General features: G+C 36.4%; 2 pseudogenes; one reads left to right on the forward strand and one right to left on the reverse strand.

Moving 5' to 3' along the window:
• The first annotated feature begins 16,587 nt into the window (after positions 1-16,587).
• Positions 16,588-43,167, forward strand: LOC114050064 (annotated as a pseudogene).
• Positions 43,168-59,242: 16,075 nt separating this feature from the next.
• On the reverse strand, positions 59,243-59,825 carry LOC114050068 (annotated as a pseudogene).
• Between the last annotated feature and the right edge of the window lie 12,264 nt (positions 59,826-72,089).

Genomic DNA, 72,089 nt, shown 5'->3' on the forward strand with positions numbered 1-72,089 from the left:
AGGGTAACACCTTCCTCACATTGCTGGACAGCTGGTCACCATCAAAGACCTTCTCTTAGGTGGTATTTTCATCTTATTTTGGTGTATGCTATTTCAAAGAGCCAGATGGTTTTTTCTCCTGTCCCTTGTTCCTATCTCTTCACAGCAGGAAGCATCTTTCAAAGGTAATGAGAGCCCCACCCAGGGAAGACAGGGTTACAAAGTAAGTCCTTGGTTGGTAATGTGATGAAGGTGATCAGGTATATTAGCAAATACAGTTGTAGGATGTAACAATAAGATTATAAAACAAAAAGTGACGGGAATTCCAAATGAAGCTAGGAAAGCAGGGAGGTCTTAATAATGGCTGTCTATGCAGGGATATTGCAATCCCAAGTGACTAGAGAAGAAGTCACTTAGAAAGTAACTGTCACCTGAGATGTTATTAAATGTGCATCATTAGAAATCCCATTCCATTGCAGGAAGGGATCTTATTTTATTCCGATATGCAAGATATTCTCCTTCTCACATCTACTCCCTTAACTAGGCATAATATAGAATGGGAGAATATTGTTGTTGTTGTTCTTCTTCTTCTTATTATTATTATTAAATTTTACTTTTGTATTTATTTAATAGATATTATGCCCCTGGTTCTTTCATATAAATACAACATTTCTTTAACAATCTTCATCTCTTCCTTATCCCAACTGTCTCATCCATTCACAAATTTAAGCTAAATTAAATTGATTTTTTTAACTTTTTTAGGCTTTAGTTGTGTTTTGTTCCTCTGTGGCAGAATTCCTGGATTGAGAAAACCCAAACAAGAACAAAAAAAACTCTTTACCATTTCTGTGCTAACATGAAAAAGAAAAACAAACAAACAAACAAAAAATCCCCGTGAGATACAAACTAAAATCAGGGAAAAGTAGCACAGTAGCTGGGGGCAGCTAGGTAGATAGAGAGCCAGGTCTGGAGTCAGAAAGACTCATCTTCCTGAGTTCAAATCTGGCCTCAGACACTTACTAGCTGTGTAACCTTGGGCAAATCATTTAACCCTGTTAGCCTGAGTTCTTCATCTGTAAAAATGAGCTGGAGAAGGAAATGGCAAACTATTCGAGTAGCTTTGCCAAGAAAACCCTAAATGGGGTCACAAAGAGTTGGACACAACTGAACAAGAAAACACAGTAGTAGTTGGAAAAAAAGATAGTTTTCACTTCATTTATTTTTTTAATATATTCTGATTAGGAAGTTTAAAAGTATAGTAAAGGAAATCAATACAAACTGTCACATCACTGGGAAGGTTCATAAGACCTTGGGTTTACCTGCTTTAGGGGAAAATGCGTAGAATAGAGAAACCAAATCCTCTGACTTTAAACTAAATCATATCAACACAATAGCAAATATGAGAAGAAACCAAAGCAACGATAGCTTACCTGGCTAAGACAGTGAGATATGCTGCAGATTTTATCCTCATCACTCTTGAACTTCTTTGTTAAAATTTGGCTATTTTGTGCCCTAAGTCCTGTTGATGCTGTGAGCTTGAGACATTTATTTTAACCTGACATCTGCTCAAAATTGGTTACATGTCTCACCGTGGCTATGTATATGGATTCCAATACACTGTCACAGAGAACAAATTGGTCTTTAGGAAACAGTCAGATTCTTCACTGTTTATTCTTCTAATGTAGAATCAGCCTTATAAGCCTACAGGAGAGATTTACATAATGTTAAGCTATATATCAGCCTCATGTACTACCAGACCATTAGCAAAAGGGACTAGTAATAGCTATTCTCATGGTACTCGTACCATTGCTAGATTTAAATGATATAATATTTGTCAAGCACTTTGCAAGCCTTAAAGTACTGTATACATGCAAATGATGATGATGATGATGATGATGATGATGATGATGATTTCTTCTCTGGAGCACAATTTGGTAGTTACAATTAGTTATTTTTTTCTTTTTTAAATTCTTGTGGTTTCTATTTACATTGTTGTAGTCATTGTATATGTTGCTCTCTGGAAGGCCTTTCTCAGTCCCACTCACTGTTATTGCCTCTCCTCTGAGATTAAATTTCATTTACTCTATATATTTTCAATATTTATAGTATTTGCATATTGTCTACCTCCTTAGAATGTGAGGTCCTTGAGGACAATGACAGTGTTTCTGCCTTTATTTGTATCACCATTGCTTAGCACAGTTCCCGGAACTTTTTTTGTTGTTGAGTCATCTCAATTGCATCCAACTCTGTGACCCCATTTGGGCTTTTCTTGGCAAAGATACTAGAGTGCTTTGTCATTTCCTTCTCCAGCACATTTTACAGATGACTAACTGAGGCAAACAAGTTTAAGTGACTTGCCCAGGATCACACAGCTAGTAAGTGCCTGAGGCCAGATTTGAACTCAAGTACCCCTGAGCTCTATCCACTACATCACCTATTTGTAAGTGCTTAATAAATATTTGTTAATTTCATTGAAATATTGACTGGTTAGTTCAACTTAATTGACTTTGCATCAATTCCTAGGATAATAGGAATTTTTTTAAAGCTTAATTTGCCCTCAGTCCTTACTCTAAATCTCCAAAAATGTGGAAGTGTCTAGTTCCCTTGTGAGACTTTTTCAACTCTAAAGCCAGCATGCCAGTTGAGGGGGCTATGTGAAAGGTTATGGAGGAACCTAACTACCCCCACATAGACTATGGCTAATATCCACATAGGATTCCAGATAGATGAAGAACACCAACAAGAAACAGAAGGCAGCTCCTCCATTCAGTCTGAAACTGCACAAAAAGAGAGTCATCAGATGATAACAGAAAGATTACATCAGGGAAAGCATTGAACTCAGGTAAAGGGGTTGGAAAACAAAGGTCTGAAAAGGGGCCCCCGCTAGGAAAGCCAGTACAAACTTCCCAAAACAGTCTTTTAGTCATTCTGAACAAGGGGATTGCAAACCAATACAAGCTATGATAACTGGGGCCCTGAAGCTAGATCCTCGTTCAGCCTATTAAAACAAGCAGATCCAGTTCACAAAGATCACTGCACAGTGAGATAGGGCCCAGTAGCACATTTCTTGGGACATAGAGAGCAAGAGAATAAGGTAGAGCCAATTCAGCACCATAACAGTAGTCCTGGAAAAGGCAGTGAGGAAACGGGCTGTTCAGAAGGTCTGAGACCAACATAATTGTCAATATCCACACGAGGGGCTGGGATCAATTCTCATTTGGGGATGGTGTAATAAAAAGGAAACCAAGACTGGTGTTGGCCAGAATCCCCAGTATAGCACTAGGAAACTATGAAAGAAGCCAGTAATTAAGGTGCAGGGTAGGCCTAGTGTTACATATCCAGACCAGCAATGGCATACAAATGACAGAGGAAGAGAGTCAGACAAAGGCTGCAGAATTCTAAGGATACAAAAGAGAACTGGCTACAGCAAAGTCCTGATATAAAAACTGAGGGTGGAAATACTAAGTTTACAGAAAAAATACGACATATTCACAACATACAATGAAGTAAATAGCTAATAAGCAGAGCCCATGAGTTTTTGTGTTTCGTTTTGTTTTTTTAAAGGCAAGGCCCAAAGATGATAAGAATCTTGGCTGGGATGAAACGTAGCAAGAGGTAAAAATGAAATTAAAGCTCAGGAGGAAAAAACTGAAAGTATCATAAAAAGCTCAGACCCAGTTAGTGGACATCAAATAAAAAGAGTGTAACAATTAGGCCTCAATGATGTAACAAAAATATGATGTAACAAAATATGATTACTTACAGATCAATAGCTTAAAAGGACCTGTTATATGACAGTATCTACCAGAGTTCCCAGCTCCCTTTCATAATGAAGATATTTTTTCTCTAAAAGGAGACAAAATTGTCCCTGGGACCTGAATGACCCCTACTCCCCTTAAGGCAGTATCCCCCACTTAAGAACATGAAGATGTCCACCCACATGAAATTGAGACCATTCTTACGTGATGGGTCTCTGAAGACAGGTCACCCACACCCTGCCATGCTGACCAGATAACATTTCTTGCCAATATAAAGTGGATAGAGTTTATAGCACCCATATAGAATATCCTTGCTCTGTTAGGGCTTAGCAAATTTCCTTTTTTGAAACAGCTAAATGACTTCTAAATGCTTCCTTTTTTCCCAAAAATGAACCTGAACTAATAGGACATGAATGTCAAGCCCGCTGCTAACAGAAGCAAAGAGGTCATCATATCTAACCCCCTACTCCATTTCACTGATGAAGAAACTAAAGCAAAGAGAGGTTAAGTGATTGCCCAGGGTCATAACACTAGTAATTTTGTCTAATGTGGTTTTGAACCCATATCCTACTGACTCTAAGTCCAATGTCCTTTCCACTACAATACAACGCATTTTTCTAGAAGAGGCAATGAGCAAACTGCCCAGATCTACTAGAACAGAAGGTAAAATGAAAATAGAAAGAACCTATCAGGCACCTCCTTAAAGAAATCCTGAACTAAAATTACCTATGAATGCTATAGCCAAAATTCTGAGCTTTCAAGTCAAAGGAAAAAAAAAAATGTGGAAAACAAGAAAGAGTTTAAGTGCCAAAGAACCAATGTCAGGATTGTATATGAATATGCTGTAATTCCTATAAAGGAAAGAAAATCTTGGAAAAAATATTACAAAGGGCAAAAGAAAAAGGTTTATGACCAAGACTAACTTACTCTGCAAAAATAAATGTGATCCTATTTGTGGAAATAGGGACCTTTAATATAATATAAGACTTCCAAGCATTTGATGAAAGAATCAGAGCTTAGTGGACACTTTGAAATGTGAATACATGAGTGAAGTGAAAACTAGAAAGTTAAATATATCTTTGCAGGGTTATAGAATCTAAACAATAATAAAACACTAGCATTCATATGGAGTTGAAAAATACATAGGCTTTCATACATGTGCTCCCTTCAAGGGTAACAGAGTGAGTTAAGTGAGAAAGACAGAAGCTGGAAGTTATATTTTTCCTGGTTTTATTTTCTTAACACAGAAAAGAAAATGGAAAAGAAGAGGAAATATATAGTAGGGAAGAATTGAGGAAGAAAGGAGAGGACTTTGCTATTTCACATAAATATAATGTTAAATACAAGCATATAAACATGGAGGAAACGGTGAGATTTCAGGTATCTCATGGACCTTATTTTTTGTCTGAACCAGACAAATATGTTTTGAACATACACACACACACATACACAGCATTATATATAAATATATTAAATAAATAGGAAAAAAAGGAAAAGAGAGTAAAAAGAAGAGTAGAATCACAATACAAAAAACCTTTGATATCAAAGGATTGATCATAAAGAAGGAATTAATAGAAGAGAAAGTTTAAGAAGTAGAGAGCAGTGTAAGGAGAGGTAAAGAGAAACAAGGAAGAGTAATAGGGCAGGACATTTAATTCTAAAGATTCCTTTTATTTCTGAAATTCACTCTTCTTTGTAAAGAGGATCAGGGAGAAAATAGAGAGGAAATAGATTATTATGGAGGACAAAATAAAAAGCCAGAATGGGGGAAGCAATACAGTAAATCTGCAAATACCATTATTCCTACAGTGATCTTAGCAGATTGTCATCCTGCATAGTAATTGGAATTTTTTTTATTTTCATTTTCAGTTCTAAATTATTTTCCTTTCCCATCCCCTCCCACATCCACTAAGAAGGCAAGAAATACACCTATTTTATGTATGGAGAGATGTCATATTTCCACACTAACCATGTTGCAAAAAAAAAAAAAGCATAAAAAATGAAGTGAAAAAATACTTTATTCTGTACTCAGAGTTCATGAGTTCTCTCTCTGGAAGTGGATAGCATTTTTTTTAAAACTGTGAATCCTTCAGAACTGTCTTGGGTCATTGTATTGATCAGAATAGCTAAATTTTTCTCAGTTGATTATGATTACAATATTGCTATTATTATGAAAGTGTTATCCTAGTCCTTCTCACTTCATTTTGCATCAGCTTATATAAGTCTTCTCAGGCTTTACTGAAATCATCTTCTTTGCCATTTCTTATAGCACAATAATATTTCATCAAATCACATATCACAACTTATTCAGCCCCAATTCAGTCACAACTTATTCAATTCCCCAATTGATGGACATCCCCTCAATTTCTGATTATTTGTCACCACAAAAAAAGAGCTGCTATATTTTTGTACATATAGATCCTTTCCCTTTGTCTTTGATTTGTGATATTTCTAGGTCAAAGGGTATGCACAGTTTTATAGCTCTTTGGGCATAGTTCCAAATTGTCCTCCAGAATGGTGGGATCAATTCATAGCTCCACCAACATCTCTTTAGTGTACCTAAGTTTCTCCATACCCTCTAGCATTTTTTATTCTCCTTTTCTATCATATCAGTCCAATCTGATGGATGTGAGGTGGTTCCTCAGAATTGTTTTAATTTAAATTTATCTAATTTTTAGTTATTTAGAGATTTTTTTCATGTGATTATTGATAGTTTTGGCTGCTTCTTCTAAAAATTGCTTGTTCATATGTTTTCATAATTTATCAGCTGGGGGAATGGTTTTTTTTTTATAAATAATTTTTTTATAAATATTTTTATAAATATGACTCAGTTCCCTGAGTTCTCCCCATGAGAAAGAACTTAACCAGAGAAACTTGGTGTAAATCCTCCTGCTTTCCTCTTAATTTTGACTTTGACCTGCATTCAGACTCTACAGTTCTTTCTCTGGATGAGGATAGCATTTTCCATCATGAGTCTTTTGGAATTGTCTTGGATCATTGTATTGCTGAGAAGAGCTAAGTCTATCCAAGTTGGTCATCACACAATGTAGCTGTTACTGTGTACAATGTTCTTCTGGTTCTGCTCACTTCACTCAGCATCAGTTCATGTAATTCTTTCCAGTTTTCTCTGAAATCTGCCTGCTCATCATTTCTTATAGCACAAAAGTGTTCCATTACATTTATATACCACAACTTGTTCAGCCATTCCCCAATTGATGGGCATCCCCTCTATTTCTAATTCTTTGCCACCAGAAAAAGAGCTGCTATAAATATTTTTGTATATGTAGGTCCTTTCCCTTTTTTATGGTCTCTTTGAGATACAGACCTAGTAGTGGTATTGCCGGATCAAAGGGTATACCCAGTTTTATAGCCTTTTGGGCGTAGTTCCAAATTGCTTTCCAGAATGGTTGGATCTGTTCATAACTCCACCAACAATGCATTAGTGTTCCAATTTTCCCACATCTTCTCCAACATTTATCATTTTCCTTTTTTTTTTCCAAATTAGCCAATCTGATAGGTGAGAGAGAGTGAGGAATCCACCAATTTGATAGGTACCTCAGAGTTGTTTTAATTTGCATTTTTCTAATCAATAATGATTTAGGGTATTTTTTCATATGACTATAGTTAGCTTTAATTTCTTCATCTGAAAACTGCCTGTTCATATCCTTTGACCATTTATCAATTGGGGGATATCTTGTATTGTTATGGATTTAACTCAGTTCTCTATATATTTTAGAAATGAGGCCTTTATCAGAGATACTAACTATAAAAATTATTTCCCAGCTTTCTGATTTCCTTCTAATCTTGGTTGCATTGGCTTTGTTTGTGCAAAAAACCCTTTTTTTAATTTAATGTAATCAAAATTACCCATTTTGCATTTCATAATGTTCTCTGTCTCTTGTTTGGTCATAAATTCTTCCCTTCTTCACAGATCTGACAGGTAAACTATTTCTTGCTCTCCTAATTTGCTTATGGTATCACCCTTTGTGTCTAAATTATGTACTCATTTTGACCTTAGCCTGGTATATGATATAAGATGCTGGGCTGTGCCAAGGCCTCTAGACTTCAAATTTTTAACATTTCTTGAATACACTCCCTTCTCTTCTCTGACACTGCCACCACTCTAGCACAGACCCTCATCACTTCATGCCTTGATTTCTGCAACAGCCTGCTGGTGCATCTGCCTGCCTCAAGTCTTTCACCACTCCCATCCATTCTCCATTCAATCACTAAAATGATATTCCTAAACCACAGAACCGATCTTGTCACTCCACCTACTCAATAAATTCCAGTAGCTTCCTATTGCCTCTAGGATCAAATGCAAAATGCTCTGACATTCAAAGCTCTTCATAATTGAGTGTCCCCCGGTCTCCACCCCTGCCACCTCTCCAATCTTGTTACACCTTATTCCCCAACACATATTCTTTGGTCCAGTGTTTCTAGCCTCCTGGCTATTCCACAAACAAAACACTCCATCTCTTGGCTCCAGACATTATCTCTGGCTATCCCCCATAAATAGAATGCTCCCCCTCTTCCACTTCAACTACTTACCTCTCTGGCTTCCTCTAAGTACCAACTAAAACCCCACCTTCTATAGAAGACTTCTCCAAACCCTCTTAATATCAATAGAGTTGGGCAAGCAACAAGATGACATTAATATGAACGAACCTAATATAATATGTGTAGTGAGTGAGGGGCATGTGGAAAAGATTACTAGTTTCACTGTCCAAAAATAACATGAAAGAACCACTACTCTAAGGGAATTGATTACAACTGGTTTATTTGATAATGACTGTTTGCAAAATATAAAAAATAAATCTTGTATTTTGAAGTGCTACTTGATTACAGTTGAAAAACAGCATAGATTGTGAGAGTGCTAATTAGAGCAAGTCATCATTTGACTGACCTATCATGGCTTTAAAAGTTTTCAGTTTTTCTCCCTTGAGAAAATGCAGACTGTGCCTGTCTATACATAATGTTGTGTGTGAAAAGGCCTCTCAGATGCTGATATCTCAGTATGCAAATGAATGGTCAATTATATAAAGCCTGGTAAGCAGGAGAATTAATTCTACATTCAGCTCCTTTACTTGCTAATAGAGCACTCTGTGCCTCCATTTCTTTTATTTCAAATAGAATGCATTCCTAAGAAATAACATGTCAAATAACAATGAATACTTCAAGTCAATAATGAAAGTCCAAACAGTTACAGTGTTTCTAGGTTAAAATGTGTATTCCTCATAATCCCTCTTTCACGCAGCTAACAAAATTTTATTACTAAAAATCTGATTTGATCATGTCATCATAACTACTCAAAAATATTCATTGGTTCTCTTTTGCCTCTGGAATAAAATCCGGTCTTCAGACAATCATTAAAAACCATCCATAATCTGGTTTCTATCTATTATTCCTGTCTTATTACTACTGCATAATCATACACTTTCTGTTGACATTTAATTGGGCCTACTAGCTGTTCCTTGTACATAACATTCCATCATCTACGTTTGTACCTTTATATTTCTTCCATGTCTAGAATGCATGCTGTCCTCATCTCTGCCTCATAGAATTCCATAGATAGGGTGCCACCTCCTAATAAAGCCTTTCTTGATCACTGTAGTAGTAATTGGCATTCTGCTAGGACTCTGGCCTGAGTCAGGCCCAGCTCAAAACAAATGGTTTAATGAAAACATTTGATCCATTACAGCATGTTAACTAGTTTCAAATATGCCAACCATGTTTGCTATTCAGATTTCAAACTTTTTCAGATATTTTCAAAATTCTCATTACTTCAAAATACCCAAGAAGGTAGAATAAGATGTGACATTTTCATTTTGAAAAATCATTCTTTGCTATTTGAACATGTAAGCCACAAGTGGCCAAGAAAAGAAAAACATTGACCAACCTTTTTTTTTTTATTTTAATTTTTTTTTTTTAGGCAATTGGGGTTAAGTGACTTGCCCAGGATCACACAGCTGGTAAATGTCAAGTGTTTGGTCTGAGGTCAGATTTGAACTCAGGTCCTCCTAACTTCAGGGCCAGTACTTTATCTACCATGCCACCTACCTGCCCCAGCCAACCTCTTTAAAGACCATATTCTATCCAGGTAATTGTCTGCTCTTAACATTATATATAACTAGCATCTGCAAGCTGTGCAAAGTAATTCTTCTTCCCAGTGATTATATGATTTTCTTCTATTCCTTCCTACTGTTTAGTGGGTACATTTTTGTACATCTATGAAGCTGTGGATCAATGAGACCTTTTTAATGCTGCTACTACTTGCTGCTGCCCCTGAATGTTATTTGCATCACCTTTGATCCTAAGTTACAGCATTTTTATTTATCTCTGCATGGCACTTTCAACATCCCAGCTCTCTGTGAGTCTTATTGGCTCTATTCTTTAAAGTTTTCTTTTTCTTTTTTTTAAAGCAATTCATCTGGTTCTCTCCTTTTTTTAGAGGCCACCCACCCACAACATATCTTTGTAATTCAACCACTTGAACCTTAAACTATTCTCTTTAACTGTGAAGTAAATGTGTTTGCCATAGATACCACACATAAACAGGTTTTTTGGCTATAAAACCTTTGAAATAAATACGGTTGCCCTTCACATGCGAAAATACTTTGAAGTTGCAGTTGAAAAGATCTATAAATAACCAGCAACACTCTCCACAACAGGTACATAACACTATGTTTTCTTTCGAGCCTATGACCACAATTGTCTCTTACTTTTTCACAAGATCATAGAAATTGGAATTTTAAGGGATGGTAGAGGTCATCTAACCAACAATCCCATCAAGTGTGGATCATAGGATCAAAAGTGTAGGACTATAGGACCATAGACTTATGGTTGAAAAACTCAAGAGGTCATTTAGTACAACCTCAGCATTTACTACATGAGGAAATTTAGATCCCGAGATGTAAAGTGTGTCCCAAAATCTTACAAGTCATAAGGGGCAGAATTCAAATGTGTGACCTCCGACTATAAATCCAGCATTCTTGTTGCACCATCCTACCAGTGACAGGAAGCCCTTCCACATAGTCCCTAAAAAGTGGTTTTTTGAACTCTTCTTTTGAAACTTTCAAACTCAGATCTTTTAAAATCAGATCAGGTAGCAGGGGAAAACTATGGCAATCTTACAGTATTTAGTGATTGAATGTTATCTGTTAATGCCTACCCTCCATATCCCCCCCTTTTTTTTAGGCAATTAGGGTTAACTGACTTGCTCAGGGTCACACAGCTAGTAAGTGTCAAGTGTTTGGTCTGAGGCCGGATTTGAACTCAGGTCCTCCTGACTTCAGGCCGGTGCTCTGTCCACTGTGCCACCTAGCTGCCCCCTCCATATCCCCTTTTTGAACCCCATCCTATGCTCTGCTATAGTTTTTGAGAACATCTTCTAATGAGCCATTTATAACTCATACGTTTGCAAGATAGCGATACTCATCACCCCTTTCTGACCCCATAAGTTGTATAAACATTCAACCTACTACATCTTCATGTAAAACCCTCATTAGCTGTGTGTACTCTCTCATTGGAAATGGTTCCCAACTAAAGAAGTTAGAATTGGAAACTGGGCATGCATTAAGCCTGGACTAATTCCCCTATTTGTGATTATTGAAGGGAAGAGGTTTTTACATTTTTTAAAAATCTATGACCACAGTGGAAGAAGGAATTGCTCTAAAATGGAAATGGTAATGATCCAGGAATTTCTATCTACAAATTTAAAGTGACAAAACTGTCATACCCCCAGTGCGAAATCTGAGGGAAACCTATTTCAGAATCAATGTTGAATATCTTTGTTCCTCCAATTTTGACCTGTGGATCATTTCAGTTTTAGCATGGCAACTCCCTGGAAGACTGAGAATTAGTTGTATCATCCCACTCTGATAACTGAGATTCTGTGGCACGCTTTACTGTGATTTCCCTCTTCCTTTGTTCCTCTTCTGCTATGTACTTGGATACCTCACGTAAAGCCTATTCCCTTCCTTGACATGAATTAATACAATATACGATAAAATACTTACTCCTTTATGCATTTCTGGAGTACCTGATTCCTTGCAAAATGTTCTTATATCCAAAGATAACTGAAACAAACTAGAATGTTAGCACAATGAAAATGTGAAGCTAAAGAAATAGTTAATGCCATTGAAGGAAGACTCAAAACTCAAAGAAATCTCAAGTGGGTAGAAACAAACTAATATGAAATTTACCAGGTATTAATGTAATGACCTGCATGGATATTCAAAAATCCAGTTATAAACATACAAGATAATGAGAAATGGGGCTCAGTAACATTTCATGTGACAAACATCTGGAGTTTTTGGTTGACCACAAAGTGATCATGAGCCAAGTATGACATGGCTAAAAAAAAAAAGCTAACAATCATATGATCAAGGATTTAGAACTGGAATGAATCTTGGAGATCATCTAATCAGCATTCTTCATTTTCAAGAATGGGAAACTGAGGTGCAAGAGACATCAAATAATTTAGTAATGACATCCTGAAAAATAGAAGCAAGTTTTAACTATGCTGAAGAGAATGATAAGGATAAACTCTAGTAGTTCTATATTACCTTTGTTAACAGAACTTACTATACACAAAAATATTCAACCAAACTGAAATGTTTTAAATGGAAGATTACCTCCAAAAATATAAAATTCCTAAATTTATAGATTATGGAATAGAGGTCTTAATCAACCCAATCTTAGAGAAAAATGGAATTACACATGAAACAGTTTCAGAGGAAAAAGTTTCCTGGTCTAGTGGATACATAGAAGAATTCCGTAAAGAACAATTTAAAGAACATTTAATACATATTCAATAAAATCATTAAAAATGGGGGGGAATGCTGTATCAAACGCCTTTATGAGATAAATATAGTCCTAAAAATTTTGCTTCTGATGACTACTTCCCTTAATCTGCCCTCCATTTTATCACACACATCCCCTTCCACTTCCACTTCTCCATTGGATAAGATAGATTACTATACTCAGTGTGTGTGTGTGTGTGTGTGTGTGTGTGTGTGTGTGTGTGTGTGTGTGGTAAAGTGAAGATGCACCCATTTTCTGTGCCATGGTGCTTCTGTTATTTGACACAATTCTGGCAATGCTAACAATACAAACAATATAAAAGAAAAAGAAAGAAAAGTCATAAATCTAAACAAGGAGAAAAAAAATTCTCCTGATTCTGCTGCTGAACTGATTTTTTTTCTTTTCTTTTTACTTATCTAATGGAAATAATTATTTCACTCAAGCATTGTAATACAAATAAAATGCACAAATTCAACAGTATTTTGGTACAACATAAACTCCAGAAGTAAATAATATAAAATAAAATCCCATTTATAATAATGATGAATATATATAACACATATATTATATGTAATGAAAATATTCATTATATATTATTTAAGATATATTATAATGAAAAAATTCTTGAAGTCATTCTACCAAGGCACATGGAAAACAATTATTACTATGAAACACTCTTTAAAGAAATAAGGAATCTGGAAAGACTTACATGAACTGATGTTGAGTGAAATGAGCAGAACCAGGAGAATACTGTACACAGTAATAGCTATATTGTGTGATGATTAACTTTAATAGAATTGGCTCTTCTCAGCAATGCAAGAATCTAAGACAACTCCAAAAGACTCATGATAGAAAATGTTATCCACAATCAGAGAAAAAGTTATGGAATCTAAATGCAGATTGGAGTATACTATTTGTTCTTCTGTTGTTGTTTGGTTTTGTTTCTTCTTTCTTGTGGTTCTTCTCATTTGTTCTAATTCTTCTTTACAACATAACTAATGTGAAAATATATTTAATATGAATGTATATGCAAAACCTATATCAGATTGTGTGCCATCTTGAGGAAGAGGAGGGGAATGAGGGAGGAGGAGAAAATTTAAAACTCAAAAGCTTATGGAAGTGAATATTGAAAACTAAAAAGAAATAAATAAACTTTTAAAAAAGAAATAATGAATCACAAATTGTTAAAGCAATATTCATTGCTTAAGTCTGGGCTATGCCAATATAACAAAGATTATGATACAACTTCAACTCTGAGTTGAGTGCTATGCCAAACAAATTTTAATGCATTAAATGAAAGAAGGAAGGAAGGAAGGAAGGAAGGAAGGAAGGAAGGAAGGAAGGAAGGAAGGAAGGAAGGAAGGAAGGAGGGAAGGAAGGAAGGGCAAAAGCATTTATTAAGAGCTTAGCTTTGTACCAGGCACTGTGCCAAGGGCTAAGGACAGACCTACAAGCAAGACAATCTCATACTCAATAAGCTTATATTTTAATAAGGGAAGAAAATGTGTGCAGTGGAGGATGAGTTGGAAAGTGGGCCAGAGGTTATATGATTAGCTGCCCAAAGGTGGTGCAATGGATAGATCGCAGGTCCTAGGAAAACCTGAGTGCAAATGCAGATTCTTTCTGATGAACCTAGGCAAGTTTGCTTAATCTCCATCTGCCTCAAGCTCCCTGATGGTAAAATGTAAATAATAATGGTATCTACCTCCCAAGGTTCTTATGAAAATCAAATAATATTATATTTGGAAAGAGCTTATCATAGGGTCTGGTACATAAGAGTCACTTAAATTCTTATTTTCTTCTTTTGTTCCTTCTTTCCTATTGGCAAGTCTTGGAGTTGTCCAGAAAGTGCCATGGTAGATTCAGGACTTGGTAAAATATGGCTCACCAATCAAAGTGCAGAGTCCCAGAAGCAGAAATATGAGTTCCAATGAAAAGGAGGTAGAGAAATATTCCAGATATAATAACAAAATTTATTGATAGTAACAAAATGTATGGAATTTTAAGGGGAATAATTTTAAAAGTAGAAATAAAGATGAATAATACTTTCAGACATCAAATTATATTAAAAAGTAGTAATCATAAATAGACTAGATAAAAAAAGTCAGAAACAATTCAATTCCATAACCAAGTGTTCAATAAACCTAAGAAACAAATAAATGATAGAGAACTCCCTATTTGACAGCAAACTGTTGGGAAAACTAGAAAGCAGTTTGGCAGGAATTAGGTTTATATCATTATCTTACACTACATACTCAAAAACTCTAACTGTACATATAATTTAAGTAAATATAAAAGCTACACAAAAAATGAAAACAAGCAATTTATACAACTATAACTGGGTATAAGGCATAGGAGAGTCTTAACTAAAATGATCACGAAGATAAAACATAATTTTGATTATATGAAATTAAATAGGTTTTGTATGAGCAAAATCAATGCAACTAAGAAAAGGAATAGAGGAACTGTGTCATCCAATCACTGGGTTTAACCTCCATGAAAAATGTAGAATTAACACAAATATATGACTGTGTCATTCCCCATTTTATAAGTGTTCAAAGTTTTTAAACAGATATTTCTCAATAAAAAATGCAAACTATTAACTGCCATGTGAAAGAAAATAACTTTTAACTATATAAGATAGTTCTTAATCACTAATGTCACTAATAATTATAAGAGAAATAAAAGAAAAGCAAATCTGAGTTCTCCCTTCACACTCAAGAAATGAGCAAAGATAATAAAAGTTAGAAATAGTCTCCCTGAAGTCAGGAGGGTCTGAGTTCAAATCCAGCCTCAGACCAAACACTTGACACTTACTAGCTATGTGACCCTGGGCAAGTCACAATGCCAATTGCCTGAAAAAAAACAAAAACAAAAACAAAAAACAGTCAATGACAGAGGAGCCATGGAAAGTCAAGAGCACCCACTAGAGGAAAAACAAGGCTCAGAGAGGATGATAATGGGGACATGTTAATGTTTTGCAACAATTTAATTTTAATAGTTGCTGCCATACTTTTGGCTATTCTTTTTTACAGTGCCTGAAATCTGTGCAAAAATAGCAAAAATAAAAGTAAATTATTAATAAATGCTTTTGGAACCTTAAAAAAAGAAAGAAAACTAAGAACACAAACATATTGTTGGGGGTATTGTGAATTGGTTTGATTGTTATGGGAAGCAATTTGAGTCTATGCAAAAGAACAAAAAAAGTGATTAAATATCTACATGGTGACCCAGCTATCTCACTGCTATTCATATACCCCAAGGAAGTCAAAGATAGGGAAGATCTCACTGCACAATACTTTTCATAGCAACACTTATTTGTTGTAGTCAGTTATACTAAACCAAGTAAATGCCAATTTATTAGAAAATGGCTTTAAAAAGCAAGTTAAAGAACAGGTTAAGAATCCTTGCTCTACATGGTGAGGTCCTTCAGATACTCCTGTTGTGGATAACTCTGTGCTCATTCATCAAGTTTTGAATCATTGCAGATCCTCCCAAAAGAGATCCATTCTAAGTTGAGTTTAGTTTAACTATTCACGCAGGGGAGTGGGGAGGGGGGAACTGATATTTATATAGCACCTACTAAATTCCAAGCGCTGTGCTAAGTATTTTACAATTATTTGATCTTCATAACAACCCTGAGGGGTAGGTGTTGTTATTAGCCCCATTCTAGAGATTAGGAAAAGAGACAGATAAAGGCTAAGTCTAATGTCACACAGCTAGTAAGTCTGAGGTCAGATTTGAACTCAGGTCTTTCTAACACCAGGCCCAGCATTCTATTCACTGCATGGCCTAGTTGCCTAAAAACAACAGAAATGAAGAATTTTTGATGTTCTATGTGGAACTCATAGTAATGGTCTGTAAGACAGATAGGCAGCAGACAGACACATACATACATACATACATAAATACATGCACAGATAGGTACACAAATGCATGCATACATTTTATATACATACTTATATGTGTTTGTACACACTGAGCAGTCACATGACTCTTAAGACAACATTCCCAGTCCTCTGAAGGGTCAGTGCAGCCTCCATAGATGACCCACATCACTGCTGGTGTGTTTATAATGGTCACAGACTATCCTCAAATAAAGCGGGATGTGGAAGGACCTGTCAGAAGGGTCAAACTTAACTCCTTTTACATCAATTTGTATAAAGAAGTAATGCCAAATTTAAGAAATTTGTGAATTCAACTGACTACATGACAGAGGAAGAAAAATCTAGTGATTCCTTTGTTTTTGACAGAATGTTGACTGATCAAGTGGAAAGTGACATCCACCAGGCACTTGCAGCTGTTCCATGGTGGTTGTTTGTTAAAGCAGCTCATTGTGACATCCAGAAGGACCCGATTCCACTATTCTGCACAGACTGGATCACCCAGTTCTGGAATGAAGTGGTGGCATACTACCCTTGGTCTAGAAAGCAGTTACTCACAGAAGTTGAATGGGAATACAGCTGCAGAGGGGCCTTGAGAATAAGCTTTGCACTTGGGGCAACAACTTGCAGACAAAAAGTCAACATTATACCAACACTTGGCAAGAAAAGTTCTCAGTGAGCAACACTGGTTAAGATGGCTACTAAGGAACTGAGCCTGTTAACTGTATTTCCTCCAAATGAATATGGTCTGTACAACACAGTGGGGAATGCATGGAAGTGGACCCTGGACTGGTGAACTGTTCATTATTCTGTTGATGAAATGTTTAAACCCTTGATCATAAAGGGAACCTCTTTGGGAGTGACCAAGTAAAGAAAGGCCGATCATATATGTGCCATAGCTCCTATTTACACATACATCTTTGCTTCCCGCAGCCAGAACACACAAGACATCTCAGCTTTAGACCTTGGGTTCTGCCATGTCTTTTCCTAGATCCATGATAAAAGTCAAGGAGGAAAGGAGGCCTCCTGTACAAGCTACCAAAAGAATGATGTCCAGCTTTCACTGGGCTTCCTGGAAAACTTTAAAGTGAACAATCTCTTGTCAAATGCAATGCCCAACTTTTGGCAGTTTCTGCACCCACTAAGCTGCTAACCAAAATACTACGCCCCCTTCCCTGCAAGACCCAATCACTAGCTCAGTGTTAGTAGCCAACATTTTATTATTGTCATGTGTCTTTGGAGAAGGCTGCAATTTTATCATTATTTTTAGGAGTGGTCTTTAAAGATAACGCTTAATATTTAATGCCAATCTTGCTTTCTTCCACTATTTGGAATTGCCTTACTTTACTAACTTTAGTTAAAAGTGGGAATGCATAATTTAATTCATCTTTCTTTAACTTCAGAAACATGGCACCAAATAAGAGGTCTGGGATTTTCTTGCCTGTAGAGGTTAAAACAGTAGAACAAACTTCTCAAATTTTGCATTTTTAAATTTGAAGCCTAAGCATATAAATTATGGAGGTAAGTAATTTACCAATTGATCCTGGCAAATCAATCAATCAATAAAGATTTATTAAACCCCTGCTATGTGCTAGGTACCGTGCTCAAGATGGCAAACTGTCCTAATGATCCATTTACCTTTTCTAGAAGAAGTTGAAGGTACCAGGTAGAAAGCAATTATTTAAGATGACCTAATAATTTTATTTGTACAAGAGTGGAAAAAATGTAATTCTATTGGTTCCAGAGTCAGTCTATTTGGAATAGTTTTTAAATGGAGAAGAAATTATAAAGTGAGACTAAATAATAATGGACTTATTTTATCAATAAAGAGCTCGAAAATTCTATCCCAAAAGGTTAGCTGAAATATTATTTATTCTCTAAGTTGGTCATATATTTCTACCTTATTTTCCAAATTGCAAATAAAAAAATGCTTGATAAAATCCCCAACTAACTTAAAAAAAGGTTAACTTGAGATCATGTCCATAATTTCCTTTCACACTTGTATGAAATTGAATCCAAAGATATTTTTTGTCACATTTGAAATGGATCAGGTGTTATGTTGTCAACTCTTTTGCACTGTACTTTAATAATGGCATACTGGGAAGAAAAATAATATTAGTGCCAAGACTTGGAAACATAAATTTGATCAAGTCAAAACTTGCTATGTTTCAGTTTTCTCTGCTATGACATAGGAATTATAATAAGTAGCCTATGTAAATCATAGTGTTGCTGTAGTGAAGCACTGTTTAAATCGTAAGCAATATATAAATGTAAATGATTAATATGCTTGTGTCATTTTACCTTTCATCATTCAAAACCCATTTTCCTAGATGTAGAAGATCAAAATTGATAGGAGTTGAGTATTTCTGGATTTTTGGGTCATATATTATCTTCCTTAAGTAGTGGGCTCATACTCTCCATTTTGCCCTAAATAGAATTAAGTTTGTGATAGTCAAATTTGCTTGGCAGTTGGTATATTCCATAGATCAATGAAACTTTCTCTGCCTATTATTACCTTTATTCATTGGTCATCTTCCTGTTACATAGTAGGCATTTAATAAACCTGTTGACTTGCTTTCCTATAGCAGTTGTTGTTTATACTGCACAACCTATAACTGAATTTTATTCTGTATTTAATAGTCCATTGAAGTCTCATGTTCATAGGTCTCATTTAACTACTAATTTTGGTTGTTTTTTCATTGTCACAAAAGTCTATATCATTAGTACCTTTATTTGTGGAGCTATATGGCTATGAACCATGGTTGTGATGCTATATTGCTATAAATCACAGAATACTTAAATTAAAGAATATTCAAAATTATGAGTAAGCAAAGGTACAACAAAAATTAAAAGGAAATGTGTAAGTAGGCTTCAGGCCTTTAGCAGTATGAGAAATGAATATTTCTTTTTTGTATTTAATAATTAATTATTATATCAGGACCATTTTTTCCCTTTTCCCTCTACCTCATCCAGAAACCAGCCAGTGTGGGAAATCTTAGGCAGAGATTTATCCAGGCCAAGATCTAACCAGACAGTAAAATAAATACTAAGTTTGGGCTAATGGGTGCATTCCTGCTCACTGTGTTTGCTCAGACAGGTCTGAGGAAGTGTTGATTCTCTCTTCTTGTCAGACAAGTGATGTGGAAATTGTTAAGTCTCTTTGACCAAGATTTGGGTGACCCAAGTCATGTTACCCAAGACCCTCATTGTAATATAGTCCACACTCTTATTGTAATATTAAATTTCTCAGTAATTGTTAAATGATCAGAGTTGTTTGCCACCCCTTAGGAACACCTACTCTGTGAAGAGCGTATAAACTGTGAACCCACCGCCATGAGAAGTCACTGGTCTAAGAGAGATGACCAAATGACCATCTTTTTATTAATAAAAGTGCTGGCTTTATTAATAAAATGATTAAATTACCCAGAAATTACATCTTTCAAACTTTTTAATTTTTGCACCATTAACCACTTTTGCAGAAGACAAAGTATAAAATATATCAAGGATATTTAATATCAGTCAAGAAAGAAAACAAATGTTTATTAAGTTCTTAATACATGTGAGGCACTGTGCTAAAGACTGGGGACATTAGATAAATAAAATAATTCCTTCCCACAGGAGTTTATATTCTATTGAGGAGAGGAGGAGGAACACTACTTATAAACATGGGTTTATATGGAATTTATATGCAATTAATATAAGGTATTTGGGGGATAAGGCTGCTCCATAAGTTGTGGGAATCAGGAAATGCTTCATAAAGAAAGCAGTCCTTTAGCTGACCCTTGAAAGTAACCAAGAATTCTTAATTGGTCAGTCATATAGGATGAATGGGAAATAATAGATATATAAGACCTAGTGGTAACCCCAAAATAACAAGAAAAACAGAGTATTGGGAGGATCCTCTACAGAGGTCTTGTGGAAACGCATGAACGAAAAGGGAAAATAAGAACATATTGAGAAGTCACCTCTATATCACTAGAGGGAGTTAAATAAAATCATGGAATCATCAAAATATCCTTTAAGTACTGAAAGTCTTGAATCATATTGAATCAAAATAGGAAATGTCTCATTGACAATTTTTTTATTAAATAAAACTTCCTTCTTTTTTTCTTACTCCAAAACATCTAAAATCCCAAGCAGAAAATGAGAAAAGAGAAAAAAAGATAACACAAAGTTCTATTTTTCCTATCTAAAAGGGCTTGCTTCTTCAACTTTCCCCCAACATTCTAAGTACTAAATTTAGGCATAAATTTTCCTGTTTCCAGATGGAATGGCTTGACTCTTACTCTATCAAAGTCCTCTTCATTTAATTTATGCTTCTTGATTATCATCATTAGTCTTCATGGCAGTGGGGTGGGAGAATTGCTTTGTATATTTCTTTTCCAAATCTACTGTCATTTTATTTGCAATAATTACAGTAACACAAAAATAAAGTTGCTTCTTATTGGAGCACAAGTAGTTGGTTAAAATTCATTAAGGGATTTTTTTTGGAGGGAATATATTCAGAAATGCTATTATGAGTTAAAATATTATTCTAACTGAATGATGGAAATGCTATTTTCTGTTAGAGACCAAGGCCTCCAAAGTTTGCATACCCTCAAGGGAAAGATTTAAGTCTACTTAGGAAATAAGAAACTAGCAGAATGTAGCTGAGTCTGTGGGCATTTACCTTGTCATTATCCCTGGGTGTTCTCTTTGTCCCCTTCCAAATCCTGCATGAATTACAATTGCCCAAAAAGATAAAATAAATCTTGCTTCTCATAACCACCAATGAATATACATAGGAGATATGCTCTCAATATTGTCTTAAGGGGTGCTAATTCCCAATAAGTCACAGAAAACTTATGCAGAAGAAAAATAATCTAAGATCTCCAAAGGCTTCTATGACCCCTTTTAAATCACTCCATTACAACAACAATGATCTTCATTTTCCTATTAAGAAATAGTGTCTGCTACTTTTGCTAATGCTAGCTGATCTATCGAAGCTCTTACTTTAAAGTGCTCAGAGTTAATATTGACTCTACTAATGCATGATCTCTTTCTGAGGTATGACACAGTATGTAATCAGTCAATGGTTGTTGTGAGGATCAAATAATATTTGTAATGCACTTAGCACAATGTCTAGCATATATTTGGTGCTTAATAAATGCTAGTCCTATGCCTCACCATCATATTAAATGCCTGGAATACAAAGAAAGGGGGAAAAAAGAGCCCCTGTTTTCAAGGAGCTTATAGTTGAATGGAATAGACAACAAGCAAATAACTATGTAAAAACAAGATACATACAGGATAATATTGAAATGCCAAGTTCAGACTTATCCCATACATTTACTAACTTTGGTTTAATTTTGGTGTAACTGGGTTTAATTTGGTGTAATATAAATTTGGTGTAATTTTGGTCAAGGCTTTACACCTCTTTAGGTCTCAGTTTCCTCATCTGTATAATGAGAGTGGTAACAATAACACTCACTTCACAGAGTTGTTGTGAGGACAAAGAAGTAGGAGAATAACAAAATGTGAATAGAATACAGTTGTATACAGTATCAAAAGCATTAAGCAGATCAAATGGAATGATGAGTGAGGATAAAAAGCTTTTAAATTAAAAGTTAAAGCGTAAGTTAATAACAATAGCTGATATTTATATGCTCTGACTTCCATGTATTCTTCCAAGTCTTGACAAAAAAGCTGAACAGTTGATTCTTCTCCATTAGAGATTTCCTTCCACAGTGACATTATTCTATTAAATAGTAAAATTTTGATCAAGTCATTAAGCTAGGTATGAATCTGCCCAAAAGAGCTCCTCAAATCTAAATCTTTTTAATTTTATCCTTGAGAACACCATGACATATTTTGTACAGCATGGTGAAATCTAAGTGTACAAAGTTCATTTGCTATACCTATGCAGTAATCTTGTCAGAAGATAAAATGAGGTTAGCCAAGAATAATCTGTTATTTATGAAACCATAGTAATCTTAGAATTTCCATTTTCATTTCTAATTCCCCAGAACCCACCACTTTAAAATAGTAGGTCCTAGAATTTTGTAAAAAAAAAAAAAAAATGAAGGTTAATTCATTAGCTTATAGTTTTGAAACTCTATCCTCTCCCCTTTTTTGTTTGTTTGTTTTTGAAAATCAGAATACTTACTCATATCCAATAGTGAAGCAACTCTTGCATATTCAATATTTTTAAATTACTTAGAGTAGCTTTAAAAATAAAAATTTTCTGCTCTTTAAATACTCTTGGCTAAAGCACATCTGGGCCTGGTGATTTGAATTTAGAGAGGACAGTTGCTCTCTTACCATCTTATCTCATCATCTTGGGTTTCAATTCCCTGTTAATCTTTGTTTCTATGCTTCCTAGGCTGAAACCATTCTCTTTGGAAGAAAAAAAGGAAAAATGCATTGAGCAGTACTGCCATCCACCCCTGATCAGCTGTCTTATCTGTTCTTCAATCTTTCCTTTTATATAAAGATTAAAAAGCCTTTACACTGTTTTTATCATCTATCATGAACCGTGGCTTGTTCTGACCTTTGGAGCTCTTGGCTTGTGTCCCAATTATACTCTCTTTCCCATGATCTTATCCCTTCCTTTTCGTCTCATTATTCCCTTTCCTTCAAGTGAATTATAAGATTACAATATCAAAACTGGAAAAAAAACCTTCAGGGTTCCCAAGTTTCATCCCCTAATTTACAAGCACAGAAACTGAGGACTAAGGAGGTAATGCGATTTGCCCAAGGACACAGAGGGAATAAGTGGAAAAGCCCTGTGTTCTAATTCCAAATGCTGTGTTCCTTCCATTCTACCATGTTGTCTCCTTGGTGTGTCACTTTTGTACTAGACACTGAATTTTCCTATCCTCTACTTACCTCAGTGTCTGATATCTTTAAGCAAACATTGTCTCATTTCACATAATGCTCATGCTATTTGAGGTGGAAAAAAAATCTCATTGACCATTTAATATACCCAGTGTCTGAGTAAGTCTTTCTATCCCGTAAGTAAGGAGTGGCCATCCAGTTTCTGCTAGAAGAATTTCAGTAAGAAAGGACCCACTAGTTCCCAAAGTGTTTTTCTCCCTTTACATAGATCTAATTTTTAGGAAATTAGAAAACAAAAGGACTCAGGTCACTGTTGCCCTCTGTTGATTCCAGAGAAACTTGGAGGTTTTTGGGAAATGCAGCACCAACCCACTTAGTCCAAAGTAACTGAAGCATCATCTCTAGTCACCACAGTATTTGCTAGCTTTTCACCTCATATCAGTTTTTTCTGTCATACCTATGCCAATTTTTTTTCCCAAATGTCCCCTGGTAAATTCAACACAATTTATATTAAAAAACCTTGAGTGATTTTTATCATACTACTATATATGACCTAGGATCACTCAAAAGCTTAACAATCCATACAGGAAAAATCAAATCAATTAAGAATATGTATTATACAGACTACTGTTTGTGGTTGGATGGGCAGCCCACTGAGTTGGTATTTTAGTGCATTTATCATAAACATACCTGAGATGGACAATTATACCAAGAATTAAAGAAGATAAAGAGAATGTACCAGATTGCCTTTGTGTTATTCTACAGTATTTTTGATGATCCCAGACTTCTCAGTGAAATAAAATGCATCTGTTTAACATCAATATTTTTGGTAATGCTATATTACTATGAATCATGAAAAATCACAATTGATGAAAAATGAAGATTGTAGGTCACTCAAAAGGTAGTAATAAAGAAATGTATAGCGTGTGTAAATAGGCTGTAACATATTACCAATAATTTGCTAATGATCAATTACATTAGGAACCAAAATAAAAGGTAAAGATAGAAGATTTGTACAACTGAAAAAGAAGAGTGGTTGCTCAGGTAATCAAATAATAGACAGTCTTGTTGCTGCACTAGTATCCTTACACACTGGGGAAGACCTTTCAGCATATAGGATGGAGTCCCTTGGAAGGATTTATGGGAAGACAAGAGTCAAACAAGATGATAAGGCATGGCTAAGTGGTGATCTGCATTATGCCAGGAAATACTCACATTAATGAAATTGCTGTTCTTCTGATAAAATAAATGACACATCGATATCCTAGGTTACATATATTTCTCCTTTCATTGTCAGCAGTCTATAAACCCTTATTAGAGCATTACACATGCTCTAGTTGGGAATTTTAAAATTAGTATGGGGAGAAGGGAATCAAATAGTTGCCAAAAGGTATTTGAGGGGCAAGCATTTTTATTTCTCCTATGTACTAGTGATGTTTCATTTTGGACAGAAGAGTTTGTCAAGTACTTTTATTTTAAATCTCCAAAATATAAATCAAGCAAAGCAAGGTATGAATAAAGTAAATAAAAGTCTAGACAAGAGGAAAGGAATGTAAAAGGGAGGTGGAGAGTGTGATAAGAAAAGAAGGAAAGCTGAATAGACAAAGAAAAATGCAAATGAAACATGATCCTCTTCTCAAGATTTTTTCATTGATTTAGAAAAAAGCAGAAAAGATTTTGGATAGCTCATGCAATTCTTTATTTTTTCATGGTCACTGTTCATTGCTTTTTGCTTTTTATTTTCCAAGTTTTCTGCAACCACACCTTCTTTCTATTTTAAAGTGACTATAATCTGACCTCTCTTTTAGCTCCTGTCAGGTAACTTGGCCTTTGCTCCTTCCTCATTTTGCTATTTGCCCCGGTCTATCACACTAAACAGAAGTCTGAATTTGAGGCATAGTTAAATCGCAGGTGTTTAGGATAGTGAAGATATGACCTAGTGGGAATTTGATAGCTTTTGTCAAGCATTTGAAGGACATCATATAGAAGAAAGATTAGACTTGTTCTACTTCTTCCAGGAAAACAAAATTAGAAGCAATGGGCAGAAGTTGAAAAAAGAAAGATGGAGACTTATTGTAAGGAGAGGATAAAAAATTTCCCTTTCAACAAATCAATAAACAAACAATTATTAAATCCTCACTATTTGTCATGCTATGTATTAGGCACTGGAAACACAAAAAAATAAGAAAAATGAAATAGTTTCTCCCCTCAAAGAACCTATATACTACTAGGGTGGGGAAATAATGGTATGTACAAGATGAATACAAGAAAGTTGCAGGGGGGGAGGAGGAAGGGGTTACAGCACATGGAGTTGAGGAGATCCTAAAAGGTGAGGCTTAACAATTAGAGATATCCAAAAAGGGAATGTACTAGCCCGTCTTAGGGATATTGTAGAGAGAATTCTTAAGCAAATGTGGGTTGGAGTAAATGTCCTCTATCTTCTCTTTAAACTGTGAAATCCTGCAATTATTAGGTAGTGTTTTATAGTACCAGAAGTGTAAAAATGCATACGTGTGTATGTATATGTATATATATATGTATATGTATGTATATATATATGTGTGTATATATGTATATACATATATACTCACATACTTATGTGTGTGTGTCTGGGTATTTTTATGCCTATATATGGATTTCTCTCTCTCTCTCTCTCTCTCTCGATTATATATATATAAAACATGCATATATACACACATATATACATACATACACACATATTTGTATGTATGTATACATATTTTGTGTATATAAATATACATATATGTATGCATATGAATATGCTAAAAATGTACGTTATTTTTTCTCTTATATGATGCTACTTTTAATCTGTGTCTGACAGGTTCATTTCCAAAATAATTTTCCTTGGTTCACAAAGGCTGTTTTTACATGGCTGTCACAGAATAGAATTGGCCAAAAAATTCACTGGCTCTAATTTACCATGACTTTTATAGACTGTTACATGAATTTTGCAAAGAGAGAAAATTAAATGGCATTTACTGAATGCTTGTTTATCTTATACAGAACAACATACAAGTTCTCTCTAATTTTACATAACTATATAGAAAGTATCAGTAGGCCTCCAAGCCATAATTAATCATTTTTGAATCTAGGGCAATATCACTGACTGACCCCAGGGCAAGTGACACAAGACTTACTCTCAAATTATCTTTGTTAAGAAAAATTCAGATGCATCTGACACCCGAGAAAAGCACATGGAAAGATTCCTGAAAAGGATGGAAAGAGTGGGTACTCTGGGTGTGCTGAAGGCATAAAGCACCAAGGAACAGTACAGTATGCATGTCAAGAACAGGGAGAAGATATAGAGGACTATACAGCAATATATCCTAAGACTGTATATAAAAAGCAGTCAAATGAAATTGTAAACTAATAAAACTGGCTGTTTAAAGAAACTGCCCCAAGTATATTCTTCTGTTTTCATTGATTCTATCAAATTTAAAATGAGACTAAAAGAAAAGCATCTAAGTATCTAAAAGGATGTCTATGTCCCTTAGCAAACGCAACTTCATTTTCTCTCAAAAAAGATAAGACTGTAACTAATCCAACGTACAAAAGCAAAACCTAGTGTCAAATGATAATTGAATATGTGGTATATCCACAGAACAAGTAATTGTTTATCTTCAAGGTACCATTAGTATCAGGAAAATGAAGGAACAAAATTGGATTTCAGCTAAGGGATATATGAAATGTTTATTTGTAAACTTTTTTGTGTTATTCAGCCTTAAGCTGCCATGAGCTTCTTTTAAGTCTTTTTTAATTTGCCTCATCCTGATGTTATGTATTTTGGTAAACATCAGACAGAAACATAAAGAAAAAAAAGTATTATTATTTTTTTCTAAAAATTAAATATACAAGAAAAGAAAAAGAAACATTAAAAACTTAAATATGAAAACTTAAATAGAAGATAAGAAAAAAAAAACATTGTCCTGTGCACAGCAGAACATGAGATTCAAAATAGAAAAAAAAAGTTCTTTGTTTTGTTTTTTTTTAAGAACACCCACATGTTTTAAAATATTAGTTACCTACTGAAGGAAAAAAGTGCCTTTCCTTAGAAATTGATTATAATTCTTTATGATATAATTTGCCTTTTAATTACCTTTAAAAGTTGTGACAAAACCATCAAACATTTGCATAAATTCTAACATCCAAGAAATAACACAAAATTCAAACAAAGAAAAACATCCCTTCTGAATAAAATATCCTACTTTTTCACTTACTAGATGACAAGTTCATTGTCATATGAAGTTATCAACACATAGACTGGAGAAATAGATTTATAAATAAGAAAATGGTTATCTTTATATCATGCCATGTATTCAGAAACTTCTGCTACAATAAAAAACACACTATTCTATTCCAAGCCTGTGTTCATCACAAACATCTGTTATGAAAACAGCTTTCTAAGTATAATCTCTTCCCTTTTCAACATCAACCTATACTATCCTCTACTCTGGAATCCCTGTCTCTCTTATGCTATTGTTGTTCACAAATTGCCAAACTGAACTGTGAGTTAATTCCATTACCCACCTCCTTCACACAGAACTAGGAGTCAGATGCCTATGCTGACTGAGTCATCTATAAATTTCATCTATTAGTCAATAAGTATTTATTAAATGCTTACTATGTGGCAGGAATGGTGCTAAGCTATGAGGTCATATAAAGATGAAAAAGAAAGAGCCTTCCCTCAAAGAACTCATAATCTAACAAGGGGGAGGTGGGACAACTGGGCTAGTGGTGGTGAGAGAAGACAACAAGAAAACAAATATGTATGAACTATATACAAAATAAATAAGAAATGATTAAAAGAGGGAAGGAACTAGAATTAAGAGGAGTTGAGAAAGGCTTCCTGTAGATGATGAGACTTTAGCTGGGAAAAACAGGAAATCAGAGAAGCTAGTAAGTGGAGATGGAGCATGAGAACATTCCAGGTATAGGTGACTGTCAGAGAAAATGACGGAAGCCAAGAGATGGAGGGCCTTATTTGCAGAAAAACAAGGCTGCCACGGTCACTGGATCAATGAGTACAGGGCAAAGAATGAGCTGTAAAAAGACTCAAAAGGTCAGAAAGGAACTAGGTTATTACGGATTTTGAAAGCCATGCAAAAGATTTTGTATTTTATCTTGGAGGTGACAGGGAGCTACTGGAGTTTATTGAGTAGGGAGTTGAGGCAGTGGTAACATAGTAGACTAGCACATTAGGAAAATCACTTCAGTGGCTGAATGGGGGATGGATTGTATTGGGGAAAACAGTTGATTCAGGCAGACCCACCACTGAATTACTGCAGTAGTCCAGCCATGAGATGATAAAGGCCTGCACCAGAGTCATGTCAGTGTCAGACACAGAGACTGTGAAAGTGAAATCAACAAGCCTTAGCAACAGATTAGATATGGAGGTGTTTGTAAGAGATCCTGAGGAGTCAAGGATGATTCAATTTGTCCCTCAATAATGCAAATCAATACTTTTACTCCCCCATAATTGATTTTCTGACTGTTCTCAGCCTTCCATACAACCTTCTTCCCAGTTGCATAGCCATACTGAGAAACTATACCTCAATGTCTTCATCTTTTATCTATACACTTTCCAGGATGAGACCTTCCTAGACTACTCAGTGAATACTCAGTGGTGAACATTTCTGGTCTCATCTACTCCCAGGCCGTCAGGTGTCCTGTCATTATATGTGTATCCTTCCCTCTGTCTCCTACTCCATATCTGCAAGTCAAGTCATCATCTCCCTGATGTCATGGTTCTCTTTGAGAATGAAGGACAAAGCACAACCTGCTCAAACAGGGACCCAGCTGGCCAGTTCCAGTTGGGCAACTCAGCTCATCCTCTTCTCCCCTCTCTTCTCCTCTCCTCTCCTTTCCTCTTCTCTCCTCTCCTTGGGTATCATGCCCTTACCTGAAGGTGTTATGCCCAAAGGAAGGTAAATTTTGGTAACTGAAAAATACCTAGTTAAGTTAGGGATTACTGGCTTGATTTCTTTCTTAAAGACCATGCCTTAAACCCAATTCACTCTGAATCTCATTAACTGGATAACAACAGGTCACTGCCCAAGTGCCATTTAATGGTTATTTTTTGGGCCTTCCTGGCTTAATGTGAATGTCAATAGTAACTGTTGCTCTTTTAGCCAACAACACTGAGGGTCTTCCCCTCCCAGTTTGACTTTTTTTTTTTTAAAGAGACCATCCCTTGACTCACTTCTTAAAGAGGCCTATTCATTGAATGGGCTTTGCCTCACTGAAAGTAAGAACTTCAAAAGGCTTTAGCTTAAAAAGGGCAAGGTCTCCAACTGCATTCTGGACCATCTGGCCACTGGACCCAGATGGCTCTGGAGGAGAAAGTGAGGCTGGTGACTTTGCACAGCCCTGCCTCTCTCAAATCCAATTCAATTGCAAGTCATGTCATCATCTCCCTAATATCATGGTCCTCTTTGAGAAGGAAAGACAAACCACAACACAATCTGCAAGCATAATGAAATACTGCCATTATTCCTGAAAAAGGTATGTTGTTACCTATACAGTTCCCCACAATAATAGTACTACATTCTCTAAAACTTTGAGCTGTTATGAAGTCAAATAAACCTCTCCTAATGCCTCCCTAGAGATCTGTACCATCCTTTTGATTATAGTACCACCCTATATAGTGACTTCTTAAACAGGAATAAACTTGGGGTTTCTAGGGAACCCAGCAACTTTCACTTTGGAGGAATCTTCATCTCTGAAAGGTAGCTATACCATCATCCAGATACATATTAACACCCTAGGTGTTCTATTCCATCTAGAAAAGAGATCATTGTTTCTGAGGAAGAATTTATCTGCTTTGAGAGGTCTTACCTTCTCTTGAGACCTATATGGTCCACATCAAACAATTATAAAAAGATCCCAATTGCTTCTTCACATTCTTGCTCTCTGCACTGCTGGTCTATTTTCTCCTTCTGTGTTCTGCCTGATGAAGCCAAAAAGCAAAAGAATAGCTTAAGCATATGAACTATCCATGAAGATGCAGCATTTCCACAACAAAAGTTTCATCAAAGAGGCAATGAGGACTTTATATATTATTAAAATGACACAAGGGAGAAAAAAGGTTGCTCCTGAAGCATGCTTGGGCATACCTGTCATTATCCATTTCAGTGGTGCATTTCATCAAGAAAAGTCTCTCAGTGGCCCAACAAGTTCTTGAATTTTGCATTATTTTATTGATACATAGTTAGCAATAAGAGAGCTAGTGTTACATGAAACTAACACTCTGTTTCCAACTAGACTTAAATATAATGGAACCCCTCAAGATTAACATCTGCCTAATGGGTTATGGCCTATCAAACATTTGAATTCATAGACATTTTTATAGAAAATATTTTGCTTCATGGCATTCTGCAATTTGTTCAACAATCAGTATGTCTTATAATGTGGCTCCTTTTTACCACATCTTACTAGACTTCAGCTCATATAACAAAACTTACGTATGCAATAGAATGATATTCAAATGTTGGAAATCAAAAACAACACCCTCATTGATCAAGTGCTTTAAATCTCTGTAACATCATTTTATTGCTCAAAAATAACTCTGCTACAAATTGATCTTTCCCTTACATAAAGATCTTCCACCCAATTCATTGTCTGTCTGGACCACCAAATCAAGCATTTGGTTTTAGTGATATGCATTGTTCCCTTATCATTTCTGGAATATATCTTATGTTCCTTACACAATTTTCAATAGTTCTAGAATAAATCCTATGATTAGTGAGTGGGTGAGTGTGTGTGTAGACATTATTAATACTGATAAAAAGTGAGTATAAAGTTTGTATTTATTATATGGCTTCCCTCTCTAAAACCCATAAAGAATTTTCTTGGAAGTGACTTCCAAAAGCAGAACTAAGATGGCAGAGTAGAGAAGTACTCAATGGATCTCTCCTACTGTTCCATCCAAAGAACTTTAAAATAATGCCTCTAATTGAATTTTGGAGTGGCAGAGTAAACAAAAGGTCAGAGTGAGACGTTATTTCAGCCCAAGTTGAAAAGAGAGATCTGTGTCATGGAGGTAGAGCCTAGCCCACAGCCCACATGCATGTAAGACCAGTGGTGGAACTAGGAGGTAACAGAAGCAGCAGCAACTTTGGGAGCCTCTAAACCAAAGATGGTAAGGAGACCTGGCAATTGGTCAGAAAAAGATTACAGTTTATTCCTGTGCTAACAATGGACACAAGAACAGACACTGTGTGGCATCTCTATCGCTCCATTTCTGGGTTATAGTTCAAGGGCAGAGAAAAAGCATGTACAGTCAAGAGGGGGTGGAAGCCTTGAGGGACAACTGTTTAGCAATTCTTTTACCTATACCAATTTCTAGGACATAATTTAAGGGCAGAAAAGAGCCCTTTTGGTCAAGAGGAAGTGGAATCCCTGAGGGGAAGTAAAACTTCAGGCCCAAAGGATTTGAGACCCTTAGAAACAGTATCATTTTCAGTCCCAAGGGAGGAGGGGCCTGAGGAGCTGTATGGATTGCAAACTCAGGAGAACAAAGGCCCTTCCTGTGCAAGAATCAGAGTTCAGACCAAGAGAACAGTGACCACACATCTCCCCAAATCATATAACCTTGAAAGCACTGAAAACTTCCAAACCACCAGAAATATCTCTGAAAATAGCAATGCAAAAAAGCCTTAAGACTGATTCAGTGCCTCTCCTGCCCCGTCCTTCCCCCCCCCCCCCATATGGGGAAGAAAGTGCAATTTCCTTTTTAGGCAATTGAGGTTAAGTGACTTGCCCAGGGTCACACAGCTAGTAAGTGTCAAGTGTTTGATCTGAGGCCAGATTTGAACTCAGGTCCTCCTGACTTTAGGGCTGGTGCTCTATCCACTGTGCCACCTAGTTGCCCCCAAAATTCTAACATTAACATGAAGTTCTAAATCAAGAAGTAGGGTGGAAAAATGAACAAAAAACAAAAAAGGACCTGACAATAAAAGGCCACTATGATGACAGAGAAGATCAAGCCACGAACACAAAAAACAATAAAGTCAAAACAGTTACAAATGAAGCCTCAAAGGGAAAAAAAATGTGAAATGGACACAAGCCAAACAAGAATTTCAGGAAGAGCTAAAATTATTTTCAAAATCAAATAAGAGTGAGAGAGGAAAATTTGGCAAAGTAAGGAAAGCAAAGGAAGAAAATTATGAAAAGAAAATTAGCATCCTTGGAAAAAAAAGTACAAAAAAGTTTTGAAAAAAAAATAAACCTTGGCCAAATATAAAAAGAGGAACAAAAATTCACTGGTGAAAATAACTTCTTAAAAAGTAGATCTGACCAAGTGGAAAAAGGAGTACAAAAACTCACTAAAGAAAATTATTCCTTAAAAATTAGAATTGGACAAGTGGAAGCTCATAACTCCATGAAACAACAAGAAACAATAAAAACGTCAAAAGAATGAAAATAAAATAAAATAAAGTGTGAAATATTTCATCAGAGAAACAAAAGACCTGAAAAAATATCAAAGAGAGATATTTTAATAATTATTGGATTACTTGAAAGCTATGATCAAAGAACAATCCTAGACATCATGTTTCATGAAATTATAAAGGGAAACTGCTGTGATACCCTTAAACCAGAGGATAAAACAGAAAGTAAAAGAATACATTGATCATCACCTGAAAGAGTTCCCAAAATAAAAGCTCACAAGAATATTATAACCAAATTTCATAGATCCCAAGTAAAAGAGAAAATACTTCAAGGGGGCAGAGCCAAGATGGCAGAGTAAAAGCAATGACTTGCTTGAGTTCTCTCCCAAACCCCTCCAAATACCTATAAAAAATGGCTCTAAATAAATACTAAAGCAGCAGAACCCACTAAAAGACAGAGTGAAACAAATTTCCAGCCCAATACAACCTGGATGGTTGATTGGAAAAGTATATCACACCAGGCTGGGAGAGAAGCACAGTTCAGTGTGGGCAGAGCAAACCTGGAGCAGGCCTCAGAGGAATGAATCACCGGCACCTGTGGCAGTTTCCAGACTCCTCAACCCATGAATGTCAAAGACAACTTAGAAGGTCAGTGGGAAAAGTTTGTTTCCACGGTGCTGAGAGAGAAGGACAGTTGGTTTCCAGCCCTATTCCCTGAGCAGGGCCCCGGGGTGGCAGCTGCCTCCTGAGCTTAGGGCCCACAGACTAAGGGGGAATTGAGTGGCTGATCAAAGCAGGATTGCAGAGATCACTCTGCTGGTACAGGATTCTCTGGCTTTGCCTATGCTTGGATCTGGGTCACAGTTCTGGGTGGTGGTCCTGAGGCAAGAAGGATTGGTGGCATGGTGGAGCTTGTAGTGGTTGTGGAGAGGAAATCCTCCTCACAGTTCCAAGACAGAAAAGAGTGCTCATAGACCAGAGCACAGGCCAGGAAAGGAGTAAACACTTCTCCTTTGATCATAGCACCTTGGAAGAACTGAAAATTTACAGGTCCCTAGAAGTATCTCTGAAAAAAGCTGCACAAAACCCCTAAAGCTTGGGACAGCACATTCTCCACATTGGAAACAGGCTCCTACCTTAACAAAGAGTTTATAACTCAAGTAATTGACCGAGATCATGAGCAAGCAGCACAAAAAAAGTCAGACTATATTATCTTACTTTGATGACAAAGAAGATCAAAACATACAACCAGAAGAAGACAACAAAGGCAAAGCTCCTACATCCAAAGCCTCCAAGAAAAATATGAATTGGGACCAGGCCATGGAAGAGCTCAAAAAGTATTTTGAGAAGCAAGTAAGAGAAGTAGAGGAAAAACTGAGAGTGATGCTAAAGGAGACCCAAAAAAGTACTGAAGAAAATAACACCTCAAAAAATAGCCTAACTGAAATGGCAAAAGAGGTCCAAAAAGCCAATGAGGAGAAGAATGCCCTAAAAAGCAAAATTGGCCAAATGGAAAAGGAAGTCCAAAAACTTACTGAAGAAAACACTTCCTTAAAAATTAGAATAGAGCACCTGGAAGCTAGTGACAATTTGAGAAATCAAGGCACTGTAACACAAATCCAAAAGAATGAAAAAATAGAAAAGAATGTGAAATATCTCATTGCAAAAACAACTGACCTGGAAAATAGATCCAGGAGAGAGAACTTAAAAAATTATTGGACTATCTGAAAACCATGATCAAAAAAAGAGACTAGACATCATCTTTCAAGAAATTATCAAGGAAAACTGCCCTGATGTTTTAGAACCAGAGGGCAAAATAGAAATTGAAAGACTCCACCAATCACTTCCTGAAAGAGATCCCCAAAGGAAAACTCCTAGGAATGTTGTAGCCAAATTCCAGAATTCCCATGTCAAGGAGAAGATATTGTAAGCAGCCAGCAGGAAACAATTCAAGGATTGTGGAAACACAATCAGAATAATTCAAGATTTAGCAGTTTTTACATTAAGGGTCTGGAAGGCATGGAGTATGATATTCCAGAGAGCAAAGGAGATAGGACTACAATCTAGAATCACCTACCCAGTAAAACTGAGTATAATCCTTCAGGGTAAAAAATGGTCATTCAATGAAATAGGGGACTTTGAAGCATTCCTGTAGAAAAGACTAGAGCTGAATAGAAAATTTGACCTTCAAATACAAGACTCAAGTGAAGCATGGAAGGGGTAAACAGGAAAGAGAAATCATAAGAGACTTACTAAGGTTGAACTGTTTACATTCCTGCAGGGAAAAATGATATTTGCAACTCATGAGTCCTTTGTCAGTATTAGGACAGTGGGAGGGAAAGAAATTTATATGTATGTATAGACAGATAGATAAAGGGCACAGGGTGAGTTGAAGATGAAGGGGTGATATCTGGAAAATAAAAGTAAGGGATGAGAGAGAATTATACTGGGAGAAGGAGAAAGGGAGAAGTAGAATGAGGTAAAATATCTCACTTGAAACAGACAAGAAAAGACTTTTACAGTGGAGGGGAAATGGGGGAAGGTGAGAGGGATGAATGAATCTTATTCTCATAGGATTTGGCTTAAAGAGGGAATAACATACACAATGGGGTATGGAAAACTATCTTACCCTACAGGAAAATAAGGGGGGAAAGGAACAAGAGAGCAGGGGGTTGATAGAGGGGAGGTCAGATTGGGGGAGGGGATAATCAAAAACAAACACTTCTGAGGAGGGACAAGGTCAAAAGAGAGAATAGAATAAGTAGGGGGCAGGATAGGATGAAGGGTAATATACTTAGTTTTTCACAACAGGACTACTATGGAAGTGTTTTGCATGACTACACATCTATAATCTGCATCGAGATGCTTGCCTTTTCAATGAGGGTGGGTGGGGAGGGAGGAAGGGAGAAACTTTGTAACCCAAAGTTTTAAAAACACATGTTAAAAAGAAAAAAAGAAAATTTTTCAAAATGAAAAAAATACTTCAAGAAGTAAGAAAGAAACCATTCAAATCCCATGCCACCACACTAAGAATCATAGAAGATTTATCAGTTACCACATTAAAGGAGCAGAGGGCTTAGAATATGGTATTACAGAAGGCAAAAGATCCAGCATTACAAGAGAGAATAACATATTCACCAAAACTGAGTATGACCATTCATGGGGGGGGGGGATATTTAATGAAATAGAGGACTTTTAAGCATTCCTGATGAAAAGACCAGAGCCAAATAGAAAATTAGAATTTAAAATACAAGTTTCAAGAGAAACATAAAAAAGAAACAAGAAAGAGAAATCATAAAGGATTTAGTAAGGTTAAACTGTTTACTTTTCTAATTTATTTCATTTTTTAAATTAATTTATTTTGAATTATAAACAATCACTTCCATAAGCTTTTGAGTTTTAAATTTTTCTCCCCCTCCCTCCCCACCTCCCTTCTCAACACGGCATGCAGTCTGATGTAGGCTATATGTATACATTCCTATTAAACATATTTGCACATTAGTGATGTTGTAAGTAAGAATTAAACCAATAGGAGGAATCACCAGAAAGAGGAAACAAAACACAACAGAAGAAAAAATAGCAAATAATATGCTTTGATCTGCATTTATACTCCATAGTTGTTTTTTCTTTGTGGATAGCATTTTCCATCATGAGGCTTTTGGAGATGTCTTAGATCCTTGTATTGCTGAGAAGGGTTAAGTCTATCAATATTAGTCTTCGCACAACATGGCTGTTATTGTGTACAACATTCTCCTGGTTCTGCTCACTTCACTCAGCATCAGACCATACAAGTCTTTCCAGGTTTTTCTGAAGTTAGCCTATTCATCAGTTCTTATAGCACAATAGTTTTCCATTACATTCATGAATCACAACTTGTTCAGCCATTTCCCAATTGATGGGCATTCCCCCCAATTTCCAATTCATTGCCACCACAAAAAGAGCTGCTATAAATATTTTTGTACATGTAGGTCCTTTTCCCATTTGTATTATCTCTTTGGGATATAACCCTAGAAGTGCTATTGCTAGGTCAAAGGGTATGCACATTTTTATAGCCCTTTGTGCATAGTTCTAAATTGCTCTCCAGAATGGTTGGATCATTTCACAACTCCACCAACAATGCATTAGTATTCCAATTTTCCCACATCTTCTTCAACATTTATCATTTTCCTGTTTTGTTATGTTGGCCAATCTGATAGATGTGATGTGGTACCTCAGAGTTGTTTTGATTTGCATTTCTCTAATCAATAATGATTTAGAGCATTTTTTTCATATGACTATAGATGGCTTTAATTTTTTCATCTGAGAATTCCCTGTTCATATCCTTTGACCATTTATCAATTGGGGAATGACTTGTATTCTTATAGATTTGACTTAATTCTCCATATATTTTAGAAATGAGGACCTTATCAGAAAGACTGGTTGTAAACATTCTTTCCCAATTTTCTAACTTCCTTCTAATCTTAGTTGCATTGGCTTTGTTTATGCAAAAACTTTTCAATTTAATGTAATAAAAGTTATCCATTTTGCTTTTCATAGTGTTCTCTATCTCTTGTTTGGTCATGAATTCTTCTGTTCTCCATAAATCTGATAGGTAAACTATTCCTTGCTCTACCATATTGCTTACAGTATCAACCATTTTATCTAAATCATGAACCCATTTTTACTTTATTTTGGTATATGGTGTGAGATTTTGATCAATGCCTAGTTTCTGCCATACTCTTTTCCAGTTTTCCCAACAGTTTTTTTCAAAGAGTAGGATATATTTCAAACAGGATATCTGCCAAATGAGGATGACTTGAGCTATTTCTCCAGAGCATATGGACCTTCCAAGAGTACAAGGACTTGTTCTGGGGAAGGAAAAATGAAGGGCCCAAGAGGGTCCACTAGAAGTATTCCAAAAGCAGTATATTTTTATCATGGAAATCATGATATCCCTGGAAATAAAGAAACTGAGCACTTTTCCAACCAAGACTGAGGTTAGTTAGGTCAGTTAGTCAAAGACATGGCTCTTGGCATGTTGGACCCCCAACATGGGCAGCTGAGACACAGGATGATTCAACTGTGATTAGTAAGGACAAATCTCTGGTCTTGAGAGAATTGAGCATTATTTTGAAAGTAAAATTGTATAGGGAAATTCAGCAAGAGGGCAATAAGAGCCCTTCCACTCCTCTAAAGCCTAGAATCCTCAAAATCCTCTGCCACTTTTAGATCTTTCACAGGAAGCTATAGAGGGCAAATTATGGAAAGATGGGACATCTATCAATTCTGAAGGGCTCTAACTCCACAGGAAGTTGTAGCAAGGAAGGCAGAGCTTAAGCCTTAGACCCTGAGGCAATTAGGCCCTCTGGACAGCTTTGTGGCCTTTGAAAGGAAACAAACAGACTAAGCCTTAGGAGATGAGGAGAGAAGAACCCTGGTACATAGTGATCCCATTACACTAGGTTTTCTAAATAATTCTGTTTTGTTGTTGTTATTGTTTGTTCTTTGTCTATTAAAATGTTCATGCTTTTTTGGTCTGTCAATTTTTGTTAAGTTCACAATAAATAGTATTTTAAAAATAAATAAAAACAGACGCTGTTACAAACACATAGAAAGATACATACACATTGAATTAGATATTGAATGCCCCAACCCTTTACTTCCCGAATAAAGGAAGTAAAACCCTTATCTAAAAGAAAATTGACATACACAGAAGCATATTGCTTGCAACATTGAGAAGCAATAAGAGAAATTGCCATTGTTGTCCTAATTCTATCCAATTAGAAAGACTATGAAATAGAAATTATGGCAGTTTTCAATGGGAATGATAACTCCATCTTCCAAAGTATCCATAGAAAAATGTCTGTCCTACCTCATGACATTTACCTTAGATTTTGGAAGCGTACTGCATGGTTCCTTGGCAAAAGAACTGATCTGAACCCAGAAGCCTAAATAATCAACTCTCTATACCCCAGTTCCCTCATCTGTAAAATAAGGGTATTGGATCTGATGACCTCAAAGTTCCATATAGTTTTAAATCTCTGATCCTATTATTTCTATAGAAGAAGGTAGCCCAAGATATATGTGGTACTCTCAGGAATTAAATTCTAAAGCCAAAACAAAAACAATTGCACTGAGGAGGAAAAGGGGTGAGTTTTCTAAAAGAATTAATATGAATCCACAGGGAACACATTAATCAGTTTTAACTTCTAAAAACTCATACAAAGGAGGTAAATAAGAATGGAGGGAGCTAGAAGAAGGAAGATGAAGGGATCTTGATATAGTAATGAAGACCAATCAAAGAGTTAGAGGGAGAGCCAAATCCTACCTGATACTGTGGCTGTTCTGTTCTTTGGTACTTCAAAGGGCTAGCTATCACTAGCCCTGGGCCAGTCCCACCTCCCTCCAATCTGCCACTCTCCACCATGGGCTCAAATAAATAAAAGATAGTAGAATCCACTAACATCATTACTGCCCAGAATAGCCCTCTCTGATGGAGAAATCTGATCTGCTAGACTGCAGCATCCATCTCTGGGTGGTCTTGCTTGCCATTATAATGACCTTTTTTCATAGGTATGATTCACCAACACATCCAATCCAATAAACATTTATTAAACACCAACGATGTGTCAGGAACTGTGCTAAGTACTAGGGATGCAATTAATAAAAAAAAAAGAAAGATAGCCTTCTTTCAAGGAACTTACAATGTAATGGGAGTGGAAGTGGGGAGGCAGCTCAAAAAGAGTCAGGAAATTGGGAGTGAGGGAAACAGGACACTACGGGGCATCTTGTTCCGGGGAGCTGAAAACAGATCAAAAGAGAGTGTCTATCCTAGAGAATCAGGTAAAAAATAACTTGAAATAGTGAACAAATTTGGCAAAGTTGCAGGATACAAAATAAACCCACATAAATCATGAGCATTTTTATATATTACTAACAAAACCCAACAACAAGAGATAGAAGAGAAATTTAATTTGAAGTTACTGTAGACATTACAAAATGTCTACCTGACAAAACAAACTCAGAAACTATACGAACACAATTACAAAACACTTTTCATACAAATAAAGTCAGGCCTAAATAATTGGAAAAAAAACATCAGTTGCTCATGGGTATGCCAAGTTAATATAATAAAAATGACAATTCTACCTAAGCTAATTTACTTATTCAGTGCCATACCAATCAAACTACCAAAAATTATTTTATAGAACTAGAAAAAAACAACAATAAGATTCATCTGGAAGAACAAAATATCCAAATTATGAAAGAAATTAATGAAAAGAAATGCAAGGGAAGGTGGCCTACCTATACCAGACATTAAATTGCATTATAAAGCAGCAATCATCAAAACTACTTGGTAAAGAAATAGAGTGGTGAATCAGTGGAATAGGTCAGGTATGCAAGACACAATAGTCAATGACTATAGCAATCTACTATTTGATAAATCCAAAGACTTCAGCCTCTGGGATAAGAACTCACTATTGAATAAAAACTACTGGGAAAACTGTAAAATAGTACGGCAGAAACAAGGCATAAACCACTATCTTACACACTATACCAAGATAAAGTCAAAATGGGTACAAGATATAGATATGAAGACTGATATTATAAGCAAACTAGGAGAGCAAGGAATAGTTTACCTATTAGATCTGTGGAGAAGGGAAGAATTTATGACCAAACAAGAGATAAGAGAACATTATGAAATGCAAAATGGATGAGTTTGATTACATTAAACTGAAAAGTTTTTACACAAAAAAGTCAATGCAACCAAGATTAGAAGTGAAACAGAAAGCTAGGAAACATTTTTTTAGATCTAGTTTCACTGACAAAGGCCTCATTTCTAAGATATATAGAGAACTGAATCAAATTTATAAGAATACAAGACATTCCCCTATTGAGAAATGGTCAAAAATATGAACAGGCAGTTTTCAGAGGAAGAAATTAAACCTATCTATTGTCATTTGAAAAAATGCTCTAAACCACTATTGATTAGAGAAATGCAAATCAAAACAACTCTGAGGTACCACATCACACCTATCAGATTGACTAATTTGGAAAAAAAAGGAAAATAATAAGTGTTAAAGAAGATGTGGGAAAATTGGAACACAAATGTATTGTTGGTGAGTTGTGAAATGATCCAACCATTCTGGAGAGCAATTTCTAACTATGCCCAAAGGGCTATAAAATTGTGCATACCCTTTGACCCAGCAATATCACTTCTAGGGTCTATATCCCAAAGAGATCATAAAAACAGGAAAAGGACCAATATGTAGAAAGATATTTATAGCAGCTCTTTCTGTGGTGGCAAAGAATTGGAAATTGAGGGGATGCCCATCAATTGGGGAATGGCTGAACAAGATGTGGTATATGAATGTAATGGAATACTATTGTGCTGTAAGAAATAATGAGTAGATGGACTTCAGAAAAACCTGGAAAGTCTTATATGAACTGATGCTAAGTGAAATGAGTAGAACCAGGAGAACACTGTACACAGTAACAGCTACATTGTACGATGACTGACTTTGATAGACAGCTCTTCTCAGTAATGGAAGGATCTAAGACAAATCCAAAAGACTCACAATGGAAAATACTATCCACACCCAGAGAAAGAACTTAGGAGTCTGAATGAAGATGGAAGCATACTATTTGCTGTCCTTTTCTTTTGTTGTTTTGTTTTGTTTCTTCTTTCTCATAGTTCTTCCCATTAGTTCTAATTCTTCTTTACATCATGACTAATGTGAAAATATGTTTAATATGAATGTATAAGTATGGCCTATATCAGATTGTATACCATCTTGGGGAAGTGGGAGGAGAAAGAGTGGGAGAAAATTTAAAATTCAAAATCTTATGGAAGTGAATGTTGAAATTAAAACTAAATAATTATTTTAAAAAGTAAATAAAATAAAAAGAGAATATCTAGCTTGCTTCAGAATGGCAAGAGTCCTCTGGTTTGATGTTTTCTTGACAGAAAAGTATATTTTTTCAATAGTACAAAATATGAATTTAAAAAAAAGAAACTAAAAGAAAAGTAGAACCTCTCAGATACTTATAATCTATCCATTGATCAGATTTTTACAATCTAGCCAATAGCTCACAGACGCTCAGATTCCTTAAGAGTCTGGGTAATATGGTGGATCTTTAATAAACCTTGTCTTTGGCTGAAAGAAGGCTTGGGTTGAACTCTTTTGGGCAGGACCCGCATGTCATGATCTTGGGGTCCCAGCACCCCTAAACCTCTAGACCTCATCATATGGCTCCCTACATGGGGAAAAACTGCCTAATACCAAGCTTCTCAGCAGCCAAGATTGGAAAGTACATAAGCCTCCCCTCTCCCCCTAATCCCTTTCTTGCCCTGCAATTGGGTGGATTTCCAAGCAACTAGGAAGGCTTGGCTTGGAGGCGCTTTTCAGGCCTGACCTCTCAGGTCCCATTAGTTCAGACAGCCATGAGGTTGTCTCAAACTCAGTCTGACGCTCTCAGGCTCTCGGTCCAGTGGTACTGTTCAAGGCCATGGACCTGGCACACCTTCTAACCGGAAGTGTAGGCCCAATCCTCTCAATTCTCTCTGTACTAGGGAATTGGGAAAACTTGGGTACCTTTTTGGGCTTTTGGTTTTTTGTTTGTTTCCCCAGGTTTATTCCCAAATCCTCCTTTAAGGAGGGAGGGACTTCTAGCCCCCATGCCCACAAAGGGTCAATCCTCTTCAATTCCCTGAAGATTTGCCTTTGGGCTATCTTTTACAAAATTGGGAAAAATTTAATTTCTCTGAAGAACTAAAAAAGAAAAGGTTGGTGTTCTTTTGCAACACTGTTTGGCCTCAATATCACCTGGAAAATTATGAGTCATGGCCCATTTTGGGGATGTTACAGCAACATACTCTCCAAGTTAAAAAGATATTTTAGCAAAGAAGGAAAATGGATGGAGATTCCCTACACAATGACTTTTGTGGAACTTTTTGGGGATCCCATTCTCAGAAAAGATTATAGGATGCCTGTAGCTACAGCTGCCTCACAAATGGGGAATGGGGATCAAATAGACTTTTTGGATGACCCTCTTATGACCCCCAGTACTAGATCACCCCCCTCTTCCCATCCTCTGTTAATACCACCTCCCCAGCTCCTATCTCCGCCCCATTCTCCCCTGACTCTCCCTGTTTCCCATGTCCCCCCTCTTGTTTTTCCTTCTTTTTTTCCTCTAGCCTACTTCCTTTCATATTCTGCCTGGTTCACTTTCCATATATTCTACCCTGCATTTCCTCCTCAGGCCACTGTGGTAGAGGGGACCTCTACTCAGGCTTTTGACAAGGGCCTTGCCTCCACACCTCCTCCCCAGCCCCTTTACCCTGAAGCAAGGACTACTCAGGCTCCAGTCTTGGTGGTGTCTCCTCCCCTGACCCGTCCTCCTCCTCTGGTGCCAGTTGATTTTTTCCCTTGCCAGCCAGATCCCCTGGCTTTGCAGTCCAGTTCAGCCAGCATTCCTCAGTCCCTCACCCACAAGAAGGCACAAGAAGTGGGACTTCCTATCTCCCTTCCTCCCTAACCCAAGTTCCCACAGTGTCTTCAGGGCTTTTTCCCCTAAGGGCAGTCCTGTCTCACCTAATGGGATAATTAGGGTGCATGTTTCATTTCCGTTTCAGACCTCATTCAGGTCAAAGATTAACTGGGGCAATACTCAGAAGATCCCTCTAAGTTTACTGAGGGCTCTAAGGATGTGTTCCTACAACTTGAGCTTTCTTGGGATGATCTGCATATCCTCTTCTCCACCTGTGTACCACTGAGGAGAAAAGGAGAATCTGGGAACAAGCAGAAAAATTTGGGGACCATTTGGCTAGCCCACAAAATACCCTCCAGGAACAGCTGCTGTTCCCCCTAGTGACCCAGGATGAGATTATCAAAAGAGTGAGGATAGGGGAAAGAGAGACTATATGGTAATTTGCCTGTTAGAAGGCATTTCAAAAGCAAGTGAATTTTCAAAAAATTAAAATTACTCAGGGATTCTCCTTGAATTCTCCCACTTGATCGAAAAGGTCTCTGGTACTCTCCTGAGGCCATAATCCCATCTACTGGCCTTTCATTGTGGCTATGTCTAATCTCCCAATTCTTTGTTACCCTTAACCTAGCATAGCCCTATAGCCCCCAGCCACTTCCCACTCTTAATCCTAGCTAGGCTCTATTCTCCCCTGGCCACCTGGTACTTGTCCCTGACTTTCTATTACCTCACAGTCCCAGCAGACTACTTGGCCACTCCTAGATCTCTCCCATAGTCTTTCTGTATATAAAGTCCATCTTGTCTCCATTAAGGTGCACAGATTTTTACAATCTAGACAATAGCTCACAGATGTTCAGATTCCTTAAGAGTCTGGCTAATATGGCAGATCTTTAATAAACCTTGTCTTTGGCTGAAAAAAAAAAGTACAACCTCCATCTCAGATGACTAATCTTCTGATGTTTATAGACAGATATAATAAAAGGAAAGCAATACATATTCTTCCAATTATTTTTATTGAAGGATGAATCAATAGAACCTTCTCAAGATTTGTCATCTTGCTAAAGAAGATAGAGAAGTGAGCTTAATGATGATATAGTTAAATGGATTTGAATCAACCTCAAAGAGAAACAGATCCCTATAGGCAGTACATTAATTTAGAAAACTACAAATTAAGATTATCTATGTTGTATTTGTATTTATTTTGCTAAACATTTCCCAATTACATTTAATCTGGTTTGGGCCTCACTCTCCTCACACTCAGGAAAAAAGTATTCTTTAATATGTCATTATTTTAGGAAGAACAAATTATGCTAGGTCAACCTTACTCCCTTTTTTTTTATGGAGTTTACTAAATTTGTAAGTCAAGGAACTGCTGTCATTATATATTTCACCTAGATTCTCTCCAACCATTTGATGAAGATTTTTATGCTATTTTTTTTGCAGAGAAAGATGAAAAAAGATGAGAGATATAGAATAGAGGAATTCATTTAGCTTGATTTAGTATTGGATAATTGGATAGACAGAAAGCATAATCATGAATATTCAATGGAAGTAGGTCTTTGATGGAATGTTCTAGAGGTATGTCATTCATCCTATGTTATTCAACATTTTTATATATTATTTAGATGAAGGCAGATATAGCAGGTTTTCAATTTTTCATACGGCATAAATCTGAGAGGGATTGACATTATGTTGTATACAAAAACGCTCAACAGTCTAGAACAATGACCTGAATCTAGTAAGATGAAACGTAAAATATAGAAAGGTTAAATGTAAAGTTCTATATTTGTCTTCAAAATTCAACAACACAATTATAGAATTGAGGAAAGTTAACTGAACACTGAGTTATCTGAAAAAATATTTGGCACAATGGGCTACAAGGTCAAAATAACTTAACAATATGACATGGTAGACAAAAAAAGCTAACATTATTATAAAGAGGCTTATTATTCAAAACAACAGAGGTCATACTCCACCTTGGTCCATCAAATTATTGAGTTCAGTTTTAGATGAAAGTGACCAGGACAGTCAGAGAATTTGAAACCATGCAGTATATGGGTCAGTAAAAAGAACTAGAGGTATTCCTTCTTCTCAAGGGCACATAGTAGCATGTATTTAAAGTACTATCATGTATAAAGTATTGTCATGTATTTAAACTACTGTCATGGTTAGATTTGTTTTGCTTGTCCACGAAGGGCTAAGCAAGCAGCAGAGGCAAATTTGGGTTTTCTTTGAGGAAATCTGAACTGTTAGAGCTATCTAAAAGTAGAATGAGTTTCATCTAGAGGTATCAGATTCCCCATCATTCAGGATTTTATCAAAAAGTAAATGAGTATTTGTATATATGTAGAGTGTATTTCTATTTTAGTTCTCAAGTCCCTTCCAAACCTAAGCTCTTTGACTTCCATTTATGTATTTTAGTAGTTTAATCACAGTTCATAGCATTGTGAAGCCAAATAACCTTTCACAGGCCTACTTAATTTAAATGAATTAAAGACTTAAACACTTTTTCAATCTCCTACATTTTAATAAATATATCCACATATCTTCATTGGCATTTCAAACTCATTATGTTCCCCTAAATCTGTCCCCACCTTCAAACTTCCGTATTTCAATCAAGGGCACCACTTTAATTTCAGAAATCCAGATTCTCAGCTTCAAAATCATCATTGACTCATCCCTCTCCCTCACTTCCATGTTCAATAAGTTGTTAAAGCACATCAATTCTACCTTTAACACACCGCTCACATACCTCCTCCCTCCCTCCATATGCAATGCCACTAGCATACATCAATTTTTCAGCATTTGTCAGTTGGACTTTTGTAATAACTTCCTAAGTATTCTCTGTGCCTTGTCTCTACTCTTCTAATCCATTTTCCACACAGTTATCAAAATTTTTTTTCTTAATGTACAGGTCTGACATATCAATCTCCTGTTCAATACTCTTGCCCCATTATATTTGAGGTAATATATGAAGTCCTTTGTCTAGTATGTGAGTCTAACCTACCTTTCTAAGTTTATTTTAAGCTATTGTCTGGTCCCCCATCTTCCCACACCCCCATCAAATTTGTTTGCAGATAAAATGGACTACTAACTATCTTCTGAATTTCAAATACTATCTCCTGATTTCGTGTCTTCATATAGTCAACCTTCAAAATTGAATGAAGAAACAAAGGACAATTGGAGTGAATAATTTAGAGGCACTTGCTAGATGATGTACTATCTTTCCTATTTTAGCTTTAACCTGCTGCCTACACTTTCCCCAAACACACAGAGTGGCAACCACTGTCTTGTGATTTCTGTTAGATAAGGAATCTTGGTTCCACAGTATTAGTAATGGGGGTCTTGGAGTCTTGTCAACACTGACAATCCAGAAGGCCAAAGACAGTGGGCATTTGAGTGGAATGTGTACGAAAATCCTCTCTACTTACCCACCTGCTTAATCTCCCACTCTTCAGGGATCATGAAGCCCCATTCAGCACAACATGATGTTTAATTATGTTAAAAAACCCCAAAGTGAGGAGTCACCCATGCCACCTATATGGCTATGGCATAGAGCTAAGACCAGAAGCCTAAGTCCCCATTGGATATATCTACAACCTATTAAACCAAATTATAATACACATTATAAGAATTCATTGATATGCAAAAGGCAATCCAGTAAGCCACCTTTCTCACCAGGGCCCAAGTATTGTTCAATAAAAAGAAAAATTGAAAAGATTAAACTCTATATTGGTTAATAGGAACTTAATGCCTCCAATATTGGTGACTAAAATCTACATTCATCCATGCCTGTGCCTGCTGATCCCCAACTTACTGGAACAGGTCCACCGGGATTTTATTTTTACCAAGCTATACTGTCATGAGGTACATGCTACTAAATGCTCAACAGCTGTCTTCTTAAAAAATGTATACATAACACACTTTTAAGTTAATATGCATTGCTAATACTTTCATAAATCTAGACCATCAACAAAACAGTACATCAAACCCTGATTTGTAGTGGATATCCAGGGCATATAAATTCCCACACTGAAAATTTAGCAAAGATTTTGTTGTTTCAAGCTGGCTCCAGCACATCCCTGAATATATAAATCAATACGGATCATGAAGAGGAATTCAATTCAATTTTCATTTATACATTTCATTATACAATCACAGAACTATAGCTCTAAAACTAGAAGGAACTCAAATACCACCTACTCCAGAATGCCATCCCAGCACCCTCAGATGTTCTTGCTCTCTCTCAGGGTGCCATCCATATATGCTTTGTATATCATATATATATATATATATATATATGTGTGTGTGTGTGTGTGTGTGTGTGTGTGTGTATGTATATAACATATATTATACATACACACACACACATACACATAATTGTTTACTTATCTCCTTCATTAAAATGTAAGGTCCTTGAAAGTAGGGATTTTTTTTTTTGCATTTGTTTGAATTTTCAGTGCTTAGTACATGGCCTGACATACTGCTGACTTGACTTGAGGAACCTTAGAAGTCATTTAATTCAACCTCTTTATTTTATACATGAAGATACTAAGAGAAGTTAAGTGACTTGCACAAGGTCATAGAGGTAATAAATGTCAGAACTGTGATTCAAAATGAAATTCTTGGCTGTACATTTAGTGTTCTGTTCATTGTCTCCCATAATGCTTTGTTCTTCAGAAGTTTCAGTTGTGCCCAACTCTTCATGGCCCGATTTAGAGTTTTCTCAACAAAGATACTAAAATGGTTTGCTATTTCTTTAGAGCACCAAAGACAGATACAGATGAGGACACTGAAACAAACAGGGTTAAGTGACTTATCTAGGGTCATATAGCTAGTAAGTGTTTGATCCAGATTTGAACTCATGAAGATGAATCTTCCTGATTCCAGGCCTGGTACTCAATCCACTGTATCACCTAGCTGAGCCCCCACCCCATGCCTACTCCACAGCAAGGCATGCTGAGAATGAGATCAATTCTAGACATGGAAAAGAGACCACAAATGTCATAAGTTCATGGATTCATTGTGAGTTCCTAAAGGGCAATGTTATTTTCTTTTGCCTTTCTTTATATTTCCAGTACTTAGTATAGTGTCTGCAACATAGTAGGCATTTAATACACGCGTATTGATTAATCACTGATTTAAAGCCGAAAAGGAAACTTAGAGATCATCGTCTATGCAAACTTCCTTATTACATAGATGAGGAAACTGAGGCCAACAGGTTAAGTGACTTGCACAAGGTCTCACAGAGAGTAAACTACAGTCAGACTGTAAAACCTATTCCTCTGGCTCAAGAACCAACACTCTTATCTACTGCTTTCCAGGCATTACTTGTAAGGAGGCTAGTATTCTACCAAAAAGTACATTGATCGTCACAACTTGGAGCACCTGTAGACAATTCTCAGACTCATTAAGTGGTCATTGTTATGATCTAAGTACAGCTCTTAAATTCATTAAACAGGAGATTATCAGAATTACCATACCATTTCTCTCTAACACAAGCCAAAGTACCTGATCTCAACCAAGGATGCTGGACCTATTAGATTGATGAAGTTAGAAAATGTTATTGCAATCTGACCTCAGTTGGATTTCATCCATCATACAGAGTGCATGCAATGAAGTGTTTGCTCATGACCCTTATATGTCTCTTTTCAGCTCAAATCAAAATATAATTAGTCACAGGACTTCACAGAAGATATTTCTGAACATGAGAATTTCTAGAATCTCTACAGGTTGTTTTTATAATGGATGGATAATTTTTTCCAGTTCTTCTACTATCTATTTTTTGTATAAAGGTTGAATTGCAGATCATTGTGTCAGGCAAGAGCCTTTAAGCCACCCTTATTCCTCACCACACTCATCTACTACTTAGCTCTACTAAGACAAGCCCAATCTCTTAAAATCTGCAATCCTGAACAGCACAATAGAAGACATGACAATGCTGTGCAGGACAGTGACTGCTACCCTTAGCCTAGTACAAGAAACATGTAATCCATAGGAAAAAAAAGGCACATCACTCATTATTGTAGGGGCAGTGCCTAGTAGGGTGACAATGGTTCAGTCATTCTGAAATTTTAAAAAAAGGACAAAACAAGATAGTAAGAGTCAAACTGTTCTATAGAAGGAGTCTTGGAATGTTCTCCCTCCTCATTCCTATCTTTTGCAGTCCCTAGGTCCTTTTAAGACAGTTAAAGAAACACCTTTCTTTCCGAGGCTCTTTCCTTTCCTGATCGTCCAGTGGAGATTCTCAGATATTGTTAAACAAGCAACAAGTATTCATTGAGCACTTACTATGTGCCAGGCAATGTGACGAGAGCTGGGGATACAAAGAAAGAGAAAAAATACAAAAATAGTTTCTACCCTCAAGGAGCATATATTCCAATGAGGGAGATAATATTTAAATAAATAGGTACATACAAGATATTTACAGAGCAGAAAGAATGTAATCTTACAGAGAAAGTTTGCCTTTCTCTACTCTGTTGGTATCTTATATCTACCCCACCTTTCAAAAGAACATAAGCTCCTAAAGGGCAGAGATGGTTTAAGCAACTAATCAATCATTCAATAATTATTTTAGTGCTTGCTACATGCCAGGCACTGAAAATACAAAGAAAAAGCAAAGACAATCTCTGTCCTCAATTACATTTCAGGGAGGGAGACAATGAAATAAATAAGTACATGAAATTTTTTTTAATCTTTATATTTCTAGAAGCTGGCATCTACACTGGCATATATTAGATGTTTGTTGAATTATAAAATTGTTGAATGGAGCTATCAAGGTCCATTTTTTTCTAAAATGTTGACCATATATGTATGTGTGTGTATATATACATATGTGTGTGTATAAATATATATATATATAATATATATATATATATAGTTATCCTTTCCACATCACGACTTTCCCCATCAAGATTTTGATATATCGCAGGTCAGCAAAAGAAATTCAATTGTAATTTTTTGGAAGTTTTGCATAAATTGTAGATGACACACAAACTCCAGCAGACAACACAGAAAAAAAATTCATAAACTCAGAAATGCATAAAATAAATGTATAGTGTTGTACAATATCTACATATTTTATCTTTTAATATCATAATAATTCAGACTTCTTCTCTGGTACAAAGGGAGGGACAAAAAACTTTATGCAAATTTTCCACTTCACCAGGTCACTGCACTCTTAATTAACCCCTATGATGTGGAAGGGAAAACTTATATACATGTACATATTTAGACAAACATATTTAATGAAGAAGAAAAAGAAGATGATGTGGGAGAAAGAAAAGGATGCACCTAAGATGGTATTTTATACTTGACATTATCCAAACACTGGGAAGGAAATTGACACTAGCATGCCCCTATGATACTGTGATTCTGTAAACCCTTTATTATGGGCTTATTTAAGTAGTTTTAACTCAGATTATTCCTCTGAGGAGGGGCTATTTTGTTGACAACTCAAATTGCCTCTCCCCTTTATTAGCACAGGATCAATTTTCTGAATAGGAAGTCATCTATTTGGAATGATGCCAAGTGTATTATGAAGATATCCTCAAACATCTCCCCACTGTCATGACAGAATAATAATCAATAAATATTTATTAAACACCTACTAGGTGCCAGATACTGTGCTAAGTGGTGGGATAAAAACGAGGCAAAAGATAGTATCTGCCCTCAAGGAGCTTATACTCTAATGGGGGAGACAAAATGCAAGCAAATATATAGAAAGCAATCTATATGCAGCACTAATAGGAAATAATTAACAGAGGGAAGGCACTGAAATTAAGAGAGGTTGGGGAAGGATCTTAAAGGATTTTGTTGTCCAAAGTCCTCCTCTAAAATGACAGATATCATTAGGCAGGGTTAGACCATAATCCTTTTGTTGTGGTTCAGTCATTTTCAGTTGTGTCTGACTCTTCATGACCCATTTGGAGTTTTCGTGGCAAAGATATTACAGTGGTTTGCCATTTCCTTCTTCCACTCATTTTACAGATAAGGAAACTGAGATAAACAGGGTTAAGTGGTTTGCCCAGGGTCACACACAGCTAGTAAGGGTCTAAGGCCTGATTTGAACTCAGGAAGAGGACTCCAGGCTCAGAATTCTATTTATTCACTGTGTCACCTACCTGCCATAGTATAATCCGTCAGTATTTTTTTCTTTTACTGTTAATTTGTTTACATTTTGCAGACAAGAAAACTGAAGCACAGAGAGTTTAAGTGAGTTTTCTAAGAAGAAATAGCTATTTATTTAAAGACTGTATAAGCAATTGTATATCTGGAACTAAATTCCAAATGTCTTGATTGCCAATTCGTTGCCTTTTCCCCCACACTATGCTGCCTCTGAGATCAAAGTCATATGGTAGAAGCAGCTGGAAAGTTGCCAACCACAGGGAAAGAAGTGAGAAAGAACCAAAGACACACTGCCTTTCTCACAATTTCCCCAGGATTTCCCCACCATTAGTGCATCGAGGTACTTTATAACATGCAAAGCAGTCTAATTTTATAGCCTCATTTCCTTAAAAAGTGATGCAGGGATGTCAGATGAGACCAACTTGGAGTTACAGGAAGTAAAAGGCCGGTACAACTGCGGGTCATTAACAACCATCAAGTGCTATAAAGAATAGCAGGAAGCAGCTGGCACTGAGAGTTTTATGGTTGCACATGACATGTCCATAAGAGAAATTCAGATAAGGGAAATTTATATAGATTTGTTTTAAAGTTTGGGTGTCAAGTCAACATGGACTTATTAAGCATGTACTTACTGCAGGCCTGACACAGTACCAAGGGCCATATGGGAAATGAAACACTAGTTTTTAAGGTTTTCCTTGGTGTTTTTCATCAGTTTCGTGGAGTGGTATTAAGTACTTAATAGGTTAGGACCCTGACTTTGAAAAACAAGGAAGAGAGGACAAACACTAGGTGACTTTTTGGTAAGACCCTTGTTCCCATGTGAAAAAAAAAAATGTCCATCCACCTACTTTACAATTAAGGATTTTCTTCAGTACTTCAGTGATATGTAAGGATTTTTGGTAGGATCACTTCTTCCATTGATATAGTTTACCATCCTCCACCTTCATGAATTAGTAGGCATCTGGTTGAGTAACTGCAAGTAAAGTTGATCCCTTGAAAGCCCCCCCTCATGTCAAACATCTCTGAGCTTATCCAGTTAAGAGCCACTGATAAAACTGTACTTAAACTCTTTCTAGTTTGCCTGAAACTTGCAAGAGTATGTCCTTACTGGAATAGTGTTTGACATTTCTAGGGTTTCTTCCATGAGGTAATGAAGAATCCATGGAGTGTGATAATTGCAATAAAGCAAATTTCTGTTTCAGGTAAGGAGAAACTAAATGATTATAGCTATCTACAAGGGGACTGGGTTTCCTCTGGAAGTAGTGTTTTCTCTATTACTGGAAGTCTTCACTTAAAGGTTGGTAGAGCACTGGTCAGATATATTGTCAAGCGGATTGTTGTTTTGCAAGATCCCAAATCCCAGAAAGTTATTAATTTTACCACAAATGTGCTTTATTGGGAAAATATGAATGGACTCTATATGCAAATATTAATGATCTAAACTCACACATGCAATATTTGTAAATGGATTTATGTTTGGTATATACCAAATAGAAGAGACAGGTTGACATAATGAATAGAGAGTCAGTCTTGGAGCTAGGAAGATCTGGATTCAAAAGCATCTTCTTATATGGATATATTAGCTTCAGCACCACGGGTAAATTTCTTAGCCACTTTGTGACTCCAAGCAACTAAAAAACAATAAGCCACTATTGCCTTACTGCTCTTGTGCATATGTCAGGAGTGCCTCCACTGAGGAATCCAGATCCTACCCCCCCCAAAAAAAATGTGGTATCATTTTGAGATTAGAATTAGATTTGCAACTAAATTTTACTGATTCTAACTATATAAAATGATTTTTCTTGAATCTTAGATAATAGTATATTTATTAATATAGTCACTAAGCAACAGATTAAATGCAACTCACCTCTGGGATTATAGACAATGGATAAATGGAATAGTTAATTTTTCAAACTAGTAATTCTTCTGTCTATGTATGCAATAAAATGTTAAGGGATTGAGACTTGAGGTCCACAGAGTCTGTGGAATATTCTCTTTAATATTCACATCTTCCATTATTCTACCCCAATGTGGATCCAGAACCCTACTTTTTCAGTAATATTCATTCCTTTTTCCATGTAAGAAATTCAGCATACACAGATGAGCATTGTTGGAAGGCTTTCTCAGCAAATTAGTGATGTAATTTCATATTGGAAAATGCAAATTAAAATCTCTTAACGAAACTGCCTTCCCTGAGTTGATTATCTTATTTATTCTGTTCATAGTTTGTTTGTACATAATTGTTTAAATGTTGTTTCTCACATTAGATTGTAAGCTCCTTGAAAGCAAAAACTTCTTTTTGCCTTTCTTTGTATCTCCAATGTTTAGCACAGTGCCTGGCACATAGTAGGTGCTTAATATGTTTATAGATTGACAAAAAAAATCTATTCAAAGATTATTTCATATTCATAATTTCCTTCAGACATTGAAGAATTATATATAAACAATGGTTTTGTCCAATTTCAACTTTTATCTGAACATTTTCTCTCTTTTCCCTGTTAATACTATTTTTTTCTCTATACTCTTTACTACCTGCAGAGAAGTTTATCTCTATATGTACCCTGACAATTAAAAACTCTCTCAACCTGCAGTTAAAAGTCACCCCTCTTGTTGACTATAGGCTGTCAAGTATAAGGCAGCTAGAAATGTATAAAGTGAGATGAAAAGTCTATGTAATCATGTAGATACATCCCATTTAAAGGAAAACCACTAAATATAAATCTGCTTCCAGGAAATAAGAAATTGTGTTTATAACACCCCTGAATAAGTCCAGGTACCCCCTTAATTAAATATAGAACTGTAGCTGAAGCCAAATCAATAGCGGCAAACACCCTTTAATGTGGTCTGAGTCCAAATGGCCCTTAGTTAAACAGACAATTAGCTCTATTTACAATAGGAAACAAAGGGCTAAACATTAGCACAGCTAATAACTTTTTAACTTTTAGCTTCTGGTTTCAAAAGAATACTTGTTTGGAATATCTAGGTAGCTCAAAAGTCATGTATGCATATGTATGTATGTATGTATATGCATATATGCACACATACACATGTATATATGAAACATATGCGTACATAACATTATATATTACATATATACATATATATATATAGCATTTTATGTTTTGTGACATTTAAATATTACTATTAAATTTACCTCCAAAATTTTTTTAACATTGAGAAAATAATTTATAGTGTTCTTAACTGGGATTTTTATTATAGCTTAGAGATGACTTTTTTTCCTCTAAGAATGTATCTCCAAAAACATAATGGAAATGACCAGTAAATACAAGTAAATTTTCACCCAATTTATGTATATCCATATTTTCAGGAGCACATCTGCTGTAAAATGAGATACACATTAGGAAATAATTTTATATTTGCAAAACCCACAGTGTGATGGTGATAGCTGCTGAGAGGCAATCTAAGATATCTTATTAGATTCTATTTTTTCCCCTTTTTTTAAATCTCTCTCTTCAGGAGCAGGAAGTTTGTTTTGCTTACAGATACTTCTTCCTTAGTATTGTTTTCCCTCTTAATACCACCTGTCTCTATCCCTGCTTATTTCCATCTCGAGTTTGATGTACTTCTCCAGCAAATTTTTTGTGTTTTATCAGCCCTCCTTTATGTTTCAGATAATACCGAGGTTAAGCTGTTGCCCACTCTCCCTACTCTTTCCTCCATGTTTGTATAGTCTTCTTTTGCATCCAATAATGAGAATTAGCAAATTCCACCCCTTTCTTCCTCTTTTCTATACTAGTGTATTCTTTTATCTGCCTTCCTTTAAAAAATAATTAAAAAAAAAACTCCAGAATCAAATGTTACCTAGGACCTCAATTTTTCTTATTTTAAATTCCTTGCTCCATTGATTAGTTTATCTTAGTGGCTTCCATTTTGGGGAATGGCCCAAGCCAGTCAACCTACAACCTGCTCCTGATTCTGCTTCTTACTTTCGGGAATTTGTTATCATGCCTCAGGTGCCTTTCAACCCGGAATTTCTTTCAAAGCCTGGGTCCTAGTCACCCTAGAACATCTATCTTTCATAGCAGCCTTCTCATGATGGAACAGGGATATCTATCTTTGTTGCCCTTCTTCCATTGGAGATTTGGGGGGAGGTCTCTGTTTTTAGGAGGGGTCCATGATGGACAATGTTCTTTCCCCTCTCTGCTCTGCTTCTGACTTATTAGACATAGATATCAAGTTCCCACACAAGTATCTTCTACCCACACATATCTTTCAGCTTCTTTTTTTAAAAAATATTCCCCCATTACAGTGTAAGCTCCTTGACACTTGGGACTGTCTTTCTTGTGGCCTGTATTTGTATCCCTAGCACTTAACCTAGTGCCTTGCACTTAGTAAGGGCTTATAAATTCTTACTTTTCCTTGCCTTGCCTCAGTTCCTTTTGAAAATATTAAGATTCTGAAGGGACACTTGTTTCTTTTCCCCTACTGGAATGTTAGCCCTATGTTATCATACAGTTCCTTCCAATAGCTCAAATAAATTTAACCTTGACTCTTTTATTTGTATTTCAAAGTTTCTATTCAGTTCTCGGTTTGACCAGAAATGATTAAAAGGTCTCTATTCCACTAAATATCCAATTTTTAAAACCTTGTAGGGTGATAATCAACTATACAGGATAAGTTATTCTTGGTTGTAAACCTTTTTTTTTTTTTTTTCACCTTTTGGAACATTGTATTTCAACATTTCCTCTCATTTTTAGGAAACGTTACCAAGTCTTAGGTGATCCTGATGATGTTTTCTCGGTACTTAAACTGCATACTTTCTGGATTTTCTCAGTACTTTTTTTCACTGATGTGAGAACTTTGGATTTTAACTGTGACTTTCCTGGGATACTCCTATATATGGGTTCCTTTCAGGATATTATTGGTAGAGTCTTTATTTCTTTGTTTTATTTTCTATTTCCAATAGATCTGGGCAGTTTTTATTTATGATGTCTTCAAATATAGTGTCCAGGCTTTTCTTTTTTTCAAGAAAACTCTTATTTTATTTAAATATTTTAAGTATGTCACAAAGGAACATACACTGTACTTCAGATGGTAAAAAAAGATACAAGTTTATATCATCTTATAAAAACTGCCATCCAAAATTTCCTGTCCATCTGTTACTCCCCTCTGCCCCCCGCCACAGCAAATTGAGTATCTTTTTAAAGGGGTGATGAGAGGGTGAGGGGGATAATGAAAGTAAAATTTCCAAGGCTTGTGTAGGAGAGTGGGAAGAGAGGGTTAGGAATAGGGAGCCAAGTAGACTCTACTTCCACTCTGGCCTCCAGGCCAAGGGTCATTATCAGTAGCTAAAGAGTTGCTATGGGCTGGTGAGGAAGTTTATATGACCCTCAGACACTGAACTGGACAAAAATAGGAAGGGCAAGGAATGGAGGAGACATAGGAATTTGGTTAAATGCTACATTGATGTAGTAACTCCCCTATAAAGTGGTTCATCTCACCCTTCTCCCAGCTGCAGTATCTGCAGCACAGAGGAGGCCAGAGAGGATTCAATCCAGGAGTCTTTGCCATCTTCTACAGTTTCTTCCATTAGGTGAGGATCCTAGGCCTGGGTGGGTAGGTGTCCATCTCCCCTCCCTCTATTTACCCACCACTTCCTCTAAAATCTTAACACCCATTGAAACAAGAATTAGCCACAGGCTTTCCCCTACGTGCCAGTGCTGGATATGAGCTGTCCTGACCTGGTCCGTTATTAATTAGGGAGCTAATAAGCTCCCTATTCCTTAGGCTGCTCTAGCAAAAACCGAAGAAGCAGTCTGACTCAGAACACATCACCATATAACCCATTCATGTGATTTCCCACTCTTCTTCCCACCCTCATAGAAAAACCCTACCCCCAACAAATTAACCTTGCAAGGCAAGGGGGTGGGATGGGAAGAAGCCTTTCCAGTTTTTAAGAGTTGTTTGAAGTTTGTCTTTTTAAATCCATCCTTGCTTCTCATAAGACCCTTCATTGTTGACATTTAAGGAAATTCTAGACCCTAGCAACCCCAGCTCACCTCCCTGACACCCAGGAAGCTGGCTGACATTCATTAAAACTCCTACTCCCACAGATCATTCACTGCACATAGGAGGGGGAATGCATAGAATTTAGACCAGGGAAAGTGGATGTGAAAATAAAACTGGGAAGACCGAGCAAAGTCTCAGGAACTGCTAGTGCAAAATCTGAAAGCCAAGGAGTCCTTTAGAATTTCATTGAGTACATTCACTTCTGACAAGCAGGGTTCCTTCTTTCTTTCAAGAAGTTTAATGACTAAATAGAACACCAACTCTTAGAGGTCCCTTCCTTCCAGTCCTGTTCTCAAGTCTAGTCTTACCTCCAGCTCTCTATCCTAAACTAGGTCCAAGACAAGGATAACTGATTCAACTTGCCCAGACTGACTACAATGGGAGATAGGGATAGAGACACTGATGCACCTCGCCAAAAGATCCTCACACCTTTTGCCTTAAGGGAAGGAGTGATTTCATTCAAAATTGCCAATGTTCAAGAATCCCTAACTCTCACTTTAGGCCAGAAATACCAGAGACCCCAGTTTGTTAAATAATAAAATCTTTAATCTACAAATCTCCTGAAATCACTGTTTCCCAAGAACCCTTTAGGTTTTGGAGAGAGGAGGTGATTGGCACAATCTGCCATTACTATATATACCAAAACATCCACACAGGTGTCACATCCACATGTAAATTCAGGGCATTGGCATGTGGGGATTAGAATATTGATTAAACTAAGTCCACATTAGGTCTATCAGGCATTACAACCCCCACCCAATTCAGGCCTGTGGAGGGTCATTAAGGAGGGAATAAGATCCTCTCATTCTTTCATTAAGAGAAAGCAAACATCTTTATTTCAATATCGTGATTGGACTTGGGTGGGTAGGTACAGGAGAGAAACTACCTCCCTTTTAGCAGCGAGATAAGGGGCTGACACCAGTCACATTTACTTCTTCAGTAGGTTGTGACCTAATTCAAGTCTAATCTTAACATGAAGCAGCTAGCTGAACTTCCAACAGGGCACAGTGCTGATCCACTTTTTGGCACCCAGAACTTCCAACCCATCCACTTTTATTTGAACTTCAATGGCTATGGGGGAAGGCAATCAGAAAATTAATCTACACAGGAGCCACCCTCAAGTTTGAGGATCCCCAAGAAGAGAGGGATGATCACCAGGCTTCCTCCAAAAGGAATTTGAGCCAGCCCCAGCAAGTATTTGTGTCATACAAACTGCTGTAACATGCATGGGCACAACTCTTGCTTCTCCTCTGGGGGAAAGTAGATACCTATCCACTCTTGCTTGTGTCCAACTGTCCCTGTTCCTCAGGGACCTCTTTCCATAGTGTATGGTGAACTCAGTTGATGGTCATCTCAGCTCTCCACCTGCCTCAGAGAATAAGATGAGGTACAGGGCATGTAAACACCAAAGGTGAAATGCAACCAGAATGCTATCCCATGAGGGATGACCAGGACAATCGCAGTCCTTGCTTTGCCCTGGGGAACCATGCATTCAGGTTATCTATGACCACAGGTGATCTGGTGAAATCATTTTTGGATTAAACACACACACATGTATATGTACATATAGATACAATGTATACACATACATACACACATTCATACACATCTCTTCCTCATTTCCATTCCATGTGGAGTTCATGGCTGTGTGATCCACTGCTCTGTGTTGGTGCTATATCTTGAATTCCTTTCCATGGCTTAATCAAGGGTTCAAATATTGGTTAACTCCTCCAGGAATTACTAGAGAACCCCCCCAATCCCCAAAAACCTCAGATTATTTACAGAGCTATGCTCTGGTGGCCTCTCCCCTGTTGCAGGTTAAGTCACTGACTCTTCTGGTCCTCTACTCCAGGACGAGAAGAAAAAAGAGGGATGTGGAGGCATGGGAAGTGGTGGCATCATAATAACCAGAGGGAACAGCATCTTCAGCAAACTCTACTGATCCTTCCCACAACTCTAGGCTTTGTACCTAGAAGGGAAATTGCCCATCGAGGGTTTTGGGGTGACACCCTTGGCACATCCATTTGTGTCTGAGTAAATGATACGTGCAGGAAAAACTGCTGACATCATTCACGCTGGGAGGATTTTGCCTCACTATGTACATGTTTGTAGCACTCCAGACAGTACTTCTGAGTGAATCACATATCACACACATCACATTCAAATGTCTTCCCTGTGTGAATGAGGATGTGCCTCTTAAGGTGATAACTACATCTAACGGCTCCTAAATACTATTCACAAATAAAGGGGTTTTTTTTAAAGCTCTTTCCTTGGAAAGAGTCATTTTGCTTTATAATAACCATTTTTAATTTTTTTTTTTTTGGTGAAGGAACTTCACCTGTCACACTGTTATCTTTTCCACTTTGTGACTTTTCTCCATCATTTCGGTGACCCAGGCTCAAGCACTTCAGCACCTCTGGATTGCCTGTTTGTTCCCCCTTCCCTATCTGTTTGCTGGCAATCTGGCTCAGCATCATTTTCTTGCTGGTTTCTGTATGGACCAAACTCACACCTGCAAGGCCTTCATAGGCTAAGAGACTCACCTGAGTCATATCACACAATTCATTTAACAGGATTCACCATGTTCAGATTTTCTCACTCCTTTGATTAGTGTGTATTACAGGGGAACTCTCAATATTTCCTTGCTGCCTTCTCATCCCATGTCCTCTATATGCCCTTACTATCATACTGAGAGACCTTTTGTTGCTGCTACAATTCAGTGCCCTCCAAAGGGAAGATGATGTCCCAACAATCAGGCTCTTTAACCTCAGCCATCATTTTCTGATGGGCTCCTGCCTGTTCTCAAAGTAGAATGAAACCCTGCTCATTTTAGGTGTCCAGCTCTAGTCTCTGGAGGTGGTTTTGAATCTGTTTTGGAAACCTGAAACTGCAGGTCTCAGCCCCAAGTGGTATACTTGTATGGGAGAACCCTTCCCCCAGTGCTTACTCTCTGGTGCCAGCCCCACTGCTGACCCATCAAGGACAGAGGCAAGTTTACAAACGCCAGTCAGGGGCCTGTTTCCACCCAGGATCTCTTTTTTTTTTTAATCATAGTTTTCAGAGTCCAGTGATTCTTAAATTATCTCACCTTACCTGTTTTCTAGGTCAGATGTTTTTGATATCAGATACCCTAGATTGTCTTCTATTTTTTTCAGTCTTTGGATTTTGTTCTCATATCTCTTGATGTCTCATGGAGTCATTGGAGGGGGTGAATAGGAGAACAGTCTATTTTGGTTTTCAAGATGTGCTACTTGGGTTAGCTTTGCTACTTTCACTTCTAAGTTATTTATTCTTCTAATTCTTTCCTATAGAGATTTTATTCATTTAAAAATATTTTGCTTCATTTCTTTTCAATGTTCTTGTAATTCTTATGGGATTTTTTTAATTTTTCCTTTGAATCTCTGCTTCCAGTTTCTATATAACTGTTCACTCCTTCTTTGAGGGGGGATCTCTAAATCTGTCCATTTCTAAAATACTGATTAGTATTTTCTTTCATTTACTCATCATTCCAGATTTAGTTTCTGAATGGGGCTTTGTGCCTAGGACAGATTTTTTTTTTCACCTTTGTGTGGTTGTAGGCCTTGATTAGTCTCCCTCTAGCTCACAGATGTTCCTGCACTGACTTGCCCTTCTTGCAGTTAGGTCCCTGTAGATCAATGGCATTCAGAACTCTCAGAACATCCAGTACTCTCAGGTCCTTCTCTTGCATCTCCTGACAGTGTGTTAAGGAATTTAGAGCCCCTGCCCATCTCACTATCTTACTGCACTAGTCATGCCTTACTTCATCACAGTCCCCAGGGTTTTCAGTTCCCTACCTTGAAGCTTTCTTGGGAAAGCAATCTTTTCTTGTTCCTAGTTATAAAGCATTGCAGGCTACACATATTTCTTCCCTATCTCTGGTCAGTCTAGGAGGCTGCCCTGAGTTGGCACTGGCTTTGCTGGCATCCCTCTTTCCTACTGCCATTGTGCTTCTGGCTGACTCACTATGGCTGCTCATGAGACACTGTTGTGTTCACAAGTGACTACAAGAGCTGGGACATTTTTTTTCCATTGTTGCTTGCTGGAATTTAGTAAGTGATTAATACTTGTTGACTTAACCCTAGGACAGAGGAAGGCTGGTTTCATGTACATCCTCCATTATCCCCTTTCCCCGCTACCTTTCCTATATTTAGTCCTATCCTTTTTCTATCCTGTTTTCCCCTTGTGCTGCCTTCCACTGTTAAACTCACCTTTACCCTAGAACTACTACTCCCATTTTCCTGGTTATTCTCTCCAGTGCTGATTGCTCCTCTCATATCTTTCTCTTTCTTCCTTGCACCACTAACATTAGGTTAAGAGGACTAAGCATGATATTTGCTTACCACTGTCCCTTCAAAAACTTTGCCCCCATCCCTTCCTACTATCATCTAGGTAGTTGTCTCCCCTTTGATATTCACTTCACCTGTCTGTATTTCAACCTATCTAGATAAAATTTCAGTACCTCACTTATGATCTTCTTCACCCCAAACTCTGCCCTCATCCTTGATAATTTTTGGTATTCATCTTGTGAGAAGGAATAGGAGGAGGATGACAATGATGACCACCACTACAAGGAGAAGGATGAAGACAAAGGCAATGATGATGAGGAGGAGGAGGAGAGACATTTAGGTCAAGAGGGAGCCGAAGCTCTGAGGGCCAGTACTGGTTTTGGTCACAAGAAATCAGGAACCATGAGGAACAAATTCATTTCTGGTCCTAAGAGAACAGGGGCCCTGAGGAATAGTATTGATTACAATCCAAAAAAGCAGAGGCCCTTCTTAGGTAAGGACCAGAGTGTAGACAAGAAGAGCAGTGATCATGCCTCTCCCCAGGTCATACACCTTTGGAAGCACCAAAAGTTAAATTCACAGAACTAGCTCTGAAAACAGCAGTGCAAAAAAGCCTTAAGCTTAAGATAGTGCCCCTCCACTCTTCCTTGCCAGAAATAGACCCTAATTTTAAAATAAAGTTCAAAATTTAAAAAAAAAATAAGGTAGAAATGAGGAAACAATAATAAAAAAAAGCCAATATAAAGTTACTATAGTGGCAGGGAAGATCAAAACACAAACTCAGAAGACAATGAAGACAAAATAGCTACAAGTAAAACAAACAAAAATGTGAATGGGATATAAGTATAACAAGAATTCCTGGAAAAGCTAAAAATAATTGTCAAAATCAAATAAGAGGGGTACAGGGAACATTAGGTAAAGAAATGAAAGTAAAGGAAGTAAACTAGGGGAAAAAGATATTAACAGCTTGGTGAAAGATGCACAAAAAAGCTAAAGAAAATAATACTTTTTTTTAATTGGGCAAATGAAAAAAGAGGAATAAAAATTCACTGATGAAAATAACTCCTTAAAAAGCAGAATTGTCCAAGTGGAAAGGAGTTACAAAAAGAACTGAAGAAAATAATTCTCTAAAGATTAGAATTGTGCAAGTAGAAGCTAGTGACTCCATGAAACATCAAGAAACAATAAAAAAAAGAAGAAATTGTGAAATCTCTTATCAGAAAAACAATTAAACAGGAAAATAGATCAAGGAGAGCTAATTTAAGTTTTATTGGACTACCTAAAAGCCATATTAAAAAAAAAAAGAGCCTAGGGCAAGAAGGTGGAGGGAAAGCAGTGACTGTCTTGAGCTCTCTCCCAAAGCCCTCCAAATACCTAAAAAAATGGCTCTAAACAAATTCTAAAGCAGCAGAACCCACAAAAAGACAGAGTGAAACAAATTTCCAGCCAAAGAGCCTGGATGGTTGATTGGAAAGGTATATCGTGCCTGGCAGAGAGAGGAGCGCAGTTCGGCATGGGCGCACAGGCCACAGTGAACCTGGAGCAGGCCTCGGAGGACTGAATCACATGCAGCTGTGGCAGTTTCCAGACTTCTCAACCCCTGAACACCAAATACAACTTAGAAGGTCAGTGGGAAAAGTCTGTGACTGTGGTGAGAGAGGAACTAGATCTCATCTGCAAGACTGGAGCTCAGCCCGAGGCCGCGACTTTTTCCTGAGCTTCCGGCCCAGAGACTGAGGGAGAATCGAATGGCTGATCAGAGAGGGATTGCAGGGATTTCTTTGCCAGTGCTGAGGCAGGAATCTCTTGCTTTACCAGTGCTTGGATCTGGGTCACAGTTCTGAGGGTCAGTCCTGGGGCGAGGAGGAGCGCTGGTGCAGTGGGGCTTGTTGGGGTGGTAGAGAGGAAACACCTTGCCCCTTATCATAGCAACTTGGAAGAACTGAAAATTTACAGGTCCCTAGAAGTAGCTCTGAAAACAGCTGTACAAACCCCCTAACCGTGGGACAGTACATTCTCCACATTGAAAGCAGACTCTTACCTTAACAAAGAGTTTAAAACTCAAGTAATTGGCCAGGATCATGAGTAAGCAGCACAAAAAGAGTCAGACTATATTATCTTACTTTGGTGGCAAAGGAGATCAAAACATACAACCAGAAGACAACAAAGCCAAAGCTCCTACATCCAAAGCCTCCAAGAAAAATATGAATCAGTCCCAGGCCTTAGAAGAGCTCAAAAGGGATTTTGAGAAGCAAGTAAGGGAAGTAGAGGAAAAACTGAGAGTGATGCAAGAAAATCATGAAAAACAAGTCAACAGCTTGCTAAAGGAGACCCAAAAGAATACTGAAGAAAATAATACCTTAAAAAATAGCCTAACCCAAATGGCAAAAGAGGTCCAAAAAGTCAATGAGGAGAAGAATGTCCTAAAAAGCAAAATTGGCCAAATGGAAAAGAAAGTTCAAAAGATTGCTGGAGAAAATTTTTCCTTAAAAATTAGAATAGAGCAATTGGAAACTAGTGACTTTATGAGCAGTCAAGACACTGTAAAACAAATCCAAAAGAATGAAAAATTAGAAAACAATGTGAAATTTCTCTTTGGAAAAATGATTGACCTGAAAAATAGATCCAGCAGAGAGAATGTAAAAATTATTGGACTATCTGAAAGCCATGATCAAAAAAAGAGCCTAGACATCATATTTCATGAAATTATCAAGGAAAATTGCCCTGATATTTTAAAGGGCAAAATAGAAATTGAAAGAATCCACCGATCTCCTCCTGAAAGAGATTCCCAAAGGAAAACTCCTAGGAATCTTGTAGCCAAATTCCAGAGTTCCCAGGTTAAGGAGAAAATATTACAAGCAGCCAGAAAGAAGCCATTCAAGTATTGTGGAAACACGATCAGGATAACACAAGATTTAGCTGCTTCTACATTAAGGGACCACAGGGCATGGAATATAAAATTCCGGAGAGCAAAGGAGATAGCATTACAACCAAGAATCACCTACACAGCAAAACTGAATATAATCCTGCAAGGGGAAAAATGGTCATTCACTGAAATAGAGGACTTTCAAGCATTCTTGATGAAAAGACCATAGTTGAATAGAAAATTTGATTTTCAAATACAAGACTGAAGAGGTAAACAGGAAAGAGAAAATCATAAGAGACTTACTGAGGTTGAACTGTTTACATTCCTGCATGGAAAGATGATATTTGTAACTCATGAGACCTTTGTCAGTATTAAGGTAGTTGGAGGGGAAAAAATTATATGTACGTATATATAGATATAGATAGATAGATAGAGGGCACAGGGTGAGTTGAAAATGAAGGGGTCATATCTGGAGAATAATATTAAGGGGTGAGAGAGGAATATACTAGGAGAGGGAGAAAGGGAGAGGTAGAATGGGGTAAATTATCCCACAAAGAAAAAAAACAAAACAGAAAAGAAAAGGCTCTTACAGTGGAGGGGAAATGGGGGAAGGTGAGAGGGAATGAGTGAATCTTATTCTCATAGGATTTGACTTATGGAGGGAATAACATACACCCTCAATTGGCTGTGGAAATCTGTCTTACCCTACAGGAAAATGGGTGGGGGAAGGGGCCAAGAGAGTGGGCGAATGATAGAGAGGAAGGCAGATTGGGAAAGGGAGTAATCAGAAGCAAATACTTCTGAGGAGGGACAGAGTCTGATAGGATTAAGGGAAATAGAGTTAGTTTTTCACAGCATGTCTACTATGGAAGTGCTTTGCATAACTGCACATATATAACCTATATTTAGTTGCTTGCCTTATCAATGAGGGTGGGTTGGGAGGGAGGAAGGGAGAAAATTTGGAGCTCAAAGTTTTAAAAACACATGTTTAAAAAAAATGTTTTCACATGCAACTAGGAAATAAGAAGTACAGGAAATGGGGTACAGAAATCCCTCCTGCCCTACAGGAAAATTGAAGGGGAAGGCGATAAGAGAAAGGGGGAGAGATAGAAGGAAAGGCAGACTAAGGGAAGGGGTATTTAGAATGCATGCCATCTTGGGGTGGGGGGAGGGATGAGATGGGGTGAAAATTTGGAACTCAAAATCTTGTGGAAGTAAATGTTGAAAACAAAAAAATAAATAAATAAAAATTACCATTAAAAAATAAAGAAAGAAAAAAAAGAGCCTAGACATCATATTTCAAAAAATTATCAAAGAAAACTATCCTTACAAACTAGAACCAGAGAGTAAAGTAGAAATTGAGTAAATCTATCAATCACCACCTGAAAAAGATCCTAAAAAAAAAACTCCCATAAATATTATAGCCAAACTCAAGAGTGCCCGATTCAAAAGCAAAATACTTAAAGTAGCCAGAAAGAAACCATTCACATTTGGTGGAGCCAGAGTTAAGATCACAAAAGATTTAACAGGTATGATACATGGAACTTCTAAGAATTTTTTCATTACTGGGGTAGTTGGAGGAATTCTACATAAAAAGAGGATATGAGAGTAAGCTGATTATGTTGGGATGATATTTTGTTTTAATGAATATGTGAGAAAGAAGGATGTCCTGGGAGAAGGGGGAAGGTAGAGGAAGAATGGGGAAAATTATCTCATATAAAAGATACATGCAAGGAAAATTTTACAGTGGAAGGGAAAATGAATGGGTGAGCCAAGCAATGCTTGAACCTCACCACATCTAAAATGGTTCAAAGAGGGTTTTATACCTACATACATACACACATACACACATATATGTTTGTATATATAAATATATGCATGTATGTATAAATACATATTTATGCATGCATGTATATGTGTGTATATGTGTATATGTGTGTGTGTGTGTGTGTATATATATATACATATATATAAACACCACTCAATTAGTAATAGAAATCTATCTTACCTAACAAGGAAGTAGGACAGGAAAGGCACTATAATGAAATGAAGGGCAGAGAAAAGAGCACAGTGGTTATATGCCAATAAATCTAACCTAGAACCAGAGAGTAAATTTGATAGAAGAGACAGGAGAGAGAGAGAGAGAGAGAGAGAGAGATAAAAAAAGAAAATAAGATGGAGTGAAATGCACAGTTAGTAATCACAACTGTGGACGTGAATGGTATAAACTCAACTATAAAATGGAAGCAAATAGCAGAATGGATTAGAACCAGACTCAAATAATATGTTGTTTACAAGAAACACATTTGAAACAGAGAGACACACACAGAGTTAAAATCAGAGATTGGGGTAGAAATTATTATACTTCAGCTGAAGTAAAAAAAAGACAGGAATAGCAATCATCACAATCTTAGACAAAAGCAAAAGGAAAAATAGACCTAATTAAAATAGATAAGCAGGGAAATTACATGTTCCTAAAAGGTACCATGGACAATGAAGTAATGTCAATACTAAACATATACGTACCAAATGGAATAGAATCAAAATTCCTGAAAGAAAAGTTAAATGAATTATAGGAAGAAATAGACAATAAAACTATGCTAGTGAGGGACCTCAACTTTCTCATTTAAGAGCTAGATAAATCAAAACATAAAATAAATGAGAAAGAAGTCAATGACATAAGTTAGATATAATAGACTTCTGGAGAAACCTGAATAAGAATAGAAAGGAGTAAACCCTTTTCTCAGCTGTACATGACACCTTCACAAAAACTGACCCTGTATTAGGGCAATAAAAACCTCAAAAACAAATACAGATGAGTAGAAATATTAAATGTACCCCTTTCAGACCACAATGCAATAAAAATTACATTTAATAAAGAACTGTGATAGCACTAATTAAAAATTAATTGGAAACTAAATAACCTAATTCTTCAGAATGATTGGTTCAAAGAACAAATCATAGAAACTATCAATAATCTCATTAAGGATAATGAAAAAAAAAAAGGAGACAACTTTCCAAAATGTATAGGGATACTTAGTAGTAAGTACAAAGTAGTACTTAGGGGGGGAAATATGAGAGAGGAAAAGCAGATCAAAGAATTGGACATACAACTCAAAAAAAAAAATCCTAGACAACAAATTTAAAACCCCCAATTAACAATCAATGTGGAAATCCTAAAAATCAAAGGAGAGATTAATAAAATTGAAAGCTTAAAAAAAACACCATTGAACTAATAAATAAAACTAGGAGCTAGTTTAAGGGAAAAAAAACAGTAAAACAGATAAACTACTCATTAAGTTGATTTATAAAAAGAGGAAAAAACCAAATTACCAGTATAAAAATGAAAACAATACACCAATGAGGATGAAATTAAAGCAGTTATTATTAGCTATTTTGCTCAATTATCTGCCAAATATCTAACATCCTAAAGGAAATGGATGAATAATTAGGTGTATACAGCACATAATATAATACACAAATATAATTTAATAATAACAATATATAATTATATGAATATAAATTCCCCAGGTTAAGAGGAGAGTAATTAAAATATTTTCTCAGAAAAAGAAATTGAGCAAGCCATCTATGAGCTCCCTAAGAAAATAATCCCCAGGACCAGATTGATTTACATGTGAATTCTACCAAACAGTTAAAGAGTATTTAATCCAAGTATTAATAAACTATTTGGGAAAAAAATGAGTAAAGAAAGACTCCTGCCAAATTCCTTTTATGACACAAATATGTTTTTGATATCAAACCTAGAAGAACAAAAACAGGGTAAGAAAACCATGGCCAATTTCCTTAATGTATATGGATGCAAAAATTTTAAATAAAATAACAGCAAAGAGATTACAGCAACATCTCACAAAGATCACACATTATGACCAGATAGATTTTATGTCAGGAAAGCAAGCCTGGTTCAATATCAGGAAAATTGTCAGCATAATAAGCCATATCAATAACCAAAACAACAAAAACCATATGATTATGTCAAAAATGGAGGAAAATCTTTGACAAAATATAATGCTCATACTTATTAAAAAGACTAGAAAAAATAGGAATAAATGGAACCTTTCCTAAAATGTAAGTAGCATCTATCTCAAACCAAGAACAAGCATTATCTATAATAGGGATAAACTTAAAGCCTTCCCATAACATCAGAAATGAAGCAAGGATGTCTATTTACATCACAATTATTCAATATTGTACTAGTAATGCTAGCTATAGCAACAAGACTAGAAAAAGACATTGAGAGAATAAAAATAGGTCATGGGGGGGAGAACTATCACTCTTTGCAAACATGATGTGGCATTCTCAGAGAAAACCATAGAATGACCTAAAAAACTAGTTAAAAAAATTAACAGCATTAGCAAAATTGCAGGATATAAAATAACCCACATGAATTACTAGTAATTCTGTATTCTACAAACAATACCCAGCAGCAAGAGATTAAAAAAAGATAAATTCCATTTAAAAAATGGCAGACAATATAAAATACTTTGGAGACTACCTGCCAAGACAAACTCAGGAGCTATACAAACACAATTATAAAACATTTTTCAGACAAATAAAGACAGATATAAACAACAAGAGAAATATTAATTGCTCACGGATAGGCCAAACCAATATAATAAAAATAACAATTCTACCCAAGTTAATTTACTTATTCAATAGCATACCAATCAAACTACCAATTTTTTTATAGAGCTAAGAAAAAAAATAACACAATTCTCCTCAAAAAACAAAAGGCCAAGAATATCAAGGAATCAATGAAAAATATATAAAGGAAGGCAGCCCAGAGGTACCACGTTTCAAACTATATTACAAAGCAGCAATCTGCAAAACAATCTGGTACTTGATGAGAAATAAAGTGGTGAATCATTGGATTAGACTGGGTATAGAATACCTCATAGTACATTATCATTGTAATATAGTATTTGTGAAATCCAAAGACCCCAGTTTTTGGTGTAAGAACCCAATATTTGACAAAAATTGCTAGGAAAACCAGAAAACAGTTTGGCAGAAACTAGGTATAGACCAATAATTCACATTGTATAAAAAGATAAGGTCAAAATGAGTAAATATTTAAACATAAAGATTGAAATCATAAGTAAACTGGGGGAGCATAGAGAAATGAACCTGTCAGTTTTTGGATTAGGGAAGAGTTTATGACCAAACAAGAGACAGGAGCCTAAGATATAAAATAGATAATTTTGATTACATAAAATTAAAAGCCTTTTGTACAAACCAAGCTAATGTTGCCAGAATTAGGAGAAAAACAGAAAACTGAAAAAAAAATAAAATGTTCCTTTGATGGAGGTTTCATTTCTCAATATATAAGGAACTTAACCAAATTTATAAAAAATAAGGGCCACTCATCAGTTGATAAAATGCCAAATGATATGAAAAGGCAGTTTTCAGAAGAAATCAAAGATATCACTAAATATTTGAAAAAATGCTCTGCATCACTTATGATTTGATATATGCAAATTAAAACAATTCTGAGATACCACCTCACACCTTTCAGCTTGGCTAACATGACAAACAAGCCAAATGATATACTGGAGAGGATGCAGAAAATCGGACACTAATTCTCTATGGGTAGAGTTGTGAATTACACTAACCATCCTGGAGAACAATTTAAAACTATGTTCAAAAAGCTGTAAAACTGTACATATTCTTTGACCCAGCAATAACACGGTAGGATCTGCATCCCAAAGAGACTGAAAAAAAAATAAAAAAGAAAAGGACCTATTTGAACATTTCTTATAATAGTTCCTTTTGTGGTGGCAAAGAATTGGAATTTGAGGGGATTACCATCAATTGAGGAATAGCTGAACAAATCATGGTATATGCTTGTGATGGAATATTATTGTATTATAAGAAATGATGAGCAGAATGCTTTCAGAAAACCTGAGAAAAGTCTTATTTGAACTTATACAAAGTGAAGTGAGCAGAACCGGAAAAAAATATTGTACACAGTAATAGCAATACAGTAAGTACAATCACCTGTGAAAAACTTAACTATTCTGATCAAGATGATAATTCACAACAATTCCAATGGATCCATATTGAAAAATGTTATCTGCCTCCAGAGAGAGAACCAATGAACTCTGAATGCAGGTTGAAGAATATTTTTTTACTTGTTTTTTTTTCTCATTTTTTTTGGTCTATATTTTCTTTTGCAACATTGCTAATATGGAAATATTGTTTGCATGACTTCACACATATAATCAATTGCTTGTCTTCTCAAGGGGTGGATGATTAAGAGGGTGAGAGAAAATTCAGAACTCAATTTAAAAAAAACTGTTAAAAATTTTCCATGTAATTTGGAAATATTTTAATGAAAGAAATTAAAAAATATATTTTAAAAAAATAAAATATTAACCCATGTAAAACAATTGATATCATAACTAGGCTGAAAGAGCCAAATAAAACCTTAACCAAGAAATACTTGATCTCCTTTCCAAGCTAACAGACAGAATAGCCAAAGGCAATATCAGTACAAAATGCAAATTCGTAATAAAGGATTTTATGGAAGGAAGATTGTGAACAATCACAAAGTATGGAAAACCAAAGGAGGTAATAACAAACCTGTAATAAGTTTGACATGACAATTAACTGAACAGGTCAGGTCATCTTAAGGGCTTCTATAAATGAAAGAGTAAAGAAGATAGATATGAAATGGAATAGAAAGACAAAATTATGGAAATAGAGAACCAAACATCTCAAAGGGACCTTAGAGGTATCTGACTAGGTTTTTTGTACCTATCAATTTTAAGACTTTTGGGTTATGGTATTTCAGTATCTGATGTGTGATATGAAGAAACAGAAAGAACACCAATGAAAGATGAAACCAAGAAGAGCAGCTAGAACTGACCAAATGTTGTATGTTTCAATGATAAAACCTACAAACATGTAAATGAAGGGGTTGAGTTTCAAGATATCTGAAAAAGAGAAAATTTCTCCTAAAATTACAAAGATACATACATTCAGAAGGGGAGTGTTTCAAATAAGACCTAACTTATTTTTAGCAAGATGTTTTCAAACTTAACTAAGTATAAAAGCCAAACTCACCATTCTCTTCTTGATACAGAAAATGAAGATAACCTTTTCCCTTCTAATATAGGATGGTACCATTCTACTTCCTGGTGATTATTCAAAGACTACAGACAATGACTCAGTTATCATATTCATTAGTTCTTTAAGTACCCCTGTACCACTAAGTGGGCTAGCCTCCCTCAAAGTGAGAACCTGAAAAGACCTTAGCTTAAAAGGGCCAAGGTCTCCCACTGCATCCTGGGCCATCTCCAGTTGTCCTGATAGATATCTGGCCACTGGACCCAGATGGCTCTGGAGGAGAAAGTGAGGCTGGTGACTTTGCACAGCCCTCTCTCATTTAAATTAAAGTCAATGACAAGTCACATCATCATCTCCCTGATGTCATGGTCCACTTTAAGAACAAAGGAAAAACCAAGCAACCCCTGTATTATAGTTCTTGGGGCTGGAGGAGGGGGTAGGGACTTGAACTCATCAAGAGCAAATATATACACTCTCTTCTTAGCTTAGGTAACAAAAAAAAGGTATATGTGTATTTAACTTGCCTTCGTTTAGCTCAGTTGGAAGTGAGTTTTATGGGC

This window comes from Vombatus ursinus, unplaced genomic scaffold (genome assembly GCF_900497805.2).
Source record: "Vombatus ursinus unplaced genomic scaffold, bare-nosed wombat genome assembly UNPS02014798.1, whole genome shotgun sequence".
NCBI classification, from domain to species: Eukaryota; Metazoa; Chordata; class Mammalia; order Diprotodontia; family Vombatidae; genus Vombatus; species Vombatus ursinus.